Source organism: Mustela erminea, chromosome 1 (assembly GCF_009829155.1).
Source record: "Mustela erminea isolate mMusErm1 chromosome 1, mMusErm1.Pri, whole genome shotgun sequence".
NCBI lineage: Eukaryota > Metazoa > Chordata > Mammalia > Carnivora > Mustelidae > Mustela > Mustela erminea.
In genome coordinates, this window is record NC_045614.1 from 206,028,929 (window position 1) to 206,101,017 (window position 72,089).

Sequence of the window (72,089 nt, forward strand, 5' to 3'; positions counted from 1 at the left end):
CCCATCAGAGTCATCTCTCCAGGCAAAGAGGAAAGAGCAGCCCTGCCATCCTGCCATCTCACCAGGGCCTTTATAGGCTGAAGAGAGCCAACAGCTTCTAAACGTGGGAGCTGGGGAAACGTGGCCTTCGTCTAGTGCATCTGACTCCCAGACACAGATAGTTTTTTATCACATACTCGTCTGTGAGAGAAATCTTTCAGTTATAATCTTCAGGGGAGCACATTTTTATTATTTATCCTTTAATAAACACTGTGTTCTTTGTAGACATTACTCTGAAGAAATTCCTGTAAGTCCGTAACAGTTTAAACCCATTTGACCTAGTTTGTGTATAGTTTGTGCCTCCAATTCCTGCAGCATAGAACACTAACAGGACATAGAAACAGAACTGGAGTTACTTTAATTCTGTCATTTTATGGTGACAAGGAGTCTTTATTTGTGTTAAATTTAAAATACTAAAACAGAATAGCTGGAGAGTGATGATTTGAGAATCATGCCTTGCTGAATGTGAATTGAAGGAAAAATTCCCTCATTTACTCTTGAAACAAATTCATACAGTCATATGTCAGAGCTTACTGTAGCAGAGCTAATATCTATCTTTCTATTTTTCTCTCTATCCTTCATCTATGTATTTTGTATATCTATTATTATATATTTATTTGCTGTCCATCTATCATCTATCATCTATTTATTATCATCATCATCTCCTCCTTCTCACCATTTTTATCTACTTTTAATAACTTCAGTGATTGTTCAGGACTTAAACCAACTTTTCTTTTTTTTTGAGCAGGAGTATTTAACCTACTGATGACATCTGACATTGTTTAGGAAGGCCAGCATGTGAAGATAATAACTCATTAGGTTTTGTTACTGTTTTTATATTCTCTCCATTAAGAGTTCCTCTTAATGCCTGCCCTTACTGAGGATGGCCTCTACTGCTCTCTGGGCACACTACTGCACAAGAACCCACCCACAGGAATCCACCTCCTAAGGGTACAGATTAGAGCAGAGGAAGGGCAGGAAATGAGTCTGAGGATGAACAGGTTATGGACAGACCCACTTGTCCATCCAGTTGTATTACTACTCTGTTCTTAGTCCCAACCACAAAGACTTTTTAAAGTTCTATGCCAGTCTTGGGTGAATACGAGATATTCTTCTCTTCCCACAGCATGTGGAACACTTGTCAAGACTATTTCTTGTTCTGTCAGACCAAACACATCATGGAAAATGTTTCTTATCCCCCAGCATGGTGAGAGCATGAAGAAAACTGTCAACATCCTTGACACAACCTGGGTCAGGTTGCAGGTCATTTCCACCCTTAAATTCTCCAACCCACCTGATAGTTTTTAATTTTCCTGTATCCAGTTGCCCAGAAAGTAGGCTAAGGAGAGTCCAAAGGGTTATCCCCAGTGGCACATTAATATCCAGATCCCCTTAACTCCTTTTGATTTTACTTCCATTCAAAGAAATTATTTTGTAATCTCTTTTAAAGATTTATTTATTTATTTCAGAGAAAGAAAGCATGCACACAAACAAGGGGAGGGGCAGAGAGAAAGGGAGAGAGAGAATCTCAATCAGAGTCCCCACTGAGCACAGAGTCTGATGTTGGTGACCTGTTTGATCCTAGGACCTGAGATCATGAGCTGAAGTCAGACACTTAACGAACTGAGTCACCCAGGCACCCCTATTTTATGATCTTAAGAATGAGGAAAATCTGATACTGACTGAAACATTTTTTTCTTTCCCCACAATCCCTTCAGAATTTAGGGTTTTCAGACTAAAATAACAAAACAAAAACAAAACACAAAAGCTGTCCTTAAGTTTCTGAGTTTTGTTGTTTTCTCTCTTCCCTGTGGGAACAAAGCTCTTTATTATCTAAAGATCTCAAACTAGTATACTCATTTGTATTGTTTTCTGATCATTCCTCAAATATTTATTGAGTATCTACTTAGTGCTATTGTTGACTATTCTATTTCTCAAGATTAGCTCAAGTTTAGTTAACTTTGGCCAAATTATACCACTTAGTACGTTTCAGTTCTCTTGGGTGTCTGCATAGCTAAGCATCTCCCTTTGGCTTCTGTCAAGATCCCAGGGTCCTGGGATTGAGTCAGGATCTCTGCTCAGGGGGAGTCTGCTTCTCTCTCTGCCCCTCTCCCCCAACTCGTGCTTTCTCTCCTTCCTTCTCTCTCTCTCTCAAAAATAGATAAATAAAATCCTAGAAAAAAGTTTCAGTTCTCTTAGCTACAACAATTTTGTTTATAACGATGTCTACAATTTCTACATTATATAATGGTTGTGAAGAGCAAGTGAACTAAACATATCAACTTTTTTTGAAAATGAAAAGTATTATTAATGTGCATTTACGTAAAATTGTAACTTACAAAGGGTTACTCTTTTAAAACATTTTCAACCATGTTTGGATAGATAATATTGTATTTTCCCTCTTTCTCTGCTCTCCATTCCAGAAGGTAGCCAGCAAAGCATTTCACTGGCTCAGTGGAATGTATAGCAAAGCTGAAGTCAAAATAGCCTAGAAGAGTTTTAGTCTTTATGTGTTTTTGCTTCTGAAAGCCTAAGCCTCTATGAAACAATAAATTTTTTGACAATGGAAGTAAAGGAGGTTTGTGGAGGTGATATTTAAAAAAAAAATAAGAGAAGGAAAATTTTCTTTCATGACTGTTTGTAGATAGCTGGTCAGCAAGTCAACAGGTCAAGTTTTTGCCATGAATCTAGGAAATGGCATAGATCATCTTGATACTGGTTGCATTGGTAGTTTTTAAAATTCCCCTAGCAACTCTAATATGCAGCCAAGTTGAAATCCACTGATCTAAGCAGCCTACGACTGGAGACTATCAAAAAAGACTGTCAAAAAAGCATGATAAAGAATTGACAGAGCTAAGAAGACTAATGGCATCATGTGAGCAGGTATAATAGACATTTTCTCAGTGACCTGTATGGACTGACTTGCATAAATCATCATGAACTGATCCTGTTAGCCCATGACCCCAAGGACTGCTTAGCCCTACACAAGACCCTAAGAAATGTGTAATATATGGGAAAATATGCAAGAGGTTGAATTTATGTTAAATTTTAGAAAACAAAGATGAATTTCTTGCACATCTGAGTTTGTGGTATGAGACTTACATTCATAATCTGTCTTGAAATTCCTTGAAAATTATTGAAATTTCTTGGTGGTATATTAAGGAAAATATTGCAGCAGAGTGAGGAAAATAGAAATCATTCTTCCAGAAGTACACCTTGATTAATGAAAGAGCAAACAAAAGAATTCTTCATTCCTGAAATTTAACCTAAATTCAGTGGCTAATGTTATCTTGTGATTTTACCCCCATTACACCTTTTTACTCTTTGATCCTCTCGCTAGCAGGATAACATGCCTCATTTACTCTCTGGAGCCTATCATGTGAGGTTAGTTACTTCTAGTTTGCCAAAAGATAAGATAAATGATTCCATGACAACCTTTAAGCCTATATCTTGCATGTCTTGATTTTGTACTTATTTGTCTGTATATATGATGAATGACTCCTTTTCAATGCATCCAAAATTTAGGACTTTCTGAATGAACTCTGAAAAAGAAAACAATCTTAGGGGAAAAAAGTTTGTCTAAATTATTGTTTTTTTTAATTGATATTATTTGAAGATGTTTACATTTGTGTGGCTTTATCATTACCTATTACTAATTTTTTAAGCATAGATTTATATTACCAAAGATTTGACTTACTGAAGTCTTGCTGGTGGTTAACAGAATGAAGTGAGGGTTTGACCTTCACATCTGGACTTAAGTTATCTCTCATTTAATGTTTCAGGGTTATTAGATGATCTTTGAGAATAGAAATTCATTCTGAAAATGACCCCACAGTGAAATATATCAACATAATTGAAAACATGTAAGTATTTTATTATTTTATTATAATAAGGTTGGATATCAATAAATATTTGGTGAACAAATTTAATCTTTTCATTGCAAATAGGTACTGTAAATTACATACAGTTTTATTATAAAAGAAACACAATATTTGAAGAGTTAGAATTACAAATATAAACATTGATTGGTTCATAAGATATTGGAAATATTCAGCACACTCATAGGAGTGCTTTTGCTCCACAAACCCTCATATTCCCAGCCTCCTCTCCACATACACACTTATAATAACCCTGATACTGGCACTTTAAGTATGGCATGTTAAATGAATGGGAAGTAAAGAATTGAGGAAATAGTACACATAATTCAAGCAAAACAAGATGTCTTAGCCATACTTATTTATTTATTTCAGAATAAAATGGAGGTACTTATTTTAGCCTGACTAATCACCTGAATCATTATCTTAATTCTTCATTTTGCTTTGCATGTGTAGACCTCAACAATGACTAAAGAATAAAACAAAGAACAGAAACCATTCCCTTCAACACCCAAACCTCAATTCCCTAATTAGAACCATATTTCCTCTTGATGAGAGTTGAGTGTTTATAGCATTATATTGATGTGCCTTATCAAAATAGATAGATAGCTTCTGTTTGTTGTAGGTGTAAATTATAACTTATGAAACATATTACTTTTCATTTATCAATTATTTTCCTTTGAATATATAATTCCAGGGAAATTTAACTGTATAAATTAGGTGCTTTACTTAATCATCATCATAAATTACCTAGGATAAATCAGTGCCCTTTTTTCCCCTGAAAGTGTTTCCATGCCAGTGCATTTGAGTTTCCAAAAGGAACACCAAATGTTTTTATTAGATGGGCATTTCTATATTTTGATGAGTTTAATTAAAAATCCTTATTTGAGATCTATTATTTTTCAGAGTAATTGTTTAAAAAAGAAAATTGTTACTGTATTAGTATAAGAAATAATTTTGGAGGAAAAATAGGTTATGTTTTAGAATATGTTTTATTGTTACGTGTTATCAATTGCAATAAAATTTGAATTTCATAACAGGTGATATATGATTGTCAAAAAACGGTAGTTACCATTATACTAAAGATGTGGATATACTTGATTTCTGACTACTCAAATTGGAATGGGGATTATGTGTGTACAAATGCATTTAATACACATGAGATCAGAATGCCCAAAACAAGTCATTTCTATTCCTAACACAAGTGACAGAGTACAATCTATATATCCTTTATACTTTCATCTCAATTTAAATGCAGCCATAAAGCAAGTTCTCATGCCTGACGTACTTACAGTGTCTGGCAGGACTCTATAAAACACTTTGATTGTAATCCAGAGTTTGAACCAAAAGCAGGTATTAGACATAACTGGTGGAAGTCTTACTAAACATTGTCACGTTCCTTCGCTTCTCTGTGGGTGGCACACAATACCCAGGGGCTGGATATCTGAGCCTTTGCTTCTTTCTGTTGCAACAGCAGAACCCACAGAGCAGACCCCCTGCAATGAAAAGGACGGCGGTGCTCGCCCAGCCAAGGAAAAGGGCTGCTCCCAGCTCTCGTTTCTGACCCACGTGGATGGCTGGGTTGTAGAAATCCCTGATGATGATGTTGGCTGTCCAGCACACTGGAATCAGAACGAAGATGCCGGTCAGGATGAAGAGGATCCCCGAAGTCCCTAGAAGGTATGCTTTGGCCTTCTCGTTAGAGCCAGTGCACTGGACCTGCTTCATGCCACAGATGCCAAGGAGCAGAGCGACGAAGGAGAGAGCAACTGCCACACACATGAGGGCGCGCGCTGCTTCTAGGACAGGTGGGAGCGCCAACAAAGAACTATAGAATTTGCACTGCAACCGGACCTTGGCTTGTCGAATGCAGTTCATCCAAAGCCCTTCCCAGAGCCTTTCAAAAACAATAATGTTGCTGCCAATAAAAGCCGATACCCTCCACTGAGGCAGAAGGGTTGTGGCAAGAGTCCCAACCACGCCAAGGAACCCAAGAACCAGACCAGCAATCTGCAGGGGATAAAAGGCCATCGCCTCTCCTTTGAAGACTGAGCCAATCTGGAAGGGTGGAAGCTGCTCGAAATCCTGAACTTGGATGAGGCCTCTGAGTCTACATCAATCTCTGAAGAGGTTCTCCACGGTTACTGCCCATAACGCTTTAGCTGAAATCAGCAACAGTGAGTGAACTTGGCCTGACTAGAAGTACCTGTTGTAAATGCATGCTGCCTTTCTACACAGACATTCATCTCTGTATGGATTATTTACTAGTCATATATAATTGTTTCCCAGCCAATAAGAAGGTAGTCAGAGGTGTGTCAAGAAATACTGCATTCAACTTTGGTATTCCTCTTATTATTATTGTCTTAGCAGTGTTGTAATTAAGTGTCAGAGCTCCCATTGTAGATTGCTAATTACAGAGTTGAAAACTTCCTGTTGGAAAAGCACTCTGAAAAAAAAAAAAAAAAAGGGCATAAATATATATATTAAGTCACCACTGGAGACAGCACCAAAACCTTGCTAGTTCTTTGGAGAATAATTGAGAAACGCTGTGTACTTTGGATGATCTATTGCTTTCTTCTAATCTAAGCCACTTTTGTGCTTGCTTTGGCAGCACATATACTAATCTAAGCCACTTTTCTTTAGTGAGGTTACTCAATTCTAGTTTTAATAAAGACTTCTGGATATGAAGCAATGTTTAGGTATTAGTTTTAAGATGTCTGCTATAACCACTGATGCTTTATAAAATGAAGAGTCCTAAAAAATTCAGATTTCAGTTTATTATTTTTTTAAAGATTTTATTTATTTATTTGAGAGAAAGAGTATATGAGCATGAGCAGGAGGGAAGGAACAGAGGAAGAGAGAGAAGCAGGCTCCCCCCTGAGCAGGAAGCCTGATGTGGGGTTCAATCCTAGGACCCTGAGATCATGACCCAAGCTGAAGGCAGATGCTTAACTGAGCCATCCAGATACCCCAAGATTTTAGTTTATTCTTAAGATCCATATAAGCACAACAACAAGAAGCAGTCCTTATAATTGAATTTACTGGTAATTATTATATTTGTTAAGTAACACTTTGTCTCCAGGCGAAAAAAATGTCTCGTATATAACCTTCCATTAGCTGTTTGTTCAATGGCAACTTGAAATATATAACATTTATCAAAGCTGCAAATGCATACTTCACTTTATAGAACAATTAAAAGTGGCTCTTTGGACTACCTATGCAATCACTTAATTTCTGATAATAGAAAAACTTTTAGAAATAGAAGGTATTTTCAAAGTTATCAGGCTTAAGTCTCTCATTTGCCAAATGCAGAATGTGAGGTCTTCACAATGCTTGGCTAGGCTAGCTATGTGGTAATGATCTAGAAATAAATCCAGTTTCTATCTTACCATGCTTATGCCCCTGACTAATCAACTCAAAAGGGAGAGGGAGATATGATTTTCAAGCCTTTTCATATGAATGGAACTGAGCCTGAAATTAATTCTACCTTTCAGTAGTTTTATAAATAATTTGCAAAGCAAGCAAAATTCAACTGAGGCAGTTTCAAAGTTCAAGAATCAAGTTGTCATCCTTGACTGCCACTTCTCCGTCACTGCCCAGAGACCACAGGTGCTTAATGTGGGAAGTGTGCACCTTTTCCCATTTTCTTTCATATTCTATCGCAAGGAATCCATTTCAGGGATGAAAACTATTCAAAAAGGAGCACACCACATATATTCCAGCTGGGAGACATTGCAGTTTGCAACAGGTCTGCCATCTTAGTCATCCACAGTCCAAGAGCCAATGGAAGGTCCAATACAATCCATATTTAAAGAGCCCATTAATTGAATAGGAAATATGGAAACCTTGAGATTTTAAGATGGGTGATCTATCTACCTATTTTCTATCAATCACCTATCTTTGTTGTTGCTGCTGTTTTAATACCATTCTAGACCAAGTGAGAACTCCTTCTTTGAGTAATGTGAATCATTGAGGAAACAGATGGCTTCTGTGTAGTTCATAGTTTCTTAACACCAGCTCAGAAGGCAGGGTTTTCTCTGCCTTTGTTCTAGCTTTCTGAAACACATGATTATCCATTCTCAACCTGAAGGAATTTGCCAACATTACTCTGACTTGTCCTTCCACCACCTCGTCTGTGTTCTATTTCCTCTTCCTCATTCTATCTCACTTTAAATCTCATCTTCAAACCTGGAAGTTTCCAACTTATTGTTGTTTCCCAATTTTTAATTTTTTTCATGAGATAGAATATCCGGTCTGTATTAAAGAACAAATGTTTACTTGGAAAATGGAGGTACATCCTGATTATAAGAATAATCTGAGGAACATAAATAATGTAGGAGCTTTTGTTTTTGGTCCCTCACAGTCAAAGCCAATTCTCAACACTGGCTTTCCTTTCTTGCTTTAAATTTAAAAAGATATATTGTTTACCTTTCCAATTTTCCATGACTCTTAACCCCTTCTACTTCCTCAGGGGCTCCTATTCCATTGACAATTCCCTCCCTTCCTTGTAATCCACTTATATTTCCTCTGCTCCAACATGGAAGTCTGCCTTCCATCACCATGTTAAAACCTTCTTAGAAATTTGACAGACTTTCTTACCTCCTCAAATAACACTTTTATACACTTGTCTCATTTGCTTTTCTGTAGAGGCTGAAAGAAACCACCATCTTCTAACTGAAGCAATAAAAAGCAAATGCTTTGGAGAAGGACTTGTTTCAGCCTTGGTTTGATGCTTTAGCCATCAGCTGGTTATGTAACACAGCTTCACTCCTCCTTATACCACTACTCTTCCTTCCCTTCCTTCCCTCAGGTGTTGATCCCAAGAGCACTCATAGTAAGAAAAGTGCACCCTAACCTCCACCTCAGAGATTGCTTCACAGGAAACCCTACCATTGATTGACACCATATTCTAATTTATTTAAAGTATTTCCTACTGGAGATGCCTGGAATGTTCAGTCAGTTAAGCATCCAACTTTTGGTTTTGACTCAGGTCATGATCTCATGGTGGTGAGATCGAGTGCCAGGTCGGGCTCCCCACTCAGATTGGAGTCTTGCTTCAGATTCTCTCTCCATCTGCCTCTGCCTCTGCTCTTTCTCCTTGCCCTCTCTCTCTAAAATAAACAATAAATAAATAAATAAATAATAAAATCTTCGATAAATACTTCTTGTTATAACATTGCTATTCCAACTTCAACCACTCTCATCTGAATCAACTCAGGGATATTTTATCACTCTCTTTGCCTCTGGTCTTACTCCTATATCATCGGTACTGCACTGGGGACCACACAGAGCTTTCTGAATCAAATTCTGAACATGCCACCACTTTGCTTAAATTCTTTTAATAGTTCTCCACTTCCTCCAAGATAAAATCCAAATACCTTAGCATGATGCAAAAGACCAATTCTTGGGCTGGCTCCCGCTCAACTGTAAAACTTATCTTCTGACCATGACTCCCTCCCTTGCCTTCATGACCTTATGTTTTAGTGATGGTAAATAATAAACAAGTGATTAAAAATATATGTAATTATAAATTGAGATATAGCTACAGGTTAAAATAATACAGAGTATAGAAAAAATAAGGTATATATATTGATAATATAAAGAGGTGAGGCCTTAATTTTAATTAAGAGGTAAAAGAAAGTCTGTCTGACAAAATAATACTTAACCTATAACCTGAAGCTTGAGTATTAGGTCATCAGGTAAAGAGTGAGATAAGGAGCCTCCTGAGCATGGGAGACAGTGGGTGAATGCACTGAGGGCAGAGAACTTGGGACTAACACAGACAGAAGGCCTTGAGCATGAGGGTTGTGGGAGCTGCGGTGAGGGCAGATGAAGCTGCAAGTGCAGACAAAGTCCAGATGTGTGGGTCCTTGTGAACCATTTAATAATCTCTTGAGATCAATGCAAAGCCCATTGAAGATTTTAAGCACAGATCTGAAATGAGCAAGTCAGTGTTGAAAACAAAAATGAGGGGTGCCTGGGTTTCTCAGTTGGTTAAGCCTCCTACTCTTAATTTTGGCTCAGGTCATGATCCCAGGGTTGTGAGGTCAAGCCCTTCATCAGGCTGAGTGTGGGGCCTGCTTAGGATTCTCTCTTTCCTTTTCCCTCTACCCCTCCCCACTCATACCCATTCTCTCTCTCTCTCTCTCAAAAACAAAAACCAAACCAAACCACAAACAAAATCAAACAAAAAACTAGAAAATTACCCCTAAACAATAAGATACCACCATTTGGAGGTGGGGAGGATTGGGAAGGCATGAAATAAAACATGAAGAAACCAGTTAGAAGGTTATTGCTGTCATCTAGATGGGAGAAGAAGGAGTTGGGCAGAATATAGGTGATGTGGAGGAGCGGATGGATTTGCACTGTGCATGGGAGTCATAACTGGAGAGGGTCGATGATGGACTGGAAATGGGAACCAAGTCAGGGATGACTGTCTTCATTGGCAGGAGCAGGATTGTACTGAGGTGAGAGACCCTTGAATGATGAATGACCTTTTAGAAATGGATCAAGAGTTACATTTCAGATGTGGAGCTCTGAGTTGCCTGTTAGTCATCCCAGCAAAGAATGTAGAAAATTAGAGGTTTTACAGCTCGCAGGAACAGTCTGGACCTATGCACATATGTAAGGCTCTATAACCTCATCCTGTCCACAAATTATGATCACAATCAGGGAGAGGAATCTGACAATACAGACTGCTGACTTAACTCTATTGTCATGTCCCCCTGGGACTTGTTCTGAGGTCTTAAGAAATCTAATTTAGATTGAGGACTTTAGACTTCCCCCTGTAAAAATGTGTCCAAGTTTTAACTGCAGCATCAGCTTCCTGGGAATCGGAGTGGAAGTATTACATGAGCATGGAAAATTAGGACACTCAAAGCATCTTCATCTTGTCTTACTTTTCTCCCTTCTCAGGAGTTACACACGTGAAAATGTTCAGACATTCTCCCAACTTATTATGTGTCTATTTTGAAAAATGATGTCTTGTTCCCCTCAGTGGCCAGTGCAAGTTCTAACAAGTACAAATGAGTTGAAAAAGTTTTAGTTAGATGTCTATTAGATGGATTTGAAGCTATCTGGAAGTAAATGCATGAATACACACATGTAGAGAGAGATTCCTATGCTATTAATGACTCAGATATAATGCTATTCTCTCTACCCGAAAGCACCTTCCCAATTCCCCTGACCTGTTCACACTGCCCATCTAATATTCATTCTCCTTCAGGTTTGGATCCAAATTTAGTCACAAGAGAAACTGGTTCTGAATTAGATCATATCAGACTCCAATTCCATCCCCAGCATTGCCATTGGTTTAGTCTTTCATAGTACCATGTATTTTTCTCCAGAGCACTTTTTTCACTAATTCTAAATAAATATGCATTTCAACTTATGTTCATTAAAGTCTGTTCCCATCTAGATTGTAGATTCTATGAGAACAGAAACTGGGTGCACTTTGTTTACCATTAGATCCCCAGTACATAGCAGAGAGACTGATTCAGAATAGGGCAGTAGTAGTCTGCTAAATAAGAAATATTGTTTGAATGAATAATGGATGAATTAATTAATACAATGTTTCATTTAGGTAGGCTATCCTCTAACTTAAGGATCAATATTTAATTATATCCTTCTAAATTATAAATTCACAGTATGAATACTTCTCTCCAGAGTTAAAGAGTAGATTTATGTAATGAAATATACTACATAACAATTTAAACACCTCATTTTTTTAAAAAAATAATTTCCTATTCCAGGAATGCATTTGGGGATAATCTAAAAAACAACTGAATTAGGTTTAATACCACCATGTAGTCAATCAAATTTATCCTATTATTTTCCATTACAACCTCAAGTTTCAACTGTCTTCAGGCTTACATGTCAGTATTTAAAATAGGTTGTATGAAACCATACATTAGTTTCATTGGACGAAACAAATCAGAGAAATCTGAGTTCACTCCAAGTAATGAAAACATGTATTCAATGTATGTGTTTTCGATTATGCAGAAAGTTGAGAATATGCTCTAGAGATGTTTGAATTTATCTTCCTCTCTCTCTCTTCTCTTTCTCGCCTTCATTTTTTCCACCTCATATGGCTGCAGAAATAATTGAAGATGACTTAAGAAAGTAGGCAAAAAAAAAAGGAGCCTTGTGATTAATGAAAAGGAAATGAGGATTTGAAAGACAAGGTAAAATAATAATAAAAAATAGAAGATAAAAGTTCATGAAGTGGATTTCCTGGGTGACTCATCTGGCTAAGAATCTGTCTTCTATTTAGGTCATGATGCCAGTGTGCTGGGATCTAGCCCAGCATCAAGGGGCTCCCTGCTCAGCAGCAAGTCTGCTTCTCCCTCTACCTCTGCTTTTCACCTGCTATCCTCTTGTGCATGCTCTCTCTCTGTCAAATAAATAAATAAAATCTTTAAGAAAAAAAAAATGCATGAAGTTTCTCCACAGAATAGTTCCACATTTGCTAAGCTATGGCCATGAACTTGCCTCTAAGTTTTGTTTTTGTTTTTTTAAATTTTTTAAAAGATTTTATTTATTTACTTGGGAGAGAGAGAGAGGGCAGGAGGGGCAGAGGGAAAGAATCTCAAGCAGACTCCACACTGAGCACAGAGCCTGACGCCAGGCTCGATTTCAGGACCCTGAGATCAGGACTTGAGTGGAAATCAAGTCAGCTGTTTAACTGAGTGAGCCACCCAGGTGCCCCTTGCCTCTAAGCTTTTTAGCAGCAATGCAGTGTCTGAGCAATAAAAACAAAGACATGTCTTTAGGAGTTGCATAACTCCGCTTGCTTCTAACACCAGAAAGAACTTCTTTCACTGTGGAATACAATGAACAACATCCTTACAGTAAATAGAGGAGACGAATTTGCCCAGGTGTTCTTATTTTACAGGAGCCTAAATGATGTGGTCCAGGTGTTCAGATCTTAGATCAGTGATTCTCAGCCTGACTACACATTAGAATCACCTGCAGGAGCCTTGAAACAATACCAATGCTTGGGGCCCCACCCCAGACCCATTAAACCAGGAGCCTGGGGGTGGGGCTTTGGCTTCAGAATTGTTATTTATGTTAGGTTTTGTTATAGCAGAGTTGATATTGTAAATGTACCGCCTGTGATACCAACAGGCAGACGGTATGAGAAACACTGCTTTAGAGTTCTATTTCAGTGGTTCTCAGTCTTGGTTTTTAATCAGAGTCATACAAGAGAAGTTATTAAACATATCAGGTCTCACATCAAACTAATTAAATCAGAATAGCTCAAGATGGGACCCAGACATCAGTATGTTTTAAGTGTCTTAGGTGATTTTAGTATGCGGCTGGGACCGAGAGGCACTGATCTATATGAATGGACGGATTGTATATCCTTAAGGTAATTTTACATTCATATTATTTCTCTCCATAGAGCTTTTGAGCCTCCAGAGTGAATCTGAGGTTATTCTCCTTGACAAGAATCTTGAGTGTAAATATTTTATATTTCTAGTTAAACTCCATCTTATGTGAGTAGGTGGTGAAAAGCTTTGAAATAAAAATGATGAATTCGTTGCTCTTATCTTTCTGCAATTAGGCAATGTTATTTTTTAAAAAGCAAGTAAGGTCATGGTATTTATCCATTATCATTAAAAATACCTCCACTGGGCTATTTGTATAGTGCTTCTCAATGATGAATTATGTTCAAATACCTTTGAAGAACAAGTTTTTTAAAAAAACCATTTATATCATAATATTACTTCAGTTATGTTCAGACATAAAACATGGTATAAACTTTTATGTTTATGGCTCTTACAAAAACCATAAACCAAAATAATCAATAAATTAAATACAAATAAAACTGCACAACTGATAAAATTTAAATTATCAATGTTACTTTGATTTGGTACATAATATTGAATTTTTGAAACTAAATTTTGGTTTTTAGATTTACTAGCAAAAAGATACACTTTTATAATTTGTCCTCTACTGGTCACTTTTTATTTGTTGGATTTCCTGGGTGATGCACCATTATCTGAAGCATGCATTTATCACTGTCATTTTTTTTCATTTTAACAATGAAATTGCTCTTAAGCTGATCCAATATTGTGATAAGCCAAAATGTTTGAGAACTTGCTCATAAGTAAAATACTGGCAAATTAAAAGGTACTAATCTTTATTACATATTTACTTCTATACTTAATGAGTTGTACAAAAATCATATCTGTTCATTACATGTGACCCATATATGAGAAAAGTTTAACAAGGTCTTTCTTTTACTTGATATTGCCCGAGTGTCTCTCTATATTTTAAGGATTCAATATCTCACTAACAAGATTTGTGACTTTGAACTCTCTGTAGGTACAATGTGCCATGACTACATCTGACCTGTATTTTAAAAATTATGTCAATGTGCAACATCATTTTCATGAAAGCAAACCAATGTCTCAATTTACTATATGAACAACCTATACTTTCAATGCAATTCCAATCAAAATTCCACCGGCATTTTTCAAAGAGCTGGAGCAAACAATCCTAAAATTTGTATGGAATCAGAAGAGACCCTGAATTGCTAAGGAAATGTTGAAAAAGAAAAACAAAACTGGCAGCATCATGTTGCCTGATATCAAGCTTTACTACAAAGCTGCAATCACCAAGACAGCATGGTACTGGCATAAAAACAAACACATAGACCAGTGGAACCGAGTAGAGAGCCCAGATATGGATGCTCAACTCTATGGTCAAAAAACCTTCAACAAAGCGGGAAAGAATATACAGTGGAAAAAAGACAGTCTCTTCAATAAATGGTGCTGGTAAAATTGGACAGCTATGTGTAGGAGAATGAAACTCAAACATTCTCTTATACCATACACAAAGATAAACTCAAAATGGATAAAATACCTCAATGTGAGGCAAGAATCTATCAGAATCATAGAGGAGAACATAGGCAGTAACCTCTTCGATATCAGCCATAGCAACTTCTTTCAAGATATATCTCCAAAGGCAAAGGAAACAAAAGAGAAAATGAACTTTTGGGACTTCATCAAGATCAAAAGCTTCTTCACAGCAAAGGAAACAGTCAACAAAAAAAAAACGGAAACCCATGGAATGGGAAAAGATATTCACAAATGACAGTACAAAGGGCTGATATCCAGGATCTATAAAGAGCTCCTCAAACTCAACACACACAAAACAGATAATCACATCAAAAAATGAGCAGAAGACATGAACAGACACATCTCTAATGAAGACATAGAAATGGCTAACAGACACATGAAAAAAATGATCATCACTAGCCATCAGGGAGATTCAAATCAAAACCACATTGGGATACCATCTTACACCAGTTAGAATGGCCAAAATTAACAAGACAGTAAACAACGTGTGTTGGAGAGGATGTGGAGAAAGGGAACCCTCTTACACTGTTGGTGGGAATGCAAGCAACTTTGGAAGACAGTGTGGAGATTCCTTAAGAAATTAAAAATAGAGCTTCCCTATGACCCTGCAATTGCACTACTGGGTATTTACCCCAAAGATACAGATTAGTGAAAAGAAGGACCATCTATACCCTGATGTTCATAGCAGCAATGGCCACTGTCGCCAAACTGTGGAAAGAACCAAGATGCCCTTCAATGGACTAATGGATAAGGAAGATGTGGTCCATATACACTATGGAGTATTGTGCCTCCATCCGAAAGGATGAATACTCATCTTTTGTATCAACATGGATGGGACTGGGAGAGATTATGCTGAGTGAAATATGTCAAGCAGAGATAGTCAATCGTCATATGGTTTCACTTATTTGTGGAGTATAAGAAATAACATGGAGGGGCACCTGGGTGGCTCAGTGGGTTAATCCTCTGCCTTCGGCTCAGGTCATGATCTCAGGGTCCTGGGATCGAGCCCCACATCGGGCTCTCTGCTCGGCAGGGGGCCTGCTACCTCCTCTCTGCCTCCTCTCTGCCTGTGTCTCTGCCTACTTCTGATCTCTGTCTGTCAAATAAATAAATAAAATCTTTAAAAAAAAAAAAAGAAATAACATGGAGGACATAGGAAGATGGAGAGGAGAAGGGAGTTGAGGGAAATTGGAGGAGAATATGAACCAAGAGAGACTATGGACTCTGAAAAACAATCTGAGGGTTTTGAAGGGGCAGTGGGTAAGAAGTTGGGTGAGCCTGGTGGTGGGTATTATGGAGGGCATGTATTGCATGGAGCACTGGGTGTGGTGCATAAACAATAAATTCTGGTACACTGAAAAGAAATTTAAAAAATTAAAAATTAAAAAAAGAAACTAAAGACTAATTTTGAATTTATTTAATTGAAAACTATCACTGCAAAACATAATTATACCTGTATAAGTAGTAAAAAAAATCAACTAGTAACTGTTATGCAGACTAAATATTCTTACTTTAGTTTTAAAAAATATTTTATTTATTAGAGAGAGTGAAAGAGAGTTTGCATGAGTGGGGGAGGTGGGGTAGAGGGAGATGGACAAGCAGATCCCTGCTGAGCACAGAGTTAGATATGAGGCTTAATCCCATGACCCTGAGATCATAACCTGAGCAGAAATCAAGGTCAATGTTTAAATGACTGAGCCACCCAGGCACCCCTAAATATTCTTTTTTATTTTTATTTATTAATTTTTCTAACATCTTAACTTTATTTTATTTTTTAAGTGTTCCAAGATTAATTGTTTATGCACCACACCCAGTGCTCCATGCAATATGTGCCTCCTTAATACCCACCACAAGACTCACCCATCCCCCCATCCCCTCACTTCCAAAACCCTCAGTTTGTTTCTCAGAGTCCACAGTCTCTCATGGTTTATCTCCCCCTCCAGTTTCCCCCAACTCACCTCTCCTCTTCATCTCCCAATGTCCTTCATGTTATTCCTTATGCTCCACAAGTAAGTGAAACCATATGATAATTGACTTTCTCTACTTGACTTACTTCACTCAGCAGCAATGTCCACAATCGCTAAACTGTGGAAAGAGCCCCCAGATATTCTTATTTTAAAATTTGAACAAGCCAACCAGAAAGAAGTGAGACCAAGCACATTACATGTTCAACATTTTCACTTTAGATGATCACACGTGTCAATGATAGGGTAGGAGACAAGTATAATTGTCATCCAGATAATCCAACATAACTAAAAACTCTCATTGAGCAGATGTGTCTCTCTAAATATTTTGGGGACTCTCAGATTTTTATGGATAACAGTTTAAAGAATACCAAGAATTTTCTCCAAACGCTCAGTTTTCTCCTCTGTATAAAGGGATTATATAAAATCATGAACACAAATTGGTTAATGTATTGCATATAGTAAATGTTTTCTGTATACCTTTGATTTTATAATCAAAACTTGGTCAAAATATATTCATTTAGTACTTATTTTTATAACATTCTTTTTAGATAAACTAAATAGTTCATTATATTATATTTCACATGGACATTTTTAGCAGTTATCTATTTATTTTCTTTGATCATTTTCGTTTTGGTACATAAGTTTTAAAAATTATTTGTACACCTGTCAGAATGGCTAAAGTCAACAACACAATAAACAACAGGTATTGGTGAGGATATGGAAAAAAGAGAACCCTCTTGCTCTGTTAGTGGGAATGCAAACTGGTGCAGCTACTATGGAAAGCAGCGTGGACATTCTGCAAAAAGTTAAAAATAGAACTACTCTACAATCCACCAATTGCATGACTAGGTATTTATCCAAAAACACAAAAATACTGATTCAAAGGGATACATGCACCCTGATGCTTATAGCAGCATTGTTGTAAAATGTTGTAGAATAGCCAAGATACAGAAATGGCTCGTGTCCATCGACTAATGAATGGATAAAAAAGTGAAAGAATAAGAAGATAAATAACTCCTCTGCTTTTTTTTTTTAATTTTTTTAAATTTATTTACTTGACAGAGATCACAAGTAGGCAGAGAGGCAGACAGAGAGAGAGAGAGGAGGAAGCAGGCTCCCTGCCGAGCAGAGAGCCCTATGCGGGACTCGATCCCAGGACCCTGAGATCATGACCTGAGCCGAAGGCAGCGGCTTAACCCACTGAGCCACCCAGGTGCCCCAACTCCTCTGCTTTTAAGGAAATAAAATAACTAGCCTTGCTTATAAAGAAATAAAACACACACAATGGACTATTACTCAGCCATAAAAAGAATGAAATCTTTTTTAAAAAGATTTTATATATTTATTTAAGAAAGAGAGAGCACAGGAATAGAGGGGAGGGGCAGATGGAGAGGGAGAAGCAGGCTCCCCGCTGAGCAGGGGATCCCAGCAGGATGCTGGGATCATGACGTGAGCTTAACCAACTGAGCCACCCAGGCACCCCCAAAGAATGAAATCTTGTCATCTGTGATGACATGGATGGAACTAGAACATCTTATGCTAAGGAAATATGTTAGCCAGAGATAGACAAATATCATACAATTTCACTCATACGTGGAATTTAAGAAACAATACAAATAGGAAAAGAGTCTCTAAACTATAGAGAACAAACTGATGGCTACCAGAGGGTGGGTGGATTGGGGAATGGGTTAAATAGGTAATGGGTATTAAGGAGTGTACTTGCTTTGATGAGCGCCTGGTGAGGTATGAAAGCACTGAATATATTGTACACCCGAAACTAATACTATACTGTATGTTAACTAACTGGAATTTAAATATTTTATTTATTTATTTTAGAGAGAGAGAGTGCATGCACAGGTGCCCATGCATGCTAGTTGAGGAGGGGCAGAAGGAGAAGGAGAGAATTCTCAAGCAGATTCCATACTGAGTGTGGATTTCCACTCTGGACTCACTCTCATGACCCTGAGATCATGGCTTGAGCTGAAACCAAGAGTTCTACGCTGAGCCAGCTGAACCAACTGGGTGCCCCAACTAACTGGAATTTAAATAAAACTTTTTTTTTTTTTTTAAAGGGTGGCTAGACTTTTAAAGGGCTCATATCTTTTGCTGTGCTTTTAAGGAAATAAAAATCCTAGTTAACTTAGAGAATATGTAGTAACTTTATATGTTAAAAATAACACTATGGAATCTGCATTTGTGTTATAGGTTTGTGTGTTGCCTGCCTTTAAATTTTACCTCTGCTTTGCTGTACATTGTACTTCATACAATGCCAGTGTGCCACAAGTCACTTAATACTTTCCTTTGTGCTATTTTTTAAGTTCCTCAGTATGCTTTTCCATAAATTGTTCCAGTTCTCAAGAAGATCCTAATTTTTACAAGGAAATTTTAATGCATTGATCATTAAATCAATACATCATGTACGATGAGGAGTTTACTCTAGTTATTTTTTCATATATTTAGCCAGTTATACCTATATCTTTTATTGAATAAAAGATTATTTTATTTTCTCATTTTTTAAATATATGCTCCCTCTATTACATATTGTAGGAAGGAGAATAACAGCCCCCACAGGTGTTTACCTCCTAATACTTGGAACCTGTAAATATGTTCCGTTCCATGGAAAAGAGGATTTAAGTTTGTAGATGAACTTAAATGATTGTAGATGAATTTAAGACTGGGAGATTATCCTGGATCACACAGATGGGCTCCTGATAATCAAGAGGATATTGAAGAGTGGGAGGCAGAAGAGGAAGACTCAGAGGGATGGCAGCATGTGAAGAAGAGCCAGATTTTGCTGACTTTCGAGACGGAGAGCAGAAGTTGAGCCAACTTCTAGAAGTTGGAAAAGTCAAAGAAACAGATTCTATTTATAGAGGTTCCATAAAACAAACAAACAAACAAACAAACAAACAAAACTCTCAGAAGAACCTGGCCCACTTAATAGTTTGATTTTGTCCAGTGGGACCCATTTTGGACCTCTTACCTCTGGAACTATAAAATAAAAATTTGTGAAGTTTAAAATCACAAGTCTGTGGTAATTTGTTACAACAACAATAGAAAAAAAAAAGTAGACATACTATATCAAATTGTCCTATGCTTGGATCATCCAGTGCCTTGGGTCTCCATATCTCTTCCTCCATAGGCACACTCCGTGACTTAGTCCAGCTTGGGATTTGAAAGCTATCTCCAATTTTTTATCTCTAGTCGTAGCCACTTCTTTGAACTCTGGTCTCATCTGTCTAACAGCTTGTTGGATACTTCCCCACATTGTGTCCAATAATCTCAAGCATAATTTGTCCATGACCAAACTCTTGATTACCAAAACTTCCCCCAAATTATTTCTTCCCTATCTCATTAAATACAATCTCCACATGCCCAGTTTCTTACACCAAATCTTCAAGGCATCCTTAACTCACTTCTCTTCTTCACAGCCAACCCACAGTCCATCAGGATTCTTCATGTTCTACCTTCAAATCCCAAGTTCAACTATTTCTCACCTTCTTCACCACAAATATCATGGCCCAACCTACCACACTGCTGAAGTTATTTTTTTAGTCAGTCTTACTCCTGCCATTTTGTCTGTTACCGTTTATGTCTCCTGCCTTTTCCTGTGGCTTTCCATAACACTTAGAATAAAATCCAGCATCCCTACAATATATGGTCCCTAGTTCCTTTGACTTAAGCTCCACTGCTCTGGCCTGAGAACCCTCCATGGTACCTCCCTTCTTTTGTGAGCAGACATTCCCACCTGATTTTTTAAGATCAGTTGTTACCTATTGAGAGACTTCCTTGACTAGTGACCACTCTATCTAAACTAGAACTTCTCCATCACTGTTATTTTTATCCTTCTTTATTTTTTCTTTAAAATCGCTTATCATTAGTAAACATTATAATATGAATCTATGAGTTGATTTTTTTATTGTCTTTCTGTCTAAGTAAACTAAGAGAATAAGGACATATTCTATTTTATGTACTTATATACCCCCAGTATTTAGATCAATGCCAGGAAGATTGTATGAATTCAAGAAATATTTTTGGACTATTTTATTAAAAGTATACTCATTGTTTCTGGATTTTCTATTCTGCCTCATGGGTTCTATAACTTGCTAGAAATATATTCATATTCTTGTCTGCTTTTGTAAATGTGCTGGATTTCTTTTTAGTCTAATTTCACATCAATACATAATCTCTTAGTTAATTTAATTTAAAAAACTGTTGTCTGCTTTTTAAAAACTTTTGTTTTTTCTCAGATGAACTTCAAAAGGATTCTCTTAGGAAATATGTGAATGCTATTATTATTATTTTAAGAACGATCAACAGTCTTATAAGATTAAAGTTTCATAAGTTTTCTAACTTATATTTTTTAGTAATTATGGTGTCTCACTTGATTTGGGGTGTTTTATTTTGTTGATTTTATTTCTAGATGTTTTATACATTTGCTATGATTTGGGTCTTTTATTTTAATCTGAAATTGTATGTAAGAAAATAATTAATTTTTATGCATTTATTTTTCTGCCAACTATCTGAACTATCCGCTTAGTTCTAAGTTACCTACATTTTGCAAATGAGGAAATGAGGCAACCAGAGACAGCTGACAATGTTCAGAGCCTGACTTCAAGCTCTGATATATCTCGGTTCAAATGAGTTACTTCTCCCCGCCTTGGATTGTACACCTCTGGCCTACAGGGGCAATGTCATTTCATAAAGACTCCACCTTCTCCCCATAAAACTTTTACATTATAAAACAATGGTTCTCAAGATTTTTCCCCAGGGGATATTTGGCACTATCTGGAGACATTTTGTTCACACTGTGGAGATCCTGCTGACATCTAGGGAAAGGATGCTCCTGAACATCCCTCATTGTGCAGCACAAGCCACTGGCATGAAGAATCATGGCTAACACTTTGTTTAGCAAGGAGCTATGCCACACAGATATGTATCATCATCCGTGTGATCTGCATTATCACTTACCTTCATTAAGACTCAATATAACCCCAGAGGGTTGGTATAATGCTCATTTCCATCTTTCAGGAAAGCATATCAGATATGGCAAATTAAGGTGGGATGTCATCCAGCCAATGTAAAACCAAGGATCAAGTTCAGACAGGGTGGCCTGGGAGCCACATTTTACAATTCCATCTGCTACCATAAGTTTGTTGCATTTAATTAATTTGGAGTTAAGTGCTCTGTTAGCCTTAAAAATGTATGGATTTATCTTAAAAAAAATAAAAATCAATAACAATTGGCAGTTAATTACAAATTTAATTACATAGAGATGGAAAATTGTCAGGTTCTCCCATGGTTAATTTCAGGATTAATGTTTCACCGTGAAAGAAGAAAATATAAAACCAAGGCTCTCCACCATCTGAATTCAGTGCTTTCCCCTGAACTTTTTAATGAGGATCATAAAAACTGAGGGTGAGAACACTTGAAATTTTATGCAATACTGCTCAACTATATAATAAGGTAGTGAATATTTTGTAGTGTTTAGTGGTTGAGAAAAAAGAGATAGACACACCTACCTCTGGGACAGAAAATCCATAGGAGGATATGATTCACTAAGACCGTTTATAATGACTGATGTCACGGGACAGAAAAATTTTAATAAGAGGACAGATAATTGTACTGTGGCCTGAGGAACAAAAGCTTTATACACATTATCTAACCTTACAGCATTCCCAAGAGAGAGGGCAGGAGCACAGGTTACACCTGTAGTTGGTTGTGGGAAAATGAGAAAATAGAGCAGCTCAGTGACTTGGGTAACAAGAAAAATGTTTGTAGTGTCCTCTGCTTTTAACCACTCTTCATTGAATTAATAATTCTTTTGTGGGGGTATTCGTAGTATGCTTTGCCAACTCATTTTCAAGAGTTTTGTTGTCTAGATACTATGGCCCAGCAATGGCTCAAACTAAATATGCATAATTAACAAATACATATGTATCCATTATCAGCAGTTTATTCACCCTTTTTTTTAAATTTTTTATTTTTTATAAACATATATTTTTATCCCCAGGGGTACAGGTCTGTGAATCACCAGGTTTACACACTTCACAGCACTCACCAAAGCACATACCCTCCCCAATGTCCATAATCCCACCCCCTTGCTGTGACATCTGTCATCCCATTGGTCACCAGGGTTGATTAGGCTGATCTGGTTAGCTAGGGGGTGTCCCTTCCTCCCTAACCCCTTCATGTGCATGTCTCCTAAAACTGAAGGATCTGCCCCCTTGGGGGGTACTGTTCCTGGGTCAACAGTATAGGAGTAGTTGCTCCCCTGCTAGAACCTCCAAACAAGCTCTCAAGGTCCATTTGTAGAAGAACATAGGGTAATCCAGCTTCCAAGACTCTGGACACAACCAAATGAGGTGCTGCATATGGCAGTCTGCCTTTCTTTATAAAACAAAACAAAACAACAACAACAACAAAAAATTCCACCTTAAAGAGCTTACCGTCTACTTTAAGAAACAGGTCTAGTAATACCAGTTAGAAAAATACTGAATAGGTACTAAAGAATTAAAGAATTGAATAATATTTAATTTTGCAACTGACATGAATTTTCTCCCTACAACAACCCAGTGAAATGGCTACCAATTTCATTCACTTTTTACAGAAGGTGGAAAATGGAAACATGGAGAGGTTAGGTGAGATGCCCAAGGACACAGAAGGTGTCTGAGATAGAAACCCAGACAAGGAGATTGCCAAATACACACTCTTGATCACTACGCCACAGGTACAAACTTTAAAACTTACCAAGTATTGAAGAAATGAGAAGATAATGTCCACAGGGACCACTGGTAAATACTTATGAAGTTGCTTCAAATAGGCCCTTTAAAAAAGGGTGAGATACCCCTCCACCAGTGGTCTGAATTGGAGCAATACCATCTCAGGAGCATTCTTGTAAAGGTGTGTATGTGTTTGAAGGGAGTGAAGTTTGTTCACCACAACAATTGAGAACTTGGCCAGCATTTAATCAATGAAAGCCTACTGCTCATCTTGTTCAAACAAGACATAAAAGCCAGTCCTACAAAAAGATGTGTTGTCCTGTATCTTATGCAATTTCCTAGTGGTTTTGTGGATAGTGTAGAAAACCTGTTTATGATTATGGGCATAGAACTCTACTCCATTTTTAAGTAAAAACTTTTTTTTTTTTTTTTTGTAAGAACAATGAAAAATTCAGGAGTACTATAACCAGTAATTCAAGGGTAGGGTGAATTTTGTTTGTTTGGAACTTACTTTTTTTTTTTTTAAGATTTTATTTATTTGACACAGAGAGAGAGAGCACAGCAGGGGGAGAGGCAGAGGGAGAGGGAGAAACAGGCTCCCTGCAGAACAGGGGAAGCCCAATATGGGGCTCCATCCCAGGACTCCAGGATCATGACTGGAGCCAAAGGCAGTGGCTTAACCAACTGAGCCACCCAGGCACCCCTGGAACTTATTTTAAGAGCTGTTCATCTTTTTTTTTTTTTTAATTTTTAAAGATATTTTTTATTTATTTGACAGAGAGAGAGAGAGAGAGGTCACAAGTAGTTAGAGAGGCAGGAGGAAGCAGGCTCCCTGCTGAGCAGAGAGTCCGATGTGGGGCTCCATCCCAGGACTCTGGGATCATGACCTGAGCCAAAGACAGAGGCTTTAACCCACTGAGCCACCCAGATGCCCCAAGAGCTGTTCATCATTTAAAAAATGTTCATGGCAATGGTAGTCAGGAAATTTGAGACACAAACCTATTAATCTATTTCTGTAGCTCTCATATTGACAGGAATCCACATATAAAAGCAACCATCTAATTTTATATCTCTCAGTGTGGAAGTTCCAATCACATAATGAAATATGTATTATCTTAAATAAATTATTTTCCTTTAAAATCTTCCTTATGTTACAGACAGGACATAAGAAGGACATTTCCAAATGACTATTTTATAGCATCTGTGTCTCACATTTCAGGATATTTCATAGGACATGACCAAACATTTTATATAAAAGAAGGCATCGTGTGCAATAGAGCATTGATGTCCTTGTTTAGATTAATAGGTAAGAAAAAGGCATAGAGAGTAGGACAGTTTCATTGATTCATTTTTTGCTTCAGTATATTATGTGAGCATCTACTATGTGTTGGCTCACTCTGCTGTGCACTAGTCATAGAAGAGTGGGTAAGAATTGTAAAGCCCCTGCTGTTATAGACTTCAAGTTGTACTACTTCGAAATAAGACAAAATAGAATCACATGCCCTTTCAATGCCACATAGGAACATTGTTTAACAAACTCAACCAAGGATTATTTTTAGGGGATTATACCTTTGTTTTATTTGGTATTTACTATTAGTCAGGGCTCAAACTTTGTGAAAGTACATGCCAACTTAAGGGTTTTTTTCCTATAAAATTGCAAATAATTTCTGTACAGAAGGTAGCTTACATTTTATTACTCTTGGGACACTAAAAGTTTTGTCTTTAACTTATCTCAGTGTGGCTTTCCTCAAATACTATTGCAACCAGCCTTCCTGACCTAGTAACTCTCATAAATGGGTTAAGTACCTTTTAAAATATGTTTACATTCTATATTGACATAAAAGCCATATTTTTAAACTTTTGAAAACTTTATTTTTTACACATTTTAATAAGATTTATGTAGTAAAGGAATGGGGTTGGGGTAAATACTAGAGAGCCTTAAAAGTAAGATGAGTTTAGATTTTTTTGAGATAGAATATTGAGGCCAATTATAAAACTCTCTCTCTTTTTTTACTTATTTTAGAGAGAGAGTGGGTAAGGAGAGAGAGAGAGAGAGAGAATCCCAAGCAGGCTCTGTGCTGAGCATGGAGCCTGATATGGGGTTTGACCTCCTGACCCTGAGATCATAACTTGAGCTGAAATCAAGAGTTGGAGGCTCAACCAAGTGAGCCATCTAGATTCCTCTGCAATTACAAATTGCTTAAGTACGTTATTTAGTTGACAAGAATGGTATTAAAACAAGTCACAAAATCTGAGAAAGATATTTTTCTGTTGTTTAATTTAAGTCAGTGGTTATTTAATTTTCATTAGAGAATCTTCTTGTGCTATTAAACATAGGATATCAATTCAGCACTTCTGCTGATACTTACCATTTTCCTTGTTGATCTTGGAAACCAATATCCCATCATTTCCTCAGTTTAAAAAAAAAAAACAACTAAATTCTTGAAAGAAAACATTACTTTATTTAATGATAAAACATTTTTATGAAAATAGGAGAAATATTTGAGAATAAGAACAGAACAGAAACTTTATTCTTAGGAGAGTAGCAAAAGAGAAAGCCATGAGTTGCTTTAGGGAATCTGTTATTCTGTGGTGGTCTAGGATGCCTGGTTGGGATGGCTGGCCCATGGGACTTGGGCAGATGCATAGATTCATTTTAGACACTCTAGAATAAGGATGACATTCTCAAAGAGCAACAGCTTAAAGAGAGAGGTTAAATTAGAAAGTATTTCTATCAGTAAGTCCAACAGAAAGTAAATTTGCTTTGCCTCAGACTAGAATTTCTGAAGTAGACATTGTGGTCATGTAGATATTTGGGTCTAGATTAAGACTGTTTGCATGGTCCACAAAATTGCGGGCTGGAAGTTTTAATTTAAAGCAAATCTGGGTTGGTAATGCCTAAAAGCGTCTAATAAAAACAAATGTAACTCTTTTCTGAAGAAGTCCTTCATGAATTTCCAGGGACAGATTTTCAATAAACAGAGCTCATAGTTACAAAACCCAAAATATAAAAGGAAACATCATAGTATGTGAGAACTGGCAGAAGAAAAAAATAGCAGAATCAGATCTCCAAAACCTTGATGTTGAGACATTGGAATATAGAATACATCACTTTCCTATAGAATAGAATATAAAATGAACATAAAATATATTAAGAATATAACATGAAAATATGTGTAATAAAATAAAATGTAGACTCAAATTAAGAAGGTAAAGTTTATAAAAAACGATCAGGGGTGTTTCAGACAAAACAAAGCAAAGGGAAACTCTAGGAAAATTAAAATTAAAAAAAAACTAAAATTGGTTTAACAAGAGATTAAAAAATTTAGATTATTAGAATATACATTTAAAGAATTATTTACATATCATAAGGGAAAAAAAGTCAGAAAAATATTTATTATTAGGGTAGAGAACGTCAAAGTAAGTTTAATAGGAGTTACATTTAATTGAAGATTATATATAGAATGCAGAAGGACCTAATCAGAAATGATAAGAATTTTCCAGAAAGTCCGAATCTTTTTTTTTTTTTTAAAGATTTTATTTATTTATTTGACAGAGAGAGATCACAAGTAGGCAGAGAGGCAGGCAGAGGGAGAGAGAGGAGGAAGCAGGCTCCCTGCTGAGCAGAGAGCCCGATGCAGGACTCGATCCCAGGACCCTGAGATCATGACCTGAGCTGAAGGCAGCGGCTTAACCCACTGAGCCACCCAGGCGCCCGAAAGTCCAAATCTTAAACAAGTATTTTCAAATAGTCAGAGTTAGGTCTTTTCAACATATGGTATTTGGAAAACTGGACAGCTACATGCTAAAAGAATGAAACTGGAGTATTATACTATACACAGAAATCATCTCAGAATGGATGAAAGACCTGAATATAAGACCTAAACCCATAAAAATCCTAGAAGAGAGCACAGGCAGTAATTTCTCTGATCTCAGCCACAGCACCATTTTTCTAGATATGAAAAAAATAAACTATTGGGACTACATCAAAATAAAAAGCTTTCTGCACAGCAAACAATCAACAAAATGAAAAAACAACGAAGCCGACTTAAGAAGCATATTTAATTCTCAGCAGATAAATTAAAAGATACCCTTCCTACATGTATTAAAATAAATTACAGAATACCAATGACAAAAGATCTTTATTACAAAGAAACAACAATTAGAAGTTGTTTTAATTTTCTTTTTTTAATTTTTGCAACTGTATTGAAGTATGACTGGCAAATTCAAATATTTAAGGTGTACAATGTGATGCTTCCAAATGTATATATATTATGAAATGATTGCCACAATCATGTTACTTAACATATCTATTAACTCACTTAATTATCTTTGTGTATGCATGTGTGTGAATGTGTGTGTTTAATGAGATCACAAAAGATCTACTCTTAGAGCAAATTTCATTATTCTTTTTTTTTTTAAGATTTTATTTATTTATTTGACAGAGAGAGATTACAAGTAGACAGAGAGGCAGGCAGAGAGAGAGAGAGAGAGAGAGGGAAGCAGGCTCCCCGCCAAGCAGAGAGCCCCATGCGGGACTCGATCCCAGGACCCTGAGATCATGACCTGAGCCGAAGGCAGTGGCTTAACCCACTGAGCCACCCAGGTGCCCCCATTATTCTTTATTGTAGTCACCATGCTGTACATTAGATCTCTACAACTTATTCACCTTCTGACTGAAATCTATACACTTTGACAAATCTCTTCCCATTTCCCCAACTCCCAGTCCTTGGTAATCACCATTTTACTCTCTTACTATGAGTTCATTTTTCAGATTCCAAATATAATTGAGATTTTTCAATATTTATCTTTCTGTGTTTAACTTATTGCACTTGGCATTATGTCTTCCAAGTTAATCCATGTTGTTACAAATGGCAGGATTTCTTCCCTTTTTAGACAGTAATATTTAATTTGTATGTGGTTATCACGTTTTCTTTATCTATTCATCAGTCAATGGACACTTGGGTAGTTTCCACATGTTGGAATAATTATTATCAGTTATTATGAATAATGCTGTAATGAATATGAAGTGTAGTTCTCTCTTTGAGATAATGATTTTATTTTCTTTGAATATATACCCAGAACTTGAATTACTGGATAAAATGGTGGTTTTATTTTCAATTTTTGGGGGAACTTCCATAATGGTTGTGCTGATGGGTGTTACCACCAATGGTGTACAAAGGTGTATCCTTTCCCACCTCCTTAGGATACTTGCTATCTTTTGACCTTTTGATAATAGTCATCCCATCAAGTGTGAAGTAAAATCTCATTGTGGTTTTCATTTGCATTTCTCTACTCTGATGTTTGTTATTCTCTTTCTCCTGATAACTTTTGGCTTGGTTTGTTCCTCCTTTTTAAAAATTTCTTGAGTTGTACAGTTAAGTCAGTTTGATGTCTTTCTTTTTTTCTTAATGTAGGTGTTTATCAATATAAACTTTCCTCTTAGAACTATTTTTGCTGCATCCCATAAGTTTTGATATGTTGTGCCTCCATTATCATTTTCTAAGATTCTTTGTTTCTATTTCCCTTTTGATTTCTTCTTTGACCTACAGGTTGTTCATGTATTGTTCAACTTCCACATATTTATGAATTTTCCAGTTTTCTCCTGTTAATTGATTTCTAGTTTTATACCCTTGTTGTCAGAAAAGATATTTGATGTGCTTTCAATCTTCCTAAATTTGTTAAGACTCGTTTTGTGACTTAACATGAGATCTATCCTGGAGAATATGCCATGTGTACTATAGAAAAATGTATATTCTGCTGGTAGAGTGCTCTATTTACTCCTGGGAGGCCCATTTGATCTGAAGTGTAATTCCAATCCACTGTTTCTTTACTGATTTTCCATCTGAATGATCTATCCTTTGTTTTAAGTGGGGCATTGAAGTCTTGTACTATTTTTGTATTGCTGTCTATTTCTTCCTTTGGATCTGTTAATATGTGCTTTATAAACTCAGGTGCTCCAAATTTGGTTGCATATATATTTACAATAGTTATATTCTCTTGATGATTTGTTCCCTTTATTATATAATGAGCTTCTTTGTCTCTCGTTATAGTTCTTTATTTAAAGTTTATTTTGTCCACTATAAGTATGGCTTCCTCTGCTCTCTTCTGGTTTCCATTGGCATGGAATATCTATTTTCAACCTTCACTTTAAGCCTATTTGTGTACCTTCTTCCAGTCCTAGAGCTGGGTCAGATTTCTGCATGTTCTCACAAGTCTTTTGCAAAGTCTCCCACTCACTGTCTATGGAGGCATGTGCAGGGTACCAGCCACTAGGGGTGGATGAGGCAAGTGGAGCATTGGGGCGAGCATTAGTCAACTGGCGGGTCTTCTAGAGAAGCATCCCAAGTGGCACATGGGTGGGCTTCCTAATGAATTATGTTAAGTAGTAGGATCCATGGCCCTTTAATGAGTTCCGAACCTTGGTTGTCATGCTACCAGCCTCTCCCAACCCTTCAGCCACATAAGTCACCTCTTCCGAATAGGGCAAGACAGAAGTGCCTTCCAAACAGGATTCCACTTAGCTGGTCTGGGAAAGCTGGGCGCTTACTCTTTATGCTATCACTTTCCCCATAAGAGAAATCAAAAGGTCCAGGTGTGCTTTCCTGGCACCGAGCTGTACTGCTTTGGGAAAGGAGTGATGTGGGTAAAGTGAAACTGTTCTTCTCACCCTCTTCAATGACTTATTCTCAGATTTTTTTGTACAGTTATGTTTTGAAACTTATCCACTGAACTCCTGGATTCTCAGAAAGCTACTCCTATCCATCAGTGACTGTCAAAATCAATGTTTTGTGGTAGGGATATTGATAGAAAATACCTATTTTGCTGTATTGCTGACCTAATAGCTATGTTTTCAACAGCAACAATGAAGCAGGAAAACTGTGCAATAATATCTTTAGAAATTAGGATAGGTTTAGCCTCTAAGAGAGATCTAGTCATTTTGAACTGGATGGGAAACACAGGCAGATTCAGAGGGTTTCTCTTCCAGAACAGAGAAATATCTTCTTAACCTGTCTTGCTAATTCCACCTCTCCGAACCCCTAGTACATACAGCAGATGTAAATTCAGTGACTATTATTTATTTATCAAGCAATGTCTACTTTTGATTTCCAAAATAAATAAAATATAGCCTTAGCCATACAAGGTAGGGTAGACAGAACAATGCCCCCCCCCCAAAGATATCCATATCCTGCTCCCCTGAATCTGTGAAAATGTAACCTTACATAATAATAAGGACTTTGCAAGTGTGATTAAGCTAAGGTTCTTGAGATGGGGCCATTGTGCTGGATTATCTGGTTAGGCCCAGTGTAATCACAGGGTCCTCATAAGAAGGAGTCAGAGGGTCAAAGTCAGAAAAAGGAGATTTGATAATAGCAGCTGAGGTTGAAGTAACACACTCTAAAGATGGAGGATGGGGCTATGGATGAGAGATGCAGGTAACCTATAGAAGCTAGGAGAGGTAAGGAGACAGATTCTTCCCTTCTATATCTGCTGATATCTTGATTGTTAAGACTCATTTTGAATACCTGATTTCCAGGACTGTAAGAGAATAAATATGTGTTGTTTTAGGCCATTAAGGTAGGGGTACTTTGTCACAGCAAGAAAGGAAACCAGTTGCCAGTTTTTTATATTCTCTTATAAGAATATATAAAGAATATATAACTGTGTGTTATATAATACTTAAGAGTGGTTAAGAAATAATTATTATTATGTCATGTTTTGCTCAGAGGATGGCATGGAGAATTCTGCCAGGTAGAGAAGAAAGGGACAAAAATATTTTTAATAGAGCAGTGAAACAGGAGCCAAATCTGGAAACTTGTGTTTCTGCCAGGCAAACAAACCCATGGATTACCTCTCCCCACATGCCTTCCCTGCCTTCCTAAGCCTGGGGTTTCAATTAGGTGCTCCTCATGTGAACTCACAGAGCATACTGGTCATCATCAAATTCAGGTCACCTTTGTTTTTTGCTACCTGTCATAATATGGGAATCTTCCTCTACTGGGGTTTGTGTCTCTGGCAGTAAAGGAGGACCTGGTAAACAATGGATGTGTGACATGGTGTTTTGAATCAATGAACTGCAGGAAAGACAGTGCTACCAAGGACATAGAGATGTGAATCCACTAGTATTTTCAAGGAACCAAGTGTCATTCAGTTTTACTGGGGCACAAGATGCAAGTCAAAAAAGGAACAGAGATTGAAGGGCTGTATCTCACCTGTTGCTGAATAATATTACATTGGGCAGCTCTGACCATGAAATTTTCTCACTCCATAGCTTCTAGTGCTATTAGGATGGCTTAGGGAAGTATTTTCACTTGGTATTCATGGTTCTGGACCCGTGTTATGTGTCCAACCCATTGTTCTCATCAAATTAGTTGTTATCTCTTTTCATTTAATCTCAACCCAATTAAATACACCCTTCACTGTTCCAGATCCATGCCTTTGTCAAAGTTCTTCCTTCACCCACCTTTCCTGAAAATTTCTAAGTCCTTCACACACAACCAATCTCCAACTATTTATCCTTCAAATTTCATCTTAACTTCCAACTCAATGAACATTTCCTTGTGTTTTTCCCATACTTACCTCCAGATAGGAGTTATTTTCTCTCTCCAGTAAAACCTATAGTCTTATGAGAGTCTGTCTCTTTGGATACCAGTCATAAGCCCGCTTGTGTCACCTTTCTCCTCATGTCTGGATTTAAACATCTCTGGGATGACATCTTCCTCATCCATTCAACTTTGTCCCTTTCTAAACCTAAGTTAAATTTAAAACACAATATACTGAATTAATTTTATTTTGAAACTAACACCAATATACAATATGATGAGCAGTTTAGTAGAAATCTAATGTGTTATTTGATTCATTCATCTGGTGTAATACATCAAGTGTATTAAATAATGTTCCCAAAATCTTATGGATAAGTTTACCAGTCATACAAATTTACATTTATGGTGCAAGATGAGTTTTGTCACCTGTCAGAAAAGTAGAATCTATTCTTAAGGCATTTCAAGATTTGTCCTTTTAAAGAAACAGGTGGACATTACTTCCCCAGCAAGTCTGTATTGCACCGTGAAAATAAACAGCCACATAAATCAATTGTACTTTTTCATAGAATTATTAGAGGAATGTACAAAATTACATAGAAAAAAACACATAAAGCCTAAGAATTCATGATCACAAAAGGTTTCACTTTACTTAGTATTTTAGATTGGACTCTCTTGATAAGTAAAAATAGTTTTTGCTCTTTTAGTTATGCTTAATGTATGTGATTTATGTCTAAGGGAATAAAATGTCAAAACTTCATTCACCTGAATAAGAAACCTTCAAAATTTGATCAAGCTGTGACCTCTCAAGTACAACATTTTCTAAAGAATATCCAAAAGCTTTCAGTCATAAATAAATAAAAAATATAAAAACGCAGCTCTTAGTTGACCGCAAACTCACTAATAGCATGACTTGGAGAGAATATGTGTAAACACTGTGGATATTTTTATATTAATCATAACTCTTGCCCAAATGATGAAAAGGCTTATAAAATAAGCTATATAGGGTTGCCACACACTTGTGTGTTGAGTCTGTATTAAAAGCTTCATTGAACAACGTTACACTTCGTACCAGATACTCTGTTGTGTATTTGCGGTTTTTTGTTTGCTTATTTATTTGTCTGGTTTTTGTTGTTATTTTCGTGGTTTTTCTTTGTTTTTGTATGTTTGTTTTTGTTTTTGTTTTTCAGAGAGAGAAAGCAGAGAGGGAGGGGAAGGGGCAGAGGGAGAGAGAGAAAGAGACTCTTAAACAGGCTTGATGGCCAGCACAGAGCTTTACAGGAGACAGTCTCACAACCCTGAGATCATTGGTTGCTTAACTGACTGAGCCACCCAGGTGCCCCCTCCCTGCTGGTTTTAAACATGTTTTTGTAAATAAAGTGCTAGCAGTTTATGCAGTTGCTTAAATACATAGTCCATGGATTCAGGGTAGTTTTACCATTTACTTTTTTCTTATAATGAATGTATAGGAACAAAAGAGCACTTTAAAAAATGTAAAAACACAGTGTTCTCTGGAGCATATCAAATTTGAATACAGGGGCCAGATTATAAAATGATTTTTGGCTTTGAGTAAATGGTCCAACATTAAAAATAATTGACATTCAAAGTCTTCTGGGTTCTAAAAAGTTATAAAACAGCCCCTAAACATTATTTAATAAATTTAAGTACTATCTATATAGTAATATTTGTCAATAATTGATTTCCCTAAAATTCAAGGTGAAAGTGTTTTCTTTTTTAAATAAATCTTGGCAAAACATTGACCAATAAGCTTAAGTAGGAAAAAAAATTAGTAATATATTTTTTAAAACTTTCTTTAAAGTTGGTTTACTGAGATTGTCAAGAGTTCATAAGAAGAATAAGCATGGGGCACCTGGGTGGTTCAGTTGTTAAGCCTCTGCCTTCAGCTCAGGTCATGATCTCAGGGTCCCCAGATGGAACCCCGCTTTGGGCTCCCTGCCCGGCGGAAAGCCTGTCAGCCTGTCTCTCCCTCTCCCACTCCCCCTGCTTGTGTTCCCTCTCTTGCTGTCTCTCTCTGTCAAATAAATTAAAAGAAGAAGAAGGTTGCTTTCCCCTTCTTACAATGCAGCCACCCACTGCATATTCACACATACCATTGTCTTTGTGTTATCATGTAAGTGGGTTCAGGACACATCTCCTTGATGCTACTCTCACCACAACCCTGACCACTACAACCAGACCTGAAAAGAATACACACACACGCACACACACACACACACACACATAGTTGAGATTTAGGTGAAAATAAGTCTAGTCAAGCCCTCGATACATGCCGTTGTGTTAGCTCCTTTGTTTCTCCACCTAATGGTCTCTCCTGAACATTTTTATTCCATTATGTATTTGTCTGCCTCATCATATTTATAGTGATGCTATATTCCATTGTGTCAAGGAGCATAAATGTAATTTAAACATAATTCATGCAATCTACTGATTAAATAAATTTCTTTTTTTCCCTACTTATAATGAAGGATAAAGGTGTTCCTAAAACCATTTGAAGAAAATTTTATTCACTAGCAATTACACTTGCCTTTATATAACACACATTCTACTGAAGTTGCTCAAATAAGTAAGATGTTTGTCTTTCTTAAAAAAAAAAAAGAAAAAAAAAAAAGAAAGTGTAGCGTTTGGCAGCTTAGGGCTGGAAGGGCTGCTCTGATATTCCTCTGGGGTAGAAGTTCTGTTTAGCTTCCTGCTGCCAGCAATCAAACATGTGGCAGTGGTGTTCAGAGTCTCAGAATGCCTGAGTCCCCTCCAGGCAAAGGAGAAGGAGGTATGCAAAGGGTCAAACCCCCATGCTCCAAAAGAAGTCTGTCTCTATCAGAAAAAAACAAACCAAACCAAACCAAATTTTCTCTGAAGTCTGACTTGGGACACTCCCAGTTAGATCTCAGGGGCTGGATGTGGGTCACGTGACAAAACTAGTTCGAGGAAGAGTTGGGAGGGGCATATTTTTGACAAGGCGCACTCTCACCCAAAATTGAGATTCTCACCGTAAAATAGGAGGAAAAATTGGACACTGGGCATGTAACTATCAGTGTCTGTGCCGGAAGTACATGCTTAATTGTTCACATCTTACTCAGTTGTTGCTTAAACGCCTGATGGTGCCTCAGGTGTAATGTCAGTGTTTACCTATGTGTCTCTTAGCAAGAGCACTGGTTCATGTAACTTGTAGTTCAGGTCTATCTCTTTTTTTAAAATTAGAATTTTATAAACATTTCCCACCTCGAATGGTAGAGGAGGGTGGAGAGAAATTCATCTATTTCTTTTTTTTTTTCTTTTCTTTCTCCCCCCCCCCCAAAAAAAAAGACAATCAGGCAACATGCTGCCCAAGATTTCTTGGACAAATAATTAACTCAATTGTCCTTGTGTTAAGAAGGACAAAAGCCTAGTTTATGATAATGATGAAAGTTTCCATAACTGTACCCTAAAACAGCAGACAGTTCCGTAATACTTTTCCTTGGAAGAGGTCAATTCCAGCTCGTGGGTCTTTCTTTACATCGTTGGCGTTGTCTCCTGGGCTTCCTGCACTCTTGTTTTTCAGTCCACTCAGCTACCCACTCCTGTGGTATTCAAATCTTGCCTGCATATTAGAATCATACAGGAGAAATTGAACGAAATTCTAATGTCCCGAATCCACCCCCAGAGATGCTGATGTCATGTGGTTCTGAATTACACTCTCCCAGTGATGTCAGTGTGCAGCCCCAGAGACGGGCTTCCTACACATTCTTACTCTCATGAGCTTCAGCTTCCCGTAGCATATTCCCAAGCTTCCCATATTCTGGACTTCACTACCTCCCCACACGATTGCCAATAACTCTTTGATACCACAGAAATCTACAGTTCATTGATTCACCCTGCTTTTAAGGTCCCAACTTAAGTCCATTTTCTCCCTCAAGCATCTTAGATTCCCTTGCTTACACCCTCAATTTCTAACTCCAATGTTCCACGTTTTATTTCTCTGGCAAAATCGGTTTTGATGAAACCCAACTCTCCATGGATTCTGCAATCGATCTAGGAGCCTAAATATGACTAAAAATTTTTGAACAAACAGACACGCCATCACCACTAATCTCAAGTGGGTCCTTGTTTCTGCCATGCAGTCGTATTACTCTTCTCTAGTCTGTTATCTTCCTGCATTCTTATTGCCTACTTTCCTTCAACATCCCTCCCCAGTTCTCCAATTATAGCTGATGCTGTTGATTTGAACTTCACTGAAGAAATTGAGGAAATGCTTCTGCCCCTGAATGTATCAACTGAATGCAATTCAATTGTATACTACCCTGTTACTAGAATGAAATCCTACCTGTGTCCATCCTTTTGTGCACCAGATCCCATCTGATGACTCCAAGATACAGGTTGAAAGACATCATTCCAGACACTGCCATCTCTCCCTTGCATTATCATTTTCTCTTCTTGATTGTATCATTACCAATAACATTGTGTTTGCTTTTGTTGCTGCTACTGCAAACTGCAGCATATTTAGTGGCTTAAAAGAACACTAATCTATTAACTTCAGAACTGGAGTTCGGAAATGCAAAATGAATTTGCAGGCCTGTATCCTTCTGGAGTCCCTAGATGAGAATTCATATCTATTCTTTTTTTTTTTTTTAAGATTTTATTTATTTATTTGACAGACAGAGATCACAAGTAGGCAGAGAGGTAGGCAGAGAGAGAGAGAGAGAGAGAAAGAGAGAGGAGGAAGCAGGCTCCCTGCAGAGCAGAGAGCCCGACGTGGGGCTCAATCCCAGGACCCTGGGACCATGACCTGAGCTGAAGGCAGAGGCTTTAATCCACTGAGCCACCCAGGGACCCCCATATCTATTCTTTTCCACCTTCTAGAGGCTACCTGCTTCCTTGGCTCACAGCCTCTACTTTCATCTTCGACTTATAGCAACATAGAGTCTTTGAATCTCAAGCTCTCTCTGTCTCTCTGTCTCTCTCTCTCTCATACACACACACACACACACACACACACTTCCATCACATCTCCTTCTCTGACCCTCTCACCTCCCTCTTGCCTTTAAATGGACTCATGTAGTTGCAGTGGGTCTGCCTGAATAAATAATGACACTGAATCCACATAGAAAGTCTAAACTAATATTCCTCATCAAGATCACTAATCAATTCTTGCAAAAGCTTTTTGATTTTGATTTGAGTTGATTTGATTGAATATGTCACCTTTCATAGGAATGAGGACATGGCCGTATTCGGTGGGCCATTATTCTGCTTACCATAAACATCCAAACCGATTGCAATAGAGCCAAACTTAAAAACAAACAAACTAACTAACACACAAACCTTGCCTCTGGCCCCACAGCCCTCTCCTACTGCAGTTTTTTACCTCTTTTTTAAAGTAAAATTGACAGAGCACTGCTTCTTCTTACTTATCTTAAAATTTATACTCTCCCATTCTGCTTTTGATTTTTGTTCAGACTGTATTCTTCACAACTTCCATGAAATCTATTGTAAAAGTCATTGACAACGTCTAAATTGTTAAGTTTCGTCATCAGTTCTTAGTTTTCTTACTTAACCCGTCAGATTTGTCCCCATTGACCATGCCTTTACCCTTACAATGCTTTCTTCTCATAGTTTTGGGGCGGCCACTCTCTCTATTGGTTCTTTTCCTATCTCCCTAGTCACTTTTCTCATTCCCCTTTCCAAGTTCCTTCTCATTTTTCCAGCCTTTAAATACCAGACTATTCCAAGGTCACTATACGGATGGCTTTAACTCTACAAATATGCTAATAGTGCCCACATTTTTATCCCTAGGCTGAAGCTTTCTGTAATTTCCTTTGAAAATCTTACAGACATCTCAAATTCCCTGTGACTAGAACCAAATTATCAGTTGCTACAAATAGCCACCCCAAACCATTTCTCCCCTTCCCAGTGTTGTCTCTGTCTTTCCAAGTTCATGCATTCAAAAGCCTTAATTTTTATCCTCTTGTCCTTTCATTTCACCTTTCGGACGCCACCCAGTCAATACATCCATGACATTTGCCTTCAAACAGGGGCGCCTGGGTGACTTAGTCGGTGAAGAGTCTGATTCTTGGTTTTGACTCAGGTCTTGACCTCGAGGTTGTGAGATAAAGCCGCACATTGGGCTCTGTGCTCAGTGTGGCATCTGCTTCAGATTTTCTCTCCTTCTCCCTCTCATTATCTATCTTCCTGAAATAAGTAAATAAAATCTTAAAAAAAAAAAAAAAAAGATTTGCTTTCAAACATTCAAAACCAAGAGATTTTTCATGAGCTCCTCTATACTATCCCCCAACTAAACCACTGCCGTCTTTGTCTGCATTACTGCAACCTGGTCCCCAGGCTTCTCCCTTGCTCCCTACAGTGCACTTGAACAGAAGAGGCAGGGTGTCACTTCAAGAGCAAATTTAGGTCATGCCATTCCTCTGTTTAAAGCTCCAGAGGTGTCTCTTCTTATTCTAGAGCCTTACTCTTTGGCTCGCTGACTCTCTGAACTCCGATCTGGCCACTCTCTCTCTCTCTTTCTTGTATTCACTCTGAAAATGGCCATTTTTCAAACCACAAAACAGTCTCCCTTTCAAGCTGTACTTGCTCTTCCTCATACAGGGATGCCCCTCCTGGATATCCACAAAGCCCAGCCCTCACTTCCTTTAGGTCTTTGCTTAAAAGGTGTTGCCTCGCCACTCCCTGGAAAATAAACCCCTCTCCCACAGGTACCCCTATTCCTTAATTATGATTTATATTTCTGCATACTACTTTTCCAAACCTGTCATATTCTATACATGGAAATAAATGAAGACTAACCAAAGGAGAAAGGCAAAGCCTATTTATTCTGAGCTTGCTACATAGCAGGAAAGTCAGCCACTATCCTCTGTGTTTGACAGAGACTCAAAGGCAGGCGAAACGATGAAAAAGTTTCAGAGTGCAAGAAGGGAAGAATCAGGGTGTTCCCTGATTGAGGGCTGTTGGCATGGGGAAGCTGTAGGCTGGCTAACTAGAAGCCAGGCATCCTACGTGATCTCCGACAGGTGCATATTACGTTTTCTCTGGTTGGTCTTAAGTTGGAAGTAGAGGCAAACATTAGGGAAACTATCAATTATTAATCAAGTCTTGGTCATTTGGGGTCAATTGTTAAAGAAGCTATTGTTTAGGATCCTGGATTATTACTTCATATAACAGTTAGACTTCCTAGCAGGCTGACTTCCTCAACAATTTATTATGGAGGGACTTGTTGCTTGTTGCAACAGGTTGTAGGTCACAGTTCTATTTTTATATTTGGTTTGGTCATTATCCGTGTATACATTCAGTTTCTCATATATTTGCCCTCCTGATTTCAATTGTCTGTGTCTTCTCACTAAAATGTAAGCTGAGAGCCGACTCAATGTCAGGTGATTTGTTATGTGAAGGACCAGGATTGATGTTTATGAATTTCCTTATTCGCAAGGCCTCACATGTAGCCCACGTTCAATAAATATTTGCTGAATGAGTGAATGAATAAAAATAGGACAGCTAGGATCTTACCTATTTTCATGAGTGGTTAAGTGAAGGATAAGTCACATTAGGGGGAAATGGAGACTAAATTATTTAAGTAATTTGAAAAGCCCCATCATCAGCAAATATTATCTCTCTCCTCTATTTTACTTGTGTAGATGCAATATCTCTTGCCTGTAAATGAGTTAGAAATGACTTTGAAAACTATGGAAGTCTCTAAAGAGAGTTTAAAAAAAAAAAAATCCATGTGGCACAAGGCAGGGTGGTCTTAATGTTAGAAATAGCACTACATTGTTTTCCCCCATATGGCTCTCTTAAGAAATCCAAATAAATGAGAAAAAAAAAAAGATTGGTGAAGAATTCTAAATTTAAACCACAGTAGTGAATTGTTCCCAAAGTCTGTCCTGACCTTTAGCACGTTTTGACCTCCTCAATTTATAAAGGGGACTGGGGTGCTTTTCCCTTAAACTGAGAGCGCCCCCTGGTGTTTGAGTGACATCACTATTCCCTCTTCCGTTAACTCATCAGGGGTTTCTGCGTTTCCGTAAAGCGTCTGTGTGAGTACAGTCTCCTAATTAGGTGTGAGCTAGAGAGAGGTTTTAAGGGTATAATCTCTGACACTTAATACTGAATGCTGGCCCCAATCAGTTGTTTTATGACCATTTTGATTGTAGAGAACCATTTATCTACTAATCCTCATCTGAGCTCAGAATTCCATTATTTTTTCCAAAATCTTACCTTGCCTTCATCCCAAATACCTAAACATCTATGTGTAATAGTTAAGTGGTATGCAAACATCACTTACCTTTCAGTAAGGGCGATTTGTAATTTAGTTCTTATTGGGAACACCTACACTGTTCAGGGCCCTGGTTAAGTGCTTTATAGGCATCATCATATTGAATCTTATAAGGAACTAATTTATGAGATTCTGTTATTATTTGATTTTGAAAAATGATAAAAGTAATTGTCTAAGACGTTTAATAATTTTTCCAGGTTTTCACAAGCAGTGGGTCACAAATATGGGATCTGCAGCTGGGTCTATATAACCTAATGGTCTAGCTAACTTAGCTAGTCTACTAGTTGGTCTTCTTACATGCTACACTTCGATTTGTCCAGATTCTTGTCTTTTTCATGAACAAAACAGTCTTACCCCCCCCAACAATATGTATATAGATTCCTTGTTTTCCAAGGATATTCATGTGATCCTTTTAATTGGAGCTCAAGTTTCAACACTAAAGGACATATCTTGTCCTAGGAAAATATATGAGATAGATCATTTATTTAGATCCCAAGAATCCTGCAGTTTCAGTCTAAACTCCCTCCATCATCCATTGTCTTACTTTAGCTTTTTCTCAGATGCTTCAGGCTTTATACTCTTTTGAACATCATATACTCCAGCAAGAAACACCCTTAAAGTTAATGAAATAAAATATATTTTAATTATAAAAAGGTCCTTCAAGATAATTCGAGTCTCCTTAAAAGTCGAGATTTACACAGACCTCTGGGGCTAATGATACATTATATGTTTATAAAAAAAATTAAAAAAATTAAAAAAAAAAAGAACAAATTTACCATACCAATGAAAGACATTAATGATAGAGACAGGGTAGGGGTATATAAGAATCCTTTGTACTGTCTTTGTAATTTTTCTGTAAATCTAAAATTTGTTCTAAAATAAAAAGTTGACTTAAAGACACACACATGCATACACACACACAAAGTCAAGATTTAGAAGATGTAGATAGATAGGTGTTTGTTAATCATTTGCTGAATGAACGAATCATGCATGTGTATAGTCCACTCAGGGTAGTCTATAAAACCCCAGAAATTATGTGCAGACTTTGCATGTCTATACACACACACACACACACACATACATATACATGTACATAGATGTATATACATGTATATGTATGTATGTATGTATATATATATAGACATGCAAAGTCTGCACATAATTACAGACTTTATAATTTATAGACTATGCATGTCTATATGTGCAAAGTCTGCACATAATTTCTGGGGTTTTGTGGACTATATATATATATATTTATGTATATACATATATATATACACACACAATATATATATATTATACACACACACTTTATGTATAGTGTGTATGTATAATTTTTTTAGGATGAGATTTCATGGCTTTCATCAGATTCTATAACAACTCTGGAACCCATAAAGACTAATGACTATCCCTCTATTTGCCTACATTCTGAGTAAACCAAGTTCACTTGGTTCAAGTGAACCAAGATAAGGTTCAGCTTATCTGGGCCTGGAATTTATTATTCACTAGTTTGTCTGACATCCTCATGTTAGAGTCCAACGTTTCAGTTTATGAACTTCTTCACCCAGAGACTATGAAGATGTTTGCCCAGCGCTGTGGAGGGACGTGGGGACCCTCCAGTCTGGTCTAGGAGGAATCACTGCCCCTGAGCTTGCTGCAGACCATTTGCAAATGTTTGGTGAATGAAGGACTAGATCTTTTGAGTTACCAATCTGGGAAGTTTTCAGAAAAAGAAGATTTCAGGAGACTGAGGTTCAGTTTGGTGAGAAGTAAGTGAGAAGGTCCACCACAATAGGACAGGAGAACTGAGAGAGTATCAGAAGGACCTCTCATGTTTTTTTAACTTGTTTATTTGAGAGAGGGCAAGCAGAGCAAGCAGCAGAGCAAGCAAGAGAGAACTTGAGTAGGGGGAGGAGGAGCAGAGAGAGAGGGAGCAGGAGACTCCTTGATGAGCAGGGAGCCCAGCACGGGGCTTGATCTCAGGACGCTGGGATCATGACCTGAGCAGAAGGCAAACACTTCACCAACTGATCCACCCAGGAGCCCCAGAACCTCTCATTTTTACTGGATTGTCGATGCTCAGAGCATAAGCTTCATCCCTGCTCAAGGAATGTGCTTTTCACAAATCTATCCTCTTATACTATACTTTTGTTCTCCTTTTCAGCAGTGATGGATAGGATTTTTCTAGCATGAACACAGAGAGCCTCCAGAGATTACTTGTCTCATCCCAATAACCAGAACAAGCTAAATAAATTAAAAAATCACCATTTTCTTTTTAAATCCAATGAATATATGCAATATTGGACCTAATTTTGCAGAAATAGATACCTGATTAAAAATTTGCAGAACACCTTTTTTGCCAGCAAATAACCATCTCTGTTCCGTATCTTCCTCATGCACCCAAGAAGTCCCTCCTGCTGAGAATCTGAAACACATTAGTCTACTGAGTGATGCTTTTACTGGGAGCAAGTAATAATTTGCACATCTAAAGCTAAAGCCTTTCATCTCTTAAGGAGTAATGTAGTTAGGAAATAACAAAAGGACCCCAAAGATAAATAAGGAAACACTGAGTGGTAGAAAATGTTTTGCTGGATTTTTAAACCATGTTGGCTTTCCATTAATTCTTGGAAGTGAATCAATAAGTGAATTTGTTTTAACATAGACATTAAATTAACCAAAAATAAATCAGTTTATCTTATTTCCACTATTTAACTACTGAATGGATATTTAAGGGATATTAATTTAAGGTACTAAAATTATCAACATGCCTGGGATACAAATCAACTTCATCTGCTACAGAAATGGAAGTGATACTAGATTTCGATGATGGAAAAGTGTGGGCTTCAGATTCAGATACATTTACATTTGTGTGTGCTTGTCCACTTTCTTACGATCTTATCTCTTTGGGGTGGAATCTTGGATGGTTTCCATTTTTATTCATTGCTAAACTTTTAAATGGGAAGTACTACATAAAATTTCATTACACACACACACACACACACACACAGGAAATACATAATCAGAAACACAACCAGTTAACAAATTGATTTGGGGGGTGCCCGGGTGGCTCAATGGGTTAAAGCCTCTGTCTTTGGCTCAGATCATGATCTCAGAGTTTTGGGATCGAGCCCCGCATCAGGCTCTCTGCTCCGCAGGGAGCCTGCTTCCTCCTCTCTCTCGGCCTGCTTCTCTGCCTACTTGTGATCTCTGTCTGTCAAATAAATAAGTACAATCTTTGAAAAAAAAATTGATTTTGACATTCATCATCACTAGCCATCAGGGAGATTGAAATTCAAACCACATTGAGATACCACCTTACACCAGTTAGAATGGCCAAAATTAGCAAGACAGGAAACAGCATGTGTTGGAGGGGATGTGGAGAAAGGGGAACCCTCTTACATTGTTGGTGGGAATGCAAGTTGGGGCAGCTACTTTGGAGAACAGTGTGGAGATTACTCAAGAAATTAAAAATAGAGCTTCCCTATGACCCTGCAATTGCACTTCTGGGTATTTACCCCAAAGATACAGATGTAGTGAAAAGAAGGGCCATCTGTACCCCAATGTTTATAGCAGCAATGGCCATGGTCACCAAACTGTGGAAAGAACCAAGATGCCCTTCAAAGGACGAATGGATAAGGAAGATGTGGTCCATATACACTATGGAGTATTATGCCTCCATCCGAAAGGATGAACACCCAACTTTTGTAGCAACATGGAAGGGACTGGAAGAGATTATGCTGAGTGAAATAAGTCAAGCAGAGAGAGTCAATTATCATATGGTTTCACTTATTTGTGGAGCATAACAATAGCATGGAGGACAAGGGGAGATGGAGAGAAGGGAGTTGAGGGAAATTGGAAGGGGAGGTGAACCATGAGAGACTATGGGCTCAGAAAGACAACCTGAGGGTTTTGAAGGGGTGGGGGGTGGGAGGTTGGGGGAACCAGGTGGTGGGTATTGGAGATGGCACGGATTGCATGGAGCACTGGGTGTGGTGCAAAAACAATGAATACTGTTATGCTGAAAATAAATTTTAAAAAATTGATTTTGAATGCAAAACAATGAGATTGGCTGGATTTTAAATTTCAGGGACCTCATTACAGAGTTTTGGTCTGAATTAATACAAGGTTTATTTTCAAATGGCACATAGTAAACTCAGTCCTCCGTTATCAAAGAATTTGTGATGCCATGTGCTTGAGACCCCAGGTCATGTATGCTGAGATGGAGACCAATTTCATGCCGCCCAGTGATTCAGACAGACTTCGTAGTAATCCCAGTCTATTGGGGTCTGTCAAAGAAATGGCAGTCACAAATTGATACTTTTGGATAGCTTCTCAGTTCATCAGATTTTCAAAAGATTCCCTGTTAAAAGACTATTGCTTGTACAGTATGTTTTCAATAAACTCTTCCTGCTTTCTGGGATTACCACATAGCTACCTGACCTATATAAACAAAATCCAGCAATTTCTTTTATCATAAACGATCATTATTGGTTGTCAGAGATCCATGTATCCTACACTGTGTACTACAGTCATAGTCATAGATACCTTACCTGTCCGTAAGCCTTGACAAGTCTAGTATAAAGTTTTTTTAGGGCCATTGGCAAGAATAAAGTAATATCTGTACTTTTGAATCTGATACCATCCCCTCAAAACTTATGATTTTCTTTTTTTTTCTTTATATTTCTTTTATTTTATCAATGTTCCAAGATTCATTGTTTATGCACCATACCCTCTATAATACTCACCATTCTCCATAATCTCCACCACCAGGCTCACCCACTCTCACCCCCTCCCTTCCAAAACCCTCAGTTTGTTTCTCAGAGTCCATAGTCTCTCATAGTTTGTCTCCCCCTCCAATTTCCCCCAACTCTCTTCTCCTCTCCATCTCCCAATGTCCTACGTGTTATTCCTTATGCTCCACAAGTAAGTGAAACCATATGAAAATTGACTCTCTCTACTTGAATTATTTCACTCAGCATAATCTCTTCCAGTCCCATCCATGTTGATATGAAAGTTGGGTATTTATCCTTTCTGATGGAAGCATAATACTCTATTGTATATAAGGACCGTATCTTCTTTATCCATTCGTCTGTTGAGGGACATCTTGGCTCTTTCCACAGTTTGGTGACTGTGGCCGTTGCTGATAATGAACACTGGGGTACAGATGGCCCTTCTGTTCACTACATCTATATCTTTGGAGTAAATATCCAGTAGTGCAATTGCAGGGTCATAGGGTAGCTCTATTTTTAAAAATTCACAATTTTTAGAGATTGATTGTGTTCTAATGTGTCACATAGTCTACTGCGTTAGTCTTTATGTTAACAGTAAAGAAACAGATTCAAGAACTAGTTAGATACATTTTTTCAAATTTGCACAGTTAGTGGGAGAAAGCGTTGGAATCCTGACTTCTTAAATGAGGTTCTAGTCTTCTACATTGGGACTGACAGATTTTTTGATAGAAGGCTTTCTGATAAACCTTGATTTATAAAAGCCCTCTCCAACTGAATAGGGCCCTCTGTGTTCTAGACCTAAACTGCTTTTATGTTGCAGTGAATTTTGATATTGGGAAGAATAGATGGGAGCAAGACACTAACTGAGAATGCCTACTACCGTTGCTAAAAAAGACAAAAAAAAAATGATTTGATGTTGTCTCCTCCTTATTAACACATTTTCTCCTCCGTGTTTATTGTGCAGTGAACCCTCTGAAAGTATTTCCTTTATGAAGTCAGTAGTACTGAAGTATATTCAGGACAAGTTTCCACAGACTTGATGAAACTACCAGTCTTTATATCAATTAGTGATAATCTACTTTTAAAGGATCCAGAGATCAATGAAGCAGAATAAATAGCCCAGAAACAGACAGTGAGACATGTATGCATTTACTACTTGATAAATAATGCATCGGCAAACTACAAGGAATGGATTATTTAACAAATGGAGCTTTAAAAAAATTAACTACTCGGGAATTTAAACATTTGTATTTACCTGTTACATGCTTAAAAAAAAAGTGACTTTTCTCTATAGAATAAGACTATTTAAAGGATTAAATGCAAAACTCAAGTCAAATGACAGAATGGAACAAAAACAATTTGTTCTATGGTGCTACTGTTTAACTCAAACATGCACCTTATATTTGTTCATTTGATGGGACCATTTTTTTTAAAAATTGGATATTTCCAAAATGCCCTATCAGACTAGCTCTTACTCTTTACTTAAGATTATTAATCTTGCTTGAAACATGGTAAAGCAGCTGGTTTTCTATCACAAGTCTATTTTCACAGGTCTGGAAAAAATGTGCTTTGATTCTTCCTTTTGTTTTCCTATTCAACCATCGTTTTGTATTTTATTTTGTCACTTCTCATCACCTTTCCCCATAGTTTTATGATTTTCCTCAGAGTTTATTGATCTTTCCTAATCCCTTTCCACCACAGTTCTGTTTTGATTTTCCGCCAACTTAAGTCAACCATCTACTGTTTTCTGTATACTTCTAGCCTTAAAATATAAAATTATAAGTTTATTTATTTATTTTTCACTATGAAAATGTTTTTTCATTAGAAAATGAAAGTACAGGGGTTCCTGCGTGTCTCATCAGTTAAGCATCTGTCTTCGGCTCAGGTCATGATCTCAAGGTCTTGGAATCAAGTCCTGTATCCGGTTCCTTGCTCAACGGGGAACCTGCTTCCCCCTCTCTCCGTCCCCTCCCCTCACTCACAAACATGCTTTCTCTTTCTCTCTCTTTCTCATTCTCTCTCTCAAATAAACAAAATCTTTTTAAAAAAGAAAATCTCACAAAACAAGCTGAGGGTTGCTGGGGGGAGGGGGTTTGGGAGAAGGGGGTGGGATTATGGACACTGGGGAGGGTATGTGCTTTGGTGAGTGCTGTGAAGTGTGTAAACCTGGCGATTCACAGACCTGTACCCCTGGGGCTAAAAATATATGTTTATAAAAAATAAAAAAAAGAAAAAAAAAAGAAAATGAAGTGCAGAAAATATTTAAAAGAAAGTAAACACATGTAAGTTTACATTTTAGTCAATTTTTTTCAAGCTGTTTCTTTGTGTGTATCTCTGTGTGTTGAGAGAGAGAGAGAGAGAGATTTAATCATGGTTGTGGTGAGTATGGGATTTTAAAACTGGTTTTATTCTATTTTCATGACATTATATCAGAAACAATATATGGGTCATTAAGAATTCTTTGGTAGCAGGAAAATATGCAATTGAATGATCAGGCACACCATCTCTTATATAACTTCTCTCTGTGGGACACTTATATCGTTTTCAATTTCCATCATTGTAAGTAGTGCTCAGATAAACATCCATTTACAGAATATTCAGAAACATCTTTGATTATTACCAAGCATAAATTTCTAGATTATGGAAATTTTTCTCTTCTGTGTTTTTTCTTATCATGGCTTATGTTGGGGAAATGTAATTAAAAACAAAAATTTCCAACCCAGAGACTTTTCCCACAAAGATAGTAGAGAAAGAAATCAATTTCATTATTTATTATTATTATTATTATTATTATTTAGAGACAGCATGCATATGTGAGTGGAGAGGGTCAGGAGAGGGAGAGAAAATCACAAGCAGACTGTGCTTAGATCATGACCTGAGCCAAAATCAGGAGTCAGACACTTAACCAGCTGAGCCATCCAGGTGTCCCCAAACCAGTTTCATTATTGAATAAGCAGTAAATCAGAATGTGACGTGCATGACAGGCAATCTGCTAAAGGATTACAAAGACAGAAAGAAAACTCACCTTTTTACATATTCAGGGGGATACAACCCACTACATACATGTTTTCGAGGTAAGCAGCTATTCCTCAAGCAATAGGACTTGACAACAACTTTCTCACACAGAGTTCATTCCAAATTTGCTTGGTAATTAGGATTATCATCTATGTTAGCTACTTTCATTATCCAGAAGTAAAACAAACTTCTCATATTCCTATGATTAATCATTTTGCAACTTGGCACAAGACTTACACTCCCACAAAAAGCAGAGAAAGGGTGCTATCGCCCCTCATGCTTATATTTATTTATTTTTTTAATTAATTTATTTTTTTCAGCATAACAGTATTCATTGTTTTTGCACCCCACCCAGTGCTCCATGCAATTCCTGCCCTCTCCAATACCCACCACCTGGTTCCCCCAACCTCCCACCCCCGCCCCTTCAAAACCCTCAGATTGTTTTTCAGAGTCCATAGTCCTCATGCTTATATTTAAAAGAGAAGTGCTTCCAAGTCCTAGAGAAAGATATTCCTAGATCACAAAGCTGACAGAAGGCCTCTCTAATATTTAAAATATTTGTATACATTTCAAAGAAAGAAGAAAGCACTTGCAAGTTTTCTAAAGTAAGTGCTCTAAGAGAAAGGAGAGGAGGGGAATCTCTCCCTTTATTTTCAACAGGAAGAAATAAGCCTCTTATTTTTAATTCATATTTGTCCTTACACCTGCTTTTGTCCAACAGAAACCATGTTTCCCTTTTATCTAATTTAACAAGACACCTGTTAAATACAAGCCACTTTTCATGACGTAAGTCTGTTTGAAGGAAAAAATTCTCTTTAAATTCTCAAAACCTCACTTGAACCTAGAGTGGACTAAATACGGTCTATGTTCTTTGGTGACCCTCCCATTGTGCAGTAGAATTTATTCTCCCTCTCCTTGACCCTGTGATGCCTTTGGACAATTGCAAACAGTGAAAGCAGTGCCAGACCTATCAAAAGTATTATTTCTTTCCCTTGGATCCTTAGAACTCCCGTCCACCATGCTCAGTGTCTGCCCACCTTGCTGGAAAGACATGGTGAAAAGTCCTAAGACTGCATGTACCAAAAGAGAGGTCCATCTGAATTCAGAATTTGAGACGTCATTGCCAAGTGCAAGGCAGTGAGGGAAATTGTTGTCATGGGCTCTTTGAACCCAAAGTACTAGCTGTGGTCAGTGCTACCGATCATCTGAGCCCTGCTGGGATTTCCAACACACAAAATCGTGTTATATTAAATGATTATTGTTTTAAGTCACCAAGTTCTGGGACAGTCTGTCATTTGGTAAGAAATAACCAGAATGGAGCCGAACACTGAATCTTTTTTCCCCCTCATTTCATTCTCCCTTTGATAATTGTAAAAGCATTGAATCAAGCTTCCACGTTGGACCACAGTTGGGCTGTAAGACTAGTCTTCATTGCCTTCGGAAGGCTTCTCTGCTTTAAAGCTGGAGGGCAGTTTAATTTCTAAAACATTTCTCCAACTTAGCATCTAATAAATCACAGTTCCTTCTTCACATAGGATCTCCAGGTGTTTACTCATATCTCAACTCTAGAGGGAATAAAAAAAGCATAGGAAAGCTGGTCCATTACAGAAAAATAGAGAGAGAGAGAGAGAGAGAGACATTTACAGTTCTGGCACAAATATATTCTTACTAGCTTACAGACAAAAACAAAGAAAAAAATCTTCAACCATGGGCTTTCTTCCTTCCCACCACCCCTCCCACACATCAATTACAAACTGCAAAAAAGAAAAATAAATAACCACAGATAGAAGCAACAAAGTTAATGATTTTAGAGACTGGTAGTTAAGGAGGAAGGTGGGGTGTCTGGACAAAAGCCAAATAAGAAATAGGTAGGTATATGGATGGTCTTTCTATTTGTTTTGTTTTGCTTTGTTTTGTTGCCTGCTAGTAAAATATGTCCTATGTTTTAAAAAATTAGATGTAGGGGCACATGGGTGGCTCAATGGGTTAAGCCTCTGCCTTTGCCCTAGGTCATTATCTCAGGGTCCTGGGATTGAGCCCCACATCGGGCTCTCTGCTCAGTGGGGAGCCTGCTTCTTCCTCTCTCTCTGCCTGCCTCTCTGCCTGCTTGTGATCTCTCTCCCTCTGTCTTTAAATAAATAAAAAATCTTTAAAAAGTTTTTAAATTAAAAATAAAACAAGAAAGGCTAATTTTTTTTGCCCCATTGCTAAAAAGTTGTATAAATTCTTTCCTAAATCAGGAAAATGTTCAATTCTGATTTTTTATCTTTTTTCACTGCATTTTTTGAACAGAGTATTTCTTTTCTCTATTTTTTTTTACAATGGAATAATTTTTTATCTTCATTTTTAAATGGAATATTTTTTCTCCTGATGTTTTTGTATTTCTTATAAAAGTTTATTTCTGTTTCCAACATATTTATATGTATTTATTGGTATGTGAAGAAGAGTCAGGGAAAGGGGCAGACAATGGAGTTCAGTAATATAGGGCAAATAATATTTATGATCCACATTGATTTGAGGGATTAGGAGGGGGGTCACACAGAGTGGGCCTTTAGTCTAAGAAAGACCAAACTTGCCCTCCAGATGGAGAGTTAGACCAGCTGATACACATCTGTCTCACAACAGGACCGGGCTGACAGGGGGCTCGCCTAGCCCGGGGGTGCATGGGCAGAGCCAAAGGGAGCCAGGATAGCAGCTCAAGGGCTCAAACATCTCTGACAATAAAAGATGATGAAGGTGTTGCAGACTACCAGGGTCTTGGGGGAAGAATTCCTGGGTGGTAAAGAAATGACGTAGAGCAGGAGGGGCTATAATATGGACACTGTGGAGCCTGGAGCAGATCAGAAGAAAAAAGAACTCTGCTGTTGGACCGTTAGATCGCTTTGTGTTCTTCTGTTTATTACCTGTAGGACCAGGAAGGCCTTAGTTCTGAACTTGAGCACCAGCACTGACATATTTGGTTTTTTTTGTTTGTTTGTTTTTTTAATTTTTTATTTTTTATAAACATATATTTTTATCTCCAGGGGTACAGGTCTGTGAATCGCCAGGTTTACACACTTCACAGCACTCACCAAAGCACATACCCTCCCCAATGACCATAACCCCACCCCACCTTCTCCCAACACCCCTCCCCCCAGCAACCCTCAGTTTGTTTTGTAAGATTAAGAGTCACTTATGGTTTGTCTCCCTCCTAATCCCATCTTGTTTCATTGATTCTTCTCCTACCCACTTAAGCCCCCATGTTGCATCACCACTTCCTCATATCAGGGAGATCATATGATAGTTGTCTTTCTCTGCTTGACTTATTTCGCTAAGCATGATATGCTCTAGTTCCATCCACGTTGTCGCAAATGGCAAGATTTCATTTCTTTTGATGGCTGCATAGTATTCCATTGTGTATATATACCACATCTTCTTTATCCATTCATCTGTTGATGGACATCTAGGTTCTTTCCATAGTTTGGCTATTGTGGACATTGCTGCTATAAACATTCGGGAGCACGTGCCCCTTTGGATCACTACGAACTTAGCAAACTCAACACCCAAAGAACAAATAATCCAATCAAGAAATGGGCAGAGGACATGAACAGACATTTCTGCAAAGAAGACATCCAGATGGCCAACAGACACATGAAAAAGTGCTCCATATCACTCGGCATCAGGGAAATACAAATCAAAACCACAATGAGATATCACCTCACACCAGTCAGAATGGCTAAAATAAACAAGTCAGGAAATGACAGATGCTGGCGAGGATGCAGAGAAAGGGGAACACCCCTACACTGTTGGTGGGAATGCAAGCTGGTGCAGCCACTCTGGAAAACAGTATGGAGGTTCCTCAAAATGTTGAAAATAGAACTGCCCTATGACCCAGCAATTGCACTACTGGGTATTTACCCTAAAGAAGCACTGACATATTTGTAGTGGTTTCCTAGAGCCAATGTTCCTCCCAGTTCTGGTGCCAGCCAATTCTTTCTTTTTATTGCAAAAGTCATGGCTGACCAAATCTCGCCTGCTTTCCGTGTTTCCTTCCTTGCTGTGGCCTCTGCCATTCATTGCTTTAGTACTGCCTTCAGATCAGCTTTATGAAGGACAGAGTTGCTAGATCCTAGAGTAGCCACAGAGTGCCTTTCTCCCTCACTCACAGAGAAATGCGGTTCTTCCTGGGAATAGATTCCTTATGTTGAAGATTTGTCCTTCCATGGCCTTTACTTAGTAGTCCACCATCCAGCTTCTAGGTCTGTGGTGGAGATATTGGATACAGATATGATGGGGTTTTTTTTGGGGGGGGGGTATTGTTATTAAGTAATTTCTTATGATTGGTGAAATCTTGCATACTTGGGTTTTTCATTTGTTTGTTTTCATTTTGTTTTGTTGTTACTTTAAGAATTTAACTACAAACTTTTTTGCAGTTTTCTCAGGACCTCAGTGAGCCCTTTCTATTTGTGAATTTGAGCCTTTCATTTTAAACACTGATTTTTTTGTGTGTCAAGGGACTGCTCCTCCTTTCATCTGGTCTTTATTCTTCTCTCCAAATTTGCACTTTAGGTCCTTGCATTTGTTCTCAGAGTCCGCTGTATTTTTCCTCATGAATTGCTTCTTCTCCTCTGTTTGCTCTGTGTTATGAGCTTGTCTTTACTTGATCTTCCAAATATTCGATTCTTACCTCAACACTGAGTTCCCTCACCTCTCCATTTCTTGCAGAATTTTTAAATGTGGAAACCATGTTATTTAAGTAGTAAGAAGCTTTTTAATCCTGCAATTCAATCTGCGTTAGTTTCTTACAGGTATTTGTTTATTTGCGTAAGATGTCTTCTCTTTCCCAGCAGATCTGTTTGCTCAGAGGTTGCCTGCCAGTCATGAACATTCAGCTTGCACTTCCTTTTTCTGACTGTCGAACCCCCATATGTGATACTAGGATCTCTCTTCCTTGTGGAAGTTAAGTCGCCATAATCCACCAGAACACACCTTAGGGTGGCAGGAACCCTCCCTGTTGGCTGGAGACCTAGTGACCTGAATGTTGCTATCTCCCTGCTGGGGCCCTGGGAAGTCATCTCTGAGCTCCAAGCCCTTGGTGTCCTCAGCCTCCGAGGCCCCAAGATAGAAAGAAACCCAGTCCCTGTGTGTGCCTCCCATAGTTTTTCTGACCTCTGAGATTGTCTCCCCATGACTACACAAGACTACAAATGTCTCCCTCCTCCCAGGACTACTAGTAGGCAGGCAGAGCCTACAGTAGGTCTTCCTGAGGCTCCCTCACCCCCAGGACAGAGCTTCAGGCCTGAGTTTGGGCCTGTGCACCAGTGATTCCTGCATTCTCATTATTCCTAGAGTTGAATAGTGCCTTGCTCTATCCTCCTGGATTCTGGCAGAGCCTGAAGAGCTGCAGAAAGCAGGCCTCCTATCTCTGCCTGTTGTCTGGGTCCCACCTGCTGCTCTGCTTTGCACACAGATGAGTTGGGTCAGGACTAAAAGGAGGGGTTGCAGGGATCCAGGCAGCTCTGGGAGGCCTTCTCAGGACAATGAAGGAAGCCTGGAGAATTTGAAATACAAAGCCTATGACAGGAATCCAGAAAAACACCTTTTCCAAGGGGCAAAAATGACAGATGTCAGAAACTAAGAAGCAGCAAATCTTATATAGTTTAAGACAGGAGAGAAAAGGAAAAAAAAACATATAGCTAAAACTGATGGTGAGGTCTACCCCAGGGTCAGGGGGAAAGGGTGCTGTGACCAGGGAGGCATAAGGAGCCTACAGGATGAGGTGGTGAGATCACACAGTTCACAAAGTTTACTCTAGAAGAGATGCCTTTGGACAATATTGCAGTAGGAAGAACACAGGCTCTTGAATTAGGGTATATATATATATATATATACACACACACACAGGTACATGTATGATGTTATATAACCATCTTCTTGAGACACTGTGTTCTCATGATCTCATATGTAATACACAGAATGTTAGAAGATTGATATGGTAAAGAAAGAAAAGCACCAATCACATGATAGGCATGCAGTGAAGGCTACATTTCTTGCTCCTGCTTCTTTGAAAACAAAAACATCCCTGAATCCCTGAAACTTAGCATGGTTCAGCCTAATGATTGTTTTTGCAGTGCATGAGAGAGTCATTTTGAATACAGAATCAGTGGAAGGGATTCCTGGTGGGGCAAAAGGTGATACAGTGAGAAAGAAGGAGACAGAAAGACAGAAAGACAGAAAGAAAGAAAGAAAGAAAGAAAGAAAGAAAGGAAGAAAGAAAAAAAGAAACCCAGCTCTAAGGTCAGGTTATAAAACCATGTCTTCCGTGTTCTTTCCATCACGTCACCTTGTTTCTCCATAAAACTACATTATAAAACAACATTATAAAACACCCTCTGTACATAACGTGCTACTAGTCAAACCGTTTCCCAGTTCCAGTGCCTCTCTTTCAAGATATTGAACAAGCCCTTCAGCATGTGAATCATTCTAGTTTCTGGACATTGACTTCATAATTGTGATCATACTGGTTATACGCTGATGGTACCATGTGATAAACTTCGCTGTGACGCTTCTAAGACAGATCTCCCTCCCCACAGTTATCATCCACTGAGGCATTTGGACCTACTTTCTGGCAGTGGAGCATTCCTACAAGGATTATGGGGGTGAGGTGCATTTTAGGAAGAACTGAGGTAGGAATGTGGTGGGGCCTGAAGTAAAAAGATCCTACAGGTCCTGACACAAGTCTGGAAGGCTTTTTCAACCAGAAAGGAAAGAGCTGAGGTGACAGAAAGTGTGGTAATTTGGAGAAAGATTTCAGAGGTACTCGTGAGGTGTCTTAAGGAGAACTAGCAGTGTTACAATTCTGTCATAGAGAAAAGAGGGGAAAAATAAGAATTGAATTTGGGGTTTTCAGGAGAGCTTTCTAGGTAAAGAGGATGTTTGGTCAAGACTGGGATTTACAAGATCGGATTACTTCTCCGAAGTGCTCAGTTTTCCCTGCTTTTCTGCTCTCATGAATGGTGCGACCCAAGGGGGCAAGCCTGCCTAGGATAAATTAGCACTCAGGGGTGGCAAAATCACCAACCCTAGGGGAAAACAAAAACAAAACACTGAAACTTTTCCCAGCTAATACTGGTGAAGCATGTCATTTCCACATACAAAGATCTGTTGATAAACTGAATGCTCCCGATGAAAAACAACTTTCCCTGAAGCAAAAGAGCATGGGCTATGATGTCACATGGTCCTTCTGACTCCTGACTCTGTTGGGTCATCACTGAACTGTCCCCATATGTCCTCAGCTGTGATGATCTTTAACGATATAAGTCATATAAAGCAGGTAAGTTCCTAGCATATAACATTAATCACTAGTATTAGTTAATGTTATTTCTTTTTTTTTTTTTTTTAAGAGTTAATTTCTTTATTTGACAGACCGAGATCACAAGTAGGCAGAGAGGCCGGCAGAGAGAGAAGAGGAAGCAGGCTCCCCGAAGAGCAGAAAGCCCAAAGCAGGGCTTGATTCCAGGACCCTGGGATCATGACCTGAGCCAAAGGCGGAGGCTTTAACCCACTGAGCCACCCAGGCGCCCCAGTTAATGTTATTTCTTGAGGTAGAAACTTATTTAGCTACGGAAAGTTTTTATAGAAATGGCTTAATAGTGGTTTAATAGAAAAGGCTTAAACATACATAATATTTATGGTATACACGTTTGCTGGACCCTAAGCACTATCTTAATACATTACAAATACATTGTCCACATCAAATATTAATGTGTGAATAAAATGATTATAAAGAATAATGTTGTTAAATAATATGTAGTATTTTATAGTTTCAAAAATTAATGCTGAGTCTACCTTTGTATTTAAAATGTGTCTTCTTTTTAAATTAGAAAGCTGAAAATATCAAGATTTTTAAAAACTCTTTAAAGTTAACAAACAGAAAAAAAGAAGAATGAAAAAATATCAAATTTATATAAAAGGCACAATTTATTAATATAAAGGACATAGAGTAAATATAATATATATAGTCATTTAAGCTAGAAAAATGCAGATACAAACTTTCAAAGTGAATTATCAGTTGCATCAAATCTGGGGGAAACACAAAGATACAGTATTTCTCTATATCTTAGTAAGACTGAATAAAAAATTGAATTAGTAAATATATAATTTTGATGGGATTGAAATGACAATTTGAACTTCAGTATCTATAAATATCTTAGAAGCAGACAGAGCATACAAAGGATTAATTGTTTTTGTTTTTTGGTAAGTTACTAAAAACTAAGGCATATTGTCCTATCCTGTTATTTATATTAATAAAAGCCCAAAGCCTGTATTCAAATAGTTGTTAAAATATTCACATACATACATGTTTCCTTGTCAAATTCCATCCTTCTCTGGCCATAGAAACTTCAGAGAAAACAAAACAAAACAAAACAAAACAAAACAAAACAGAACTAAGTTTCCTGAAGTCTTTAATGTTTCTTAGACTATGGTTTTATCTTTCTTCTTAGTATAGCCCTGGAAAAGCAGTTTGAATGCAAAGCCCCTTGACAAAATATCTGCCCTTTAAAAGATGTTCATTTAATATACAAGAAAAGAAGGCCTCTGGGGAAAGAGGATAAAGGAGTTAGAATTTCTAACTTTTAGGTTGAAAAACAAGATATCAGAAAGCCATTTAGTTTCCTTTATGCTGCTGATTAAAGCCTTCGTTTTAACCTTAGTTACAAATCGATCACGTTAATCGCTAAGCTGTTTTTACACAATTAATATTAACCTTCTTCAATCTTATCCCCGATTCCACTGAAAAGCAATAGTTGAATTTTTTTTACTCAGTGTATTGAATCCGTATTTCATTTAAAAGAGAACCCTGTAAGCCTGTCTCTATTTATGTGAGATATAAACATCATGCTGATCTACATGCATCATGCTGTGTCATAGAGAAATCACGGCTGTAAAATGATACAGTCTTTACCAATGTCATTTTGAAGTAACCAGTGAAAGGAAAAGATGAGTGAATCATTTTAGAAAACAAATGACTGCACTTCCTAGAACAATCAAAGGACTGTGTGTAATATCTCATTCTGCTGAAGTAGCTTATAGAATCGTAAATAGACAATGCACAGTTCCTGTAATTAATGTTAGGCAGTTAAGAACGGCAAATCAATATCCCTTTGGGTTCCAGTTTTAGAAAACAGTGGGCATATCAGTCATTTGCATGGCTTTATCAGTAAAGTTAAAAACTAGACCCGACTACACATACTGACTTCTGGAATACACACTCGGTGACTTATTTTCCCTGTGATAGCTCTTCTGGGTTGTGCGATGGGAAGGGACAGAGTATCTGTAGCTTCTGCTCTTTTCACCATAACAGGAAACACAGCAGAAGAGTGCCCCTCCAGCGATCAGCGCCAGCGCAGTGGTCCAGCCTATGTAGAGAGCATCTCCCAGCTCGTGCTTTTGGGCAGTCTCCACTATGGGGCTGTAGAACTCTCTGATGATGGAGTTGGCCACCCAGCTCACCGGGATGAGCACCAGGACGCCCGTGACGATGAAGATGATCCCAGCCGTTAGTAAGATGTGACTCTTTACCTTCTCGTCGTCCCCAGTGCATCTGGTGCATTTCATGCCCAGGACAGCGGTCATGAAAGCCAGGAAGGACAGCACAGAGGCAGCACACATCAGCCCTCTGGATGCCTGTAGGTCCGGAGAGAGAGCCAGCAGGGAATCGTAGACTTTGCACTGCATCCTGATGTTAGCTTGCCTCACGCAATTCATCCACAGTCCTTCCCAGAAGTTTTCAAAAACCACAATGTTGCTTCCGATGAAAGCAGACACTCTCCACTGAGGCATGATGGTGACAGCCAGCGTGCCCACCATGCCAACACCTCCAAGCACCAGTCCGGCAATCTGCAGGGCGTAGGTAGCCATTGTCCTCTGGGATGGGTTTTATCCGACCGGAGTCCTGAGCCGGTCGGGCTACTCTGAAGAGAGTTTCTCTGCGCCTCAGGAGAGAACAGTTTTCCTGTCGTAAGGACCTCAGAGCCTGGTGGTTTTTCAGAGCTGCTTTGCTCCTTCTAGCCAGATGAAAGCCAGTGTTGGCTGGCTGAAGTGCCCCCCCCTTACACTGACTAGGACAGGTAAACTTACAAATCAGGTGGGGCAACTTTCTCAGCCAATAAGAGGGGGATGGTAACCCAGGTGTGTCTAAACCGGCAAGAGATACTTGGAACGACTGAGCCTGCACATAAACATTCTTTGTACTTCTCAGTTTTCCAAGAAGACAGCCGTATGTTTACCTGCAGGCACAATTAGGAGAGTTTGCACAATCATCAAGGAACGCACCAATCTCTTGCGACATCAAAGGTGTACTTTGTACAGGCAATTCTGAAACTCTTCATAAGAGCTGCTTGACCATGGCATGAAATAAAATTAATCTGCCTAAGAAATTGACTAGGACTGTCAGAATGCCAAAGTGAAAGGGGAGTAGGGGATTGATAGATTGCTCGTACCTGGGGAACCACATTCTTTGAAACACATGTGATCCAAGTGGTTGATTTAATGTGTCTACAATTTCAAAGCAAGCTTGACTGTGGTGAAATCAGGGAACTGATCACACCAAGGACAAAATAAGGCGAAAGTCATTAAATATACAAGATTGCCACCCCCTCCCGCCGTGGTACCAAACACATATTGTTCTCTTTTGAGCCAAGAAAACTTCTTGATTCATATTTTCCCAATAATCTTAATTATAAGGAAAAAACAGCTGTAAAACAATAAATTAATCCAAATGATTTTCTCATGTAGCAAGTACTCAAGATACCCCGTGATGAAGTGATTTACAGATCTGTCTTCTGCTGTGGCTCTATCTTTGCCGCTCTGTCTTCCCAGACTGAAGGAACTTGAATTTTGCAGATGGTACAAGACTACTGGGTCTACATACGTGGCTGATATTTCTATATACAATATTTATGGGATGAGGTGACTGTGTTCTTGAATTGACTTGTATTAGGTGTTAACTAAACTAAACTGATTTTTAATACCATGGATGCAGGGGGAGATAGAAGCCCCCCAAATGTAAAGCGATTTGAACTGTTTCTTCTCAAAATAATGATGATGACAGTGGTGGTACAGAAATAAACATGCGTGTTGATTTGGGAAAACTCCACTACCAATTTTCTCTGGAGATCCACGGGAATGCTCTTCCTTTTCAAATCTTTTCAAATTTCAAGCCGTATTTTAATCTTATCTTTACATCGTGAAAACAGTCTTTTCTTTGCCATCTTACTTCTTCCTTGCTTCCTTGTATGACCTGAACTCTAAGTAGGGGCGAAAGTGCTTCTTGCTCACTTATTAAACTTTGAAATTCTAATGGCTCCAAAAAGTTTGAGTAGTTTGCAGAGGTTATGGAAACAAAAGTGGTACACGGCAGGGAGGGGAAGAGGAAGATACCAGAGTGAACTGTCTTTGGAAAAACAAATAAAACAAAGAAATGGATAGTATCCCACACTATTCCTTTATTAGATGGGACAGGATGAAAGTTATAAAATTAACACTTGATATTTACAATAATTTTATCCCTTGTTGCCTTGTTAAAGACTGAACTGTAGGGTGTTCTTATGTTGACAGAAATATCTAGCATCTTCTCCTTCAGACTTGTACTGGTTACAGATTTGTGGTGGAGAGGGAAATAGGTTGCTTTTGGAAAAATACCCTGTCATCCACAGTGAAATAATTGACATCAAAAGAGCAGATTACTTTTTTTTTTTTAAGATTTTATTTATTTATTTGACAGACAGAGAGCCCAAGTAGGCAGAGGCAGGCAGAGAGAGAGGAGGAAGCAGGATCCCTGCTGAGCAGAGAGCCCTAGGCGGGGCTCGATCCCAGGACCCTGAGATCATGACCTGAACTGAAGGCAGAGGCTTTAACCCACGGAGCCACCCAGGTGCCCTTGCTTTTTATTTTTAATTCCAACCTGGGAAAAAGAGTGGAAGAGCTGGTTGAATTAATGACTAAATATAAATTACATAAATATTATACATATACACATACACATATATAAACTCGTAGGCAATCAAATCAAAGTTATTTTCTAAATTCATGTGTGACAGGGGCGCCTGGGTGGCTCAGTGGGTTAAGCCGCTGCCTTCGGCTCAGGTCATGATCTCAGGGTCCTGGGATCGAGTCCCGTATCAGGCTCTCGGCTCAGCAGGGAGCCTGCTTCCCTCTCTCTCTCTCTGCCTGCCTCTCTGTCTACTGTGATCTCTCTCTGTCAAATAAATAAATAAAATCTTAAAAAAAAAAAAGAGTAGTTTCCTTTAAAAAAAAATAAAATAAATAAATTCATGTGTGACATATTTTTAAGAGCCTTGATTAGGTATTGCTGAATATCCCCATAAAAGTGGGAAAATTTACGCAGAAGCAGAAAGTACATATGTGAGAGTCTGCACCTTCTGAGGAGTGGCCTCCCCGGTGCACACACTGAGGCGCCAGTTGAATTTGTGTGCTATCAAACCTTTCCTCCCATAGGCATTGAGCTTTACCAGGACCTTACTTCACAAAAATATATTTTCCTCATTTCGAAAATATGAGTACTTTACCAATGGACAGAAGATTAGGATCAGAAAAAGATACCAACCCTGGGTTTATGTTAGAATGATTATAGAAGTAGCTGTTCTAGCAGAAACTACCCAAGGGCACCCAGGTAGATTCCTTATCACACAGTGATCCAGCTAACCCCATAATATTTTGAGGTAATTATGCCCTAAGGGTCGTAGGAAATGAGAAAGACAGAGAAAAATGCTAATACCAAGTTGCAAGGGACAGAGAGACCTAAATTCAGAGATTAAACAGTCAAGTTGACTACTTAACCTGCTTTTCTACATTATGTCTCTACGAAACAACTAACTCGCCTGCAAAATTCAGAAAGCAATGACGGTTGGAGAAAAACAGACTGATAACATTTTTGTTGCTCTTCATTTCAGAACTACAGAGCAATCAATGCAGATGATTCTATCTGTATTTTCATTTCCATTGGAAGAAGCAAACGTTGGCCAAGAACCCATGAAAGGAACGCATGCTCATGTTGACCCGTTGTATTCACTCTCTGGAGATCTCCTTTTTGTCTGTATTATCAGAAGCATGATTTAAGTTTAGCAATTAAATTCACTAAATTAAATTCAGCCCTGGTAACTACATAACACATGCAAATGCTTTCCCTTTATAAACGATAACATACAATGTCACTGTCAGACTGCCCTTGGTTTTGTGATCCTTATTCCTACAGCAATTAATCTTGAACCAACAATCCTTTAGTCTGGGGTTTCTATTAATTCTTATCACTACTTGAAATAATCTTTGCTTCTGCCAATCAAGCAGTTGCCAACTTCTATTGTTTTCTGGATTTGCTTTTGTATTTATTTTTCTCTGTTGTGTTGACACTTTTCAACTTGTATTTATTTTTAATTATTTTTCACTGCTAATTAACTGTACTTGGCTGATCATCTTGTCCTGAGAAAGCAAGTGAACATATCAATAGATCTCTTTGTGTGTGGTTCCCAAAATAATATTGTGCATTGCTACATGTTCTTAAGCTATATCATCCTATTTGTCCTTCAAGATGACCGGCTGCTCATGTTCTCTGTTCTCAAAGCCTTGTGTCCATTAGCAGTTCTCTCCATATTTGCCCCTCTATGATTTATAGTTAATTGCTCGATTAACTCCTTCTTGTATACTAATTATCTAGTGTCTTAGTCGCTTCAGGCTTCTTTAACAAAATATAATAGACTGGGAGCTTAAATAACAGAAATCAATTTTTCCCAGCTCTGGATGCTGAAGGTCTGAGATCAAGGGGACAGATGGTGGAGTTTGTAGTTCAGGGGTAGAACTTTTTTTTTTCCTTTTTTTAAAATTTTCTAGTTTGGCAGTGTGAGAAAGAGAGAGAGAGAGATCTACTCTCTTTCTCTTGTAATAAGGACAGTAATTCCATCATGAGGGTGGGCCCCCCCCTTATCTCATCTTAACCTAATGAGTCACTTCTCAAAGTTCCCACCTCTAAAAACCACTGCATTAAGCATTTCAAATACGAATTTTGGGGGGAGACCAAGCTGCAATCTATGACAGCTAGATACCAACAAACTGGATCAATTAATCCACATCTGAAAGGTCTATTCTTAATGTCTCAGGAGTGCTCTTTATTCCAGGACACCCCCCCATAAAAAAAACCTCATAAATGTAAATAAAAGATAGATAGTGGGAATAATGATTACTGAGAAGTTTTTACATTTCTTCTAGTTTCCACCACATTTTTAAAAATGAAAATCTGAGTTGTGGTGAATTCTGACGTGTTTGGGGAAATTGGGCTGTGTTATTTTATCAAGCCTCATATATATGATATCCCCACTGAAGGACTGGAAATGCAGGGAAATAATTCTTTTTAAAAATACTTTAAATAATGTGCATTGTGTGTGTGTGTGTGTGTGTGTGTGTGTGTGAGTTAATGAGTAATATCTATGGACAGAATTGACACGAACAGCCCTAATTCTAATGACTTAGGCAAACTTTTTCAAGGAGCTGGGAACTGCTAGTAATAATAACTACCGGGTATTAAATGTCTGTGTCAAATGTTCATTATATGCACCAGACCTTATGTTTAAAACATCCTAGAAAGCACCTTTTTCTAATTAACTACATTAAAGCACAACAGAAACTAGGTCTCTTCTAAGGCTACACAGCTTTTTCCCTACAAATGGAGACCAGACATGGACCTAAAGCCTGAATCTTTTCCTCTATGTGTACTATCTCCCCCTGAAGAAAAACAAAGTAACAACAAAATTAAAGAAAAAGAATGTCTATGACACAGGTGGTTAAAGTTAATGAAAACGAGGGAATGTGCTCAACACATTTTTTTTCCTCCCTTGCGTGTTGTTGAGAACTATTTACAATGCTAAGCATTGTGATTTTTTTTTTAAATTCAAATATCCGAGACACCGATATTTGCATTCTTTTCTTCAGATACTCTATTCAGAGGCATTCTTACTGGGGCAATCAAACCACTATTATTCCTGATTTAGAGTTTCAGAGTTCCCACAATGAAATCACCTGTTGGTCAAAGTCACGGTATTAATTAATGATCTAACCACAACTGAAGTTATTTTTGGCTAAAATAAGAATTAATGAGAATCAGTGCAGTGAAGTGAACAGCCTCGGGTACTGGTGTTCTAGGCTTATTGTAATACAGGACAATTTCCCTTTGTGTTTTGCAGAGACATATTAGTGGCCCACTAAGGTATGACGTCATGGTCACCTTCATTAGTTCACTAGAATGCTCTTTTCAGTAGCTCACTAGTACCTCTTTTACCTTTGATCAAAAGCCAAAATAAAAACAGTTTTAAGTTGCATAAACTGCAACTTAACAGTTACTTGGGGGATTATTTGTGAAACAATTTTTTTTAATCTATTTCCTGTAATAATTCTTTCTGTTGAAATGTGAAGGATGATGTGCACATTTTAAAAAAAATTTAAATTTATTTTTTTTTACTTAAATTCAATTAGCCATCATAGAGTACATCATTAGTCTAAGATGTATTGTTCAATAATTTATGAGTTGCATATAACACTCAGCGATCACTACATCAGGTGACCTCTCCCCCACCTGCCTCCTCCTTGGCAACCCTCAGTTTATGTGCACCTTTGAATGCGGAGAATAAAGGCTCTAAGACAGAATTTAGACATAAAGTCATCAACTCCCTTAAGAAAACAAACACATTTTTGCCTGGTAGAGGCCTTAATTCAGACTAGAAATGATAATATCATAAAATGAATAGGATCTAAAAGAGCACATCTCTTAATTTTATTTTGAATCCATAGTAATTTACACGAAGCTTAAGTCAGTTTACTTACACAAAGGAAGAGGAAAGAAAAATGCACATAGGATAATATCACCAAAATTATTTCATATGCTTAATATAATGCATTATAAGTTATATTACTTAATACTATTATGTTAATCATGGGAACTACCCAATAATTAAGTTATATTAGCAATTAAGATTATTAAGTGATATAATTAATTCTATGATGTGACCCTCCCAGTCACCTTATTAGAACAATATTATTATTGTATCAGTTTTACTGAGGAAACCAAGACTTACAAAGTTTAAAAAACTCTCCTGAGGGCTCATGATTAACAGTTAGAAAGACCAGTGTAGGAAGTCAAGTCTTGAGGCACCTGAGGCCATGCTTTTTACCCACTATGTCATAGATCTGGCTCTAACCTAACTCATTGCTTGCAACATTTTATAGATTTATCTCTTGCTGTTCTCTGGAATAATGCTCTACACGCTGTTGGTTTTCAACAGCATTTTGAACAGGACAAAGGAAAATAAGGTGTCTCTGTTTTCTATACCAAAAGCTGTTGTTCAATATGAGAAATCATAAGACAGAAATTTATGGGTGAAAAGTTCACATGCATAGAAAACACACACACACACACACACACACACAACCTTATGAGCAAACAGTGAATACGGGAGCACAAAAATTGACTTTCTCTTGTAAAGTTGGAGTTAACAGGACAGAGAAAAGTAATTAACCAGGCAAATAGAGCTAAGCCATGTTACTGATTAATTTACAAAACAATTAACTTTCCACTTAAAATTCAAATTAAGATTCTGTCCGCCTTAGGCAATCAGTGTTTGCAAATTTTAATAGGGTTAGACATTAAGTGCCTTACTTAAAGCCAACTTCAGACCACACAAGTGAGAATATTATTGGAAGAAGCAGTGCATGGCTTTCTTGGTTTTCAGTTATTTCAAAAAGACAGAAAATAATTGCAATATATTACAACATGCTGGACTTCCTAATATCTCTTCAAGAGAATATGAGGAAAACTATAAGTTGTACAAATTCTCATCTCAAAACTTTATAGAGATTTTGTAATTTTTACAAAACTTTCAAAATGATGTCTCAGAATATCTGCTGAACATTTCCAACTGCCCAACAAGTACACTATGTATAAGGCACCAGGATAGACTTGGGATTAAGAAATAGAAGTCATATCTCTTCTCATATGAATTTATATGTGCACAGTGGCGGGAGAAAGAACTGCTGAGTCAATTAGCTTTGTCATATTAAGCCAAATCATTAAAAATAATAATATCAGTCTACGATCTTACAGCTTTAAAAAAATACCAGATTTCTCCATTCCAGGATGATAAATAAAACTCGTCCCCCAGTCCTCTATGCGTATGTCAGTTGGAAGGGCTTGCAAGGGCACTACCAAACATTTCTTTTCAGGATCTTGTGATAAAGCAACTGTGTGTTTTTATATTTTTATGGTGTTCCCGCAATACAGCAGACCCTGGTCTCCTCTAGATTAGGGGCCTTGCCCTGCTTCATAGCCTCAATGTTCACCCTGAGCTCAGTGCATAAAAAACACTGATTAGTTTAGTGCTGAATTGAGTCAGGGTCCTAAGTTCGGTAGCTCTTGTTTTGTTCCATTGTAAGATATTGCTCCAATGATCTAAACCATTTTTTCCCCTTAAAAAAGCACACTGTTAACTGAACAGACAGATGAGAAGAATAGCCCATCTTCATTCCCATAAAAAAGCAGCTCCAAGGCATTTGGTACATTTTCAGTGAAATCAGACAACCCTAAAAGCATTTCCAGGAGCCTGTTCAGCAGAGGCAAGTCAGCTCTCTTGTCTTACCTCCCCTTCTCTCCTACCCTGGTTCTTGTCATCTTCTTTAATATTCTCTCTATAGGGACCTGTGTGTGATTATGGGACTGGCTTCTAGAAGTCTCTCTCAGACAGTTTCAGTTGGCCCTCTGGTCTGACACTCAGCCACAACATTTTATCTCGTTTCTTTGTTACCAAACTTTGGTCCTACCAGCCAGACCTCTCTCCAGGCCAAAGGCTTGAAATAGGAAAGAGTTTCTGTACTTGGCAGCAGAATGAAACGTTAGACCCAAAACAGGTGTGAGTGGTCATCTGCCTACCTCATCCTGTAGATCGGGGACAAAAACTCCATGAAGACAGGCACCATATCCATTCTACCCACCCTTGTATCAAAGAACTCATATAGTTCTCAGGACAAAGAAAGTGTTCAGTATTGCTTTACTACCACACAGAGAGTACTGGAATCTCTGTGCCTCAGCTCTTGATATTTCCTTGGTGACTCTGGGTAACTAGGATACTGCAACCAAGAGAATGACTTATTGCTTTTTTATTTATTTGTCTTTTTTTATTGTTTGTTTTCTCCAATAGAATGTAAACATTACAGGCAATATGACTTTGTCTCATTCACTAATGTCATCTTCAACTACTAAAACATTCCCAGGTTCATAGTAAGAGTTCAGGAAATTATTGATAAACCAATAAATAAAATAATTAAAGAAAAATGTTTAAGAGGACAACATGTTGTTAATCCCCTCCAAGTACATTATATAACATATTCAGGCTTTCTCAGGTCAATACCTAAGCAGAAAAGAATCTAAAATAATAGTCGTCTTTGGCTCTAACAACCTCTCACGATACCCTCTAGGAAGTCAAATAGTGTCCCAGTGGACCCGTGCATTTTGTTTCAGCTTCTGTGAGGTTTCTTAAGTGATTTCTGCACATTCACTTCCATGTTCTTCTTTACTCTACCTTCTTTCTCTCTCCTCAGTACACAAGTTCCCATTTTTCTACTGCTTACTATTATTAGTCTAATATTCCTCCAATAACCGTGGCAAATATTGGTGGACTGGGAGTTTAATATATAATATATAATTTCAATGTACCGGAGAATTATCGATTATAATTATTATTCTCTAAATATGCTAACAAAAAAAGAGAAGATAGGATATAGAATATTAAGTAATTTATTAAGAAATGACTACTCTTGTAATATGTGTTCTTTAATTTTTAAAAAGAACCAGAATATATATTTCATGCATTCTCTCATTGGAAAAGTAAAATGTATTCCCCGGTCATTATTTAGGAGTTGTTCTGATGTCTTTAGAAACTTTTGTTTTCTCTGACCATCTTTAAAGAGTTTGTTTATTTATTTATTTATTTATTTATTTATTTATTTATTATGTAGGACAGTGCGAGGAGAAGAGTGGAAGGAAAAGGCCAAGCAGCGGATCCCACCGTGGGGCTTGATCCCATGACCCTGAGATCGTGACCTGAGCCGAAATCAAGAGTCTGACTCTCAACCAACTGAGTCATCCAGGAGCCCCTCTGATCATCCTTAAATTGGAATTCCTATAAGTTAATGATGTTGCCAGGAAGGGTTTCATGTAGAAAGAGCATTGAGCTACTTAAATAGCAGTCTCAATGGCCTCAGCCTACCTTTATCAATTTGCCCTGCTCTGCCTTACTCTGAACTCAGAAGAGTTCAGAATATCCACTATATAAGAGTTCATGAATATCCACTATAGATGAGTTAATGATCAGGCCACCAGTGAGCTGTTACTGGAGACTTACCTGGGCTTCCAGTGAACAGACTAAACTTCAACCTTGAAACAGTGATTTCATTTGAAAATAATTAGAAATCTGTGTGGATTACCGTTTCTGTGTGTGTGTTTCCCTTACCTTCCCATAAATTTTGTTTCAGATTACATGCTATTTTGAACAGCTATTTTTAGAATTAACAAAAAATTAAACATTACTAGGAGAAAAATAGCATAATTTAAATATGCTTTTGGCATCTTCCATTGTGGGTGGTGGTTCTCCCAGGGATAGAAACCCAGATGTGTGTGTACATATATGGGTGAGGACATAAAGGAATGACTTTCAGATTCTACTTTGCAGACTCTTTGTTGGCTGAATTCTGTACATGAAAATATGTCTATACAACACACAAAAAAGTACTTTTGAATGTAGGATCCATCTAAATGCAAATATAGTTCTTACCACTCACTTGAGATTAAATTCCATTTAAGTAACATTTGTTGATCTTCTAGCACATGGTAGAAAAATTACCTATACTATTGTAATTGAATTAGACTATTCCTTAATTTGGAGATGGAAAATTCTCCTTTGGCCCAGATTCTAACACACACACACACACACACACACACACACACACACACACACACACACAAGGTCTTCTGGTCATACAACTTTCACAAAGGAAAGGACATTCTTTTCTCTTCACAGAGCAATTAACAGCTGATTCCTTGAAGTCTTGATGGGGAACCTCAGAATATAATAGACTTAAATCGAATGGACTTACTTAGTGAATAGAATTACTCTTACAGTAAATAGACTTAACACAAAGGCAGTAGCACATCTGAATTTTGACACCCCCAATCTCTGGTCTCACAGACCATTGTCTAACTTGATATCTTACCATACCTCACTCACTGACGCATTTGTTCTGTTACGTGGCCACACACTATCACTCTTAGCTCTACATTTGAAACCCCAATTACAATGAGCCCTGAGTGTCAGCTGGTCATAAGAGAAAACATAAAATCAATCAGCAATGTCCAATTCTGAAAAATTATCAAGTCCACTTTTTTACCTACAGAGAAAATTTCTGTTGTAAACACTCCCAGTAATGAATAGCTTGACTCGTCTTAAGTCCTTCACTTGTTTATCCCTATATGAGGTCATCAGTATCAGTTCTCCAGTGACTACAGGACCGACAAGGTCCTAAGCCCTGAAGACCAATCCATGAAGAAGGCACAGTCCCTGCCTCAAGGACCCTATGTGTTACTTAGAGGAGAGCAGTTGCTGTACACAATTATAGCCACCTCTCCAGTCATTTGTAAAATCATAGGACTTATCATATGATGTCCCAAATGCCTGCAGGGGCCAGGGTGAGAATAAAATAGAATGAAGCAGGACAACTGAGTTCAGTGCCTGCTCTCCCAGTGGAGCAAGAACTACCCAAGTCCAGCAGATGTTTGGCAAGCGGGAGCACACCCTCTTGTTCCTAGAGCTCTCCAGTCTCATGAAGTCAGAAATATTTTTTTTTTAATGGAACTCTCCAATTTCTAATATTGCCAACAGTGTGGGTGCAGAACAAAACATATGGAACAAATTTAGCTCAAAATTTACCAGTTTCTCACCACTTGTCAAGACCCAGTGACCCCTAGGTATCACTTGTCATCAAGAAAGTTCCTTACTTGAGTGGTCACTGACCCCACCTATGCTTCAGTTTCTCCATCAACACCAAGAAAGCAGAACCAGCTGGTTGCTTCCATGGAATGTTACAAGAATTAATGGCCCCGTGAAGGATTTAGATCTTGGATAAACTGTACAAACAAACATTGTGATCTCTGATATTATATTTTACCCTGAAGAGTTGCACTGGTTGTCTCAACCCATGGTAATCCAGTTCTGCATATTGCACAAACTCAGGACAAAGCAGTAGAGCCATTTAATACAACTTCTAGATTTGTCCTTAAGTAAACGTTCAATTCCTTTATTTGTAAACTACCTTGAGCAGTTTGAAAGGCTCCCAAAGGAAACGTAAATCTGCTTTCAAAAATGGTCTTCATTTTCAAAGGCAACCTTAATAATTTACGAGCTGCTTATATTAGTTTTCCCATGTCAAAGAAATGGTGGGGATGTGAAGTGCTATTAAAATATTAGAAAAGGGGATGGGCTGGTATGTGCTCAAATCCTCTTATGGAAAACAGCATACCAAGCTTTTCCACTCTCCAAAGGGCACCAGTTTGCCTGGTGGAGAGATAACAATGCATTAGAACCCCTCTGCTAATCTTTCCACCGATTGATGATCCCTAAAACAATGAAGTAGATAGAGCAAAACTGATTTCTATAGATTCACCTTTTCCCTAACAGAAATTCTGTTTTGAGAATATTGTTGCTCAGACAAAAAAACTTTATTTACCTGTGGCAATGTATTGCATACTTTGTCTTGTTTTTCTGGTTCTGCCAGTGCTTAGGAAACAGAGGCCAATGTCACGTGTTGTTTAGGCTGGTAGCATGATGTATGCTCTGTTACTCAGCTTCATTTTCACAGGGCTTCTTTGAGTATAGTCACTAGAGTACAGTCACTGCCTGTGACGGAAACATAGTCCAAAGAGATCCAGATTGTCCAGTGTTGGACAGAAAAAATTAGTATATGTCAGATAAATAACACAATCCAATCGGTTCATCAGCCAGTGATTTTTTAAGTGTCCTCTCAAATATTATATATGAGGGCAATAAATCAATCTAGATCTTCTTTCTCCCCAAAAAATGTCACTGGACAGGTTTGGGGGTGATTAAATCTGGCTAACCACATATCTGACTCCAGTGGGTTGCTTTACTTGAAACAACTGTGTCTACCACCCGAGTCACACGTAAGTGTAAATGAAAGAAGAAAGATGTCCATTTTTGGATCAGACAAACACAGGCTTCTTAAGCATTCAATTCAGAACAGTCTGCAGCATTGCTCCCTGATATGTATCAGCTCAAGAAATAGATACTATTACCCAAGTGCAAGAAATGCAAGAAATGTCAAATCCTGGGAAGATATTGGTCCTGTGAGAACACATATACTATATAGACACTTTTACCTTGTGCTAGCATGATGTTGGTACTTATCACACATTTGAAAAAACAAACAAACCCACCCCCCAAAACAAAAACAAAAACAAAAACCCACTCTAGTAGAGACAGAAAAAAAAAAAAAAATCTTAAGTTTTTCCAGTGGCATTTGTCACATGGCTTAAGACACAAAATACCAGTCTTGGAAATGACTTCACCTCGTCACCAACGTATAAACATTAAGATAATTCAAAACTCACATGACAACTCTGAAGCAGAGCTAATAGAAAGGAATTTGTTTTTTCTGTTTTCTCCTACAGTATAATAAGATTGCTATATATATTATCCGGGCTAGGAACTGGATATATTCCAAATAAAATTGTTCTCATGGGACTGATTTATTTCACAGTTGCCATATGGTCATGATGACCATCAAAGGGGTAATATGAACTCAGAGATAAAAGAATATACAGGGATTAAATAAACTGAGTTTTATGTATTCAACACTGACTTTCCTAGCAGTGTTGGAAAAGTAATGCAGGCTTACATTTTCATTCCCAAAACACAGACCTAATGCTTTTGAGGTATTTGGTTATAAGCTCATCAAACTACCAGGTATATTATCATTAAGTTTGTTTTTAAAAAAGACCCCAAAGTATTATTAAAGCACATAATTCAATTAATATTTAAATTTATGTCTTCTCTATAAAATTATGCCTTGGATAACATCGTGATTTGTGTCTTGTAATGCAAGTGTATAATTGATGAGTTTTAGCTCTGGAGAAAAGGCTGCAGCCTCCTGGAAAATCATAGGGTCTTCTTGGAGCCCAAGGGCCTTTCCTTAAGAAACTCCACTGCTATTGTAGTCGTTAGCATTTCTAAATGACATAAAATGAAATTTGAAGTGTCCTCGTCTTCTTTCTGGTACTTAAACTAGTTTTAAAAAGAGCTATATGTAAATGTGGCCGAATGGTATAGGTGTTTTTTGTGTATGAAGGGTCAACCATAGAGTGGGGACGAAGAGGGGTATCAGTGACTTAGAGCACTTGGGATGACTGAAACCTACAATTGACTAGATGCTTTGAAAGAATTACAATTTTAATCCTTGTGACATCCCTCCCAGGTAGATATACTACCTCCACAGGAATTTAACTATACAACTAAATATACTCTGCATGGCGGAGTGGGAACCCTGACTTGATTCTCTCTACTTCAGTACACTCAGTCTTCAACCCTAGTTCATTTGAAAAACAAAAAACAAAAAAACAAAAAACAACCTGAGTAGGATATTTCCTTAAAGGAATGTTACACATTCAATTCAATGTCACAATATCAATGTCATAGATAAAGAATAAAATAATTAAATTTACTTTTTAAAAAATATTAAAGGGGAAAAATATTTTGGTGCAGTGAAATATAAAAAAAGACATAAACATAGAGAGAAATGGGGAGAAAATGAGACTCTGAGCATGGAGATCACAAAAATAGAAACAGGAGAGAGGAAGTGGCACAGAAATAGAGGGGAGGAACAGGGAGGCACGCATCAACCAGAAGAAGGCATGATGGAGTTCACCCAATACGTGCAAGCCCTGCTGTAAAGC

At 37.9% G+C, this 72,089-nt stretch overlaps 2 protein-coding genes across 2 annotated transcripts; both read right to left on the bottom strand.

Moving 5' to 3' along the window:
- Positions 1-5,270: 5,270 nt before the first annotated feature.
- On the bottom strand, positions 5,271-5,945 carry CLDN17 (claudin 17). Its single transcript, XM_032302464.1, has one exon. The coding sequence runs from the start codon at positions 5,943-5,945 to the stop codon at positions 5,271-5,273; it is 675 nt and encodes a 224-aa protein (XP_032158355.1).
- Positions 5,946-55,968: 50,023 nt separating this feature from the next.
- CLDN8 (claudin 8) lies at positions 55,969-58,141 on the bottom strand. The gene has a single exon (XM_032353681.1). The coding sequence runs from the start codon at positions 57,929-57,931 to the stop codon at positions 57,254-57,256; it is 678 nt and encodes a 225-aa protein (XP_032209572.1). The 5' UTR covers positions 57,932-58,141; the 3' UTR covers positions 55,969-57,253.
- Positions 58,142-72,089: the final 13,948 nt, after the last annotated feature.

What these genes read in the sequence shown, in the direction of transcription:
- CLDN17 (XM_032302464.1), bottom strand. Translation starts at nt 5,945, where the DNA reads ATGGCCTTTTATCCCCTGCAGATTGCTGGTCTGGTTCTTGGGTTCCTT.
- CLDN8 (XM_032353681.1), bottom strand. Translation starts at nt 57,931, where the DNA reads ATGGCTACCTACGCCCTGCAGATTGCCGGACTGGTGCTTGGAGGTGTT.